Here is a 72,089-nt window from a genome sequence, read left to right as displayed (position 1 = left end):
CACACAGAAAAAAAATAAGTAAAAATAAAAGTAATCAAAAGCAAAATATAAGAAAACCAATGGACTGCATTAGGGGCTTATAGCCCATCAGTTATGTTTAAACAAAAGAGACTCTTTTGTTTAAACATAACTAAATGGGCTGAGATCTGCATGAAACAAAATATTCATTTTTTTATTTTGACTTAAAACCTGCCTCAGTCAGCACTTACCTCTCAATGTGCGCTGCGTGCCACAATTTTCTTTTGAATTTATTATGGTCTTCTACCATCGAAGCGAAGGAAGTGGATGGAAACTCTTAGCCAGCCTTGCCTTCTCAGTGACGGCCCCGCCTGCGCGTTCCCGATTTTGCGGAAGTTGCATCATGACGGGAGCGCCCTTGTGGGAAGGCTGACTGGCTGAGGGCTGAAGGCAGCAGATGAGTCAGCGCAAATCGACAATCGCTATTCGCTACTACTACTACTGTAGCGAATAGCGATTAAGGCGGGAGCACTCAGGAGTCAGGACTCGATCATGTCGGCAGGGCAGGAGTCGCCAGCCCTGAAGGCTGAAGAGACTGAGGCGCGCAGGGGAGGGAAAGAGGAGAAACAGGGCGCAGGCAGCACTGCAAAGAAGAGAGAGGAGTTGGGACTGGTTGGAGGAGGAGAACGGAACGGAGAAGAATAAAGACAGAGAAACAGCTGATCCATCCTGCGCCTGTTGTTGAGAACTTGTGGCTGCCGGCTGGGGAGGCTTAGCCTCCCCAAGCCTCTTATACCGGGCACCTATGCTCTTGTGTATTTTTTATGGTGGGACCTATTTTGTAGAACGCTCTTCCTCTAGGGTTATGCCAAACTACATCATTGCCAATGTTTAAGAAACAATTGAAACTTTTGTAAAGCTTTTTCTTGTATAGGGTTTGAAGACTTATTTGAGTCATTAGTTAGGTTTTATATTTTCTGTGTTATTGTAATTTTGTGTTTTAATGTGTGTTTGTTGTTGATTTTATGACTGTTTCTTGTAAGCTGTTCGGATGGATTGGATGAGTGGGTTATAAGGGGTCCTTTTACGAAGGTGCGCTGAAAATGGCTTGCGGTAGTGTAGGCGTGGGTTTTGGGTGCGCGCAGAATCACTTTTCAGTGCACCTGTAAAAAAAATGCCTTTTTGATAATTTTTGCCGAAAATGGACGTGCGGCAAAATGAAAATTGCCGTGCATCGATTTTGAGTCTGAGACCTTACTGCCAGCCATTGACCTAGCGGTAAAGTCTCACACGGTAATCGGGCGGTAATGACCTATATGCATCAAACGCCACTTGGTACGCGCCAATACATGCTCCGGAAAATAAAAATGATTTTTCAGCCGTGTGTATCAGACATGCACCCAGCATGAAATTGCCACAAGAGCCGTGTGGTAGCTCCATCTTGGCACACTTTGGGCATTCGTAGATGCTTACGCAGCTTAGTAAAAGGACCCCTTAATTTGTTAAATATATATATTCAGTTATCCAGGTATTAGGACATTTTTGCTGTGGTAGCATGGGGCTCATTTTCAAGGTACTTAAACTTCATATATGTGCATATATTCTTTGCAAATTTGCTAAAAATGCATATAGTAAGCTATTTTTAAGCACATGTTATGTGAATGAATTTCTATAGCTTATAAGCTGCAGGGCCAGGTAGTAGATCTGCCAAGCAAGAAAGTACAATGAAAGTTCATGAAAAAAAACAATTTGCAACTCTTTGTGTGATAGTAAATCCGAGGCCACACAAGCAGTCAAGCATAATTCGATGAAACAGAAGGATAATATGCTTTTAGGAAAATCAGATATATGTCATTAAATAAAAGATAAAACAATTAAATAATGGCAAACATTGGGTCAATATTCAAAGTGATTTAAGAATGCCGGTTTAATTCACACTCTACCAGCTACCCACTGATATTTAGAGGTACTGAACCAGGCAGTGCTGCTGAATATTGGCACTAACCCAACCAACCTGAAACCAGGCAGGAAAGGGGCATTATGGGAGTAGAGATTACTACTACTACTACTTATCATTTCTATAGCGCTACTAGATGTACGCAGCGCTGTACACTTGAACATGAAGAGACAGTCCCTGCTCAACCGAGCTTACAATCTAATTAGGACAGACAAACAAGAGATAAGGGAATATTAAAGTGAGGATGATAAAATAAGGGTTCTGAACAAGTGAATAAGGGTTAGGAGTTAAAAGCAGCATCAAAAAGGTGGGCTTTTAGCTTAGATTTGAAGACTGCCAGAGATGGAACTTGCGTACCGGCTCAGGAAGAGATGAGGTGTGATTATCAGTGCCAGTGCCTACAAAGCTAAGTGGGCAGATAGGACCGCATCAAAAGCAGTCCTGTCATTGCCCGGTTAACTATCTGAGCACTGGCATTGAGAATCGGCCAGTGCTCGGTTAAATTTCACATAGTGGCCTCTAGTTCTGTGCTCTTCCTCTACTCCCCCCCCCCCCCCCCCCCAAGAAGAGCATGGTCATACTCCCTCCCACCTAAAAGAGAATTGGGGAATCTCCTTGCTTCCAATCCCCCCTCTCCCACTTGAAAGAGCATTGGCGCATCCCCCTGCCTATCGAAGTACCACAGACTGCTGCTACAGGTCGCACTAGCTGTTTTGAAGTGGGAGCCACAATGAGCAAGAGTGAATGGAAATTGCTCCCTTTTTCCACTAGTCCAACAGGCATCAGAAAGGTAGGCCTAGGGGATCTCCATGGGATGGGGGGTATAGAGGGTCACTGTTGGGAGGCCTAATTCTCTCAAGGGGGAGGGGGACTGGAATTGGGTGGGGAGGTTGGATCTGGCTAGTTACACTTATGCGTGTCCCAGTCAATGATGCCTAGATAAATATTGGTTGGAACCTGCATAATTTCCAGCAGTGATCATATTTCTGGTCTTTCCCAAATGTTCCATGCTGGTGCCCAAACATGACCTGGCATTGAGTATCTGGACTTAATTCAGCCTGTCTCTGTAAACAGCTTAAAAACTGCTGATGACAGGCTGAATGTTACCCCTATATGGCCACAAAGGTTCATGCTCCTCCAATTAAATTGTGTTTCCTGTAGAAAAATAAGCTATTCTTACTAGCTCTGAAGTGTAGCTCAAGAGCACACCTTGTGTGTGGGTTCCCATTTAATTTATCAGTTTTAATGTCAAATCAGGCAGGCAATGAAGGCATGCAATATTCATTCTTCATTAAGAGATTGGGCTGAAAATCCCTGGTATTGATAAAAAAAAAAGATTTGAAATAGGGAACAGTTAGGATTTATTAGTAAAGACTACAATTCAATTCACTCTCCTAACAAGTTGTAAAACAATAACCACACCGTGAATCCTAATTAGGCACTCCAGTATGTCAGTGAAAAGTTATGCTTTATAACATGTTCTTGCTTAAATAGGCAAAAAATACATTTTTTGCAGGGGGGGGGGGGAGGAGGAAAAACCTCATTCAGCTGTGGCTACACATGGTTCCTCAGAACCAAAATGTACACAAAGCATATCAGGGGCACACAGTTCAAAAAGTAATCATGGGTTAAAAAACCTCCCTTGTGAACACTTCATAAAAAAATTTTTTTTTTCAATTATAAATCATGAAACACTTATCTGGAGCTCTGCTCTCTTGCTGGCAATTAGTCTCCAAACAGCGAGGTCCTGAAGGACCCGCTTCGCCAAGGCTTCTTCTAGAGACCACCACTGTATTTTAAATTTTCTTGCTCGGCTGTTGAAGCTCCACAGTCTGAGTTCCCCTTATCTGTTTTCTGACTGTGGAGAGTTACTGCCTGACTACCGCGTGGCTCTTGCGGTAATTTCATTTTTGGCGTGCGTCCGATACGCTTGTCTGAAATATTTGTTATTTTCGGACATGCGGCAAGTGGCATTGTATGCGCATAGGTCATTACCGGCCAGATTCTTTACCGCTAGGTCAATGGCTTGGTGGTAAGGTCTCAGATCCAAAATGGACGTGCTGTGTTTTGATTTTGCCGCACGTCCATTTTTGGCAAAAAAGAGGCCTTTTTCATAGGTGCGCTGAAAAATGGATTGGCGTGCTTCCAAAACCCGTGCCTACACTACCACAAGCCATTTTCAGCGCACCTTTGTAAAAGGACACCTTAGGCGCATATTGGTTGTATTCCATAATAGTGCGCATACTTTATGACCAGCCCATTCCATGCCTATGGCCATACCCCCTTTTTGGCTGCATGCATTAGAATGTATGTGCACACCCAGAAAGTTGTGTGTGTAAATTCTAATTAAAACCAATTAGTGCCTCTAATTGGCCGTGGGTACAAATGATCGGGGCTGATTGGATTGTTAATTATGTTCTCTGTGCAATTTGACTATGTGGCCAAATTAGCATGCACAACTTAAGGTGCCATTTATAGAATTTAGGAGTAAGAGCTTCCGCATTAACTCTGTAATAGCCAGTTAGCATATGGTAAGTGTAATGCACTAGCTGGCTAATGCTTCCATGCCCATCCCCTGCCAATGCCACACCCCCTGTCAGAAAAGTTCTGAAAAATTCATTAAGGCAAGGTTCAATGCATGCACCTAAGTCATGTGGTAGCCTGTTTCTGGGCATTAACGATGTGTTAAGTACTGAACACAATTTAGTAGAAGAGCCCTTTAGTCATCCAGTTAATTTAATTAATTTGGATTTTCAGTCCATCTTTACAAATGCAGTGTCGGAGTTGCTCACAGCCCTGACTCTGGATATTCAATGCCAGGGAATGTGCAGCTTCTGGCATTGAATATCCAGATATCTACAGGTACCTGGAAGATAACCAGGCACTGGCTGATATTCAGACCGGTGCCTGGTTACTTTTAGCGCATAAAGTTAGGACAGCCTTTTTGCTGTCCTATCTTTATGAAGTTACTTCGCTGGCTAGTGGACTGAAAATCTACACTACCCATCTAATTATGCACTCCGCCATGCTCTGTCCTAGCCAGCTCTTAACCTGACCAGTTAGGAGATGGATGGTTAATAGTGATATTCAGCAGTACCAGTAAAGTGCTACTGAATATCATGTGTCGGGTTGCTGGGGTTTAACTGGACAGGAACATCTCCTGCTCAGTTAAATCCATTTGAATATCAGGCAGTACATATAGATAAAATACATATTATTATGTAGACATCTAAGTGAGAAGACACATACTCCCTAATTCTATGTGCATGCAATTAAATTAATAATGAGCATTTAGGCTAGCACAGATATACCAGTTATATACTTGGCTTAACTGAGAATGCCTAACTGCAGCTAGGGTGTGTGTAACTTAAAGTATTCTATAAGTTAGTATGCATCTCTAGAAGACATTCCCATGTCCTGGTCATGCTCCATCTAGGCAGGGGTGTAGCTATGGGGGAACCTGGACATCCTCCCCAGCTTTAGGCTCAGAGCCCCTCAAAAATACAGCACCAGATGAATAGCTAGTGGTGATACCCAAGCCCTGCCAGCCAAAGAAATTTGCTGACTGATCCCCCACCCATGCTACTTCAGAAGCAATGAAACTGGTGGGGTGCTTCTGCTGCGGAAGCCAGCACTTCTGCACATGCTCAGTTTTGAGCATGCGTGGACATGCCGGCATCTGTTCTTGAAGCACCCTGTCAGCTTCCTCACTGCCGATTTTGGCATAGGTGGGGGCAGTGGCGTAGCAAGGGCGGGGCGGTGAGGGCGGTCCGCCCCGGGTGTCATCGGGTGGGGGGGGGGGTGCTCTGCTCCCGCTGCTCCGCCTTTAAAACTTTTTTTTTTCGAAGCACCGGAGAGTGGCAGGCAGGCTGACATCGTCGCCCTTCCCACATTGAGTCCCGCCCCCCTCTGAGGCAACTACCTATTACCGCGAGGGCGGGCGGGACTCAGTGTGGGAAGGACGACGACGTCAGCGAGATCTTCTTTACTAGCAGGGCAGACGCGAGGCGCGCTGCCTGCCACTCTCCGGCGCTTTGAAAAAAACAGCTGTGGGGGGGGGGACTCAGAGGGGAGAAGGGGATTGGGGAGGGGTGGGAGAGCATCAAGGAGGGGAGAAGGGGATTGGGGAGGGTGGGGCGCTCAGAGGGGTGCTTAAAGGGGGTTGGGGAGGGTGGGGGAGCTCAGAGAGGGGAGAAGGGGATTGGGGAAGGGTGGGGGAGCTCAGGGGGTGCTAAAAGGGGATTAGGGAGGGTGGGAGAGCATCAAGGAGGGGAGATGAGGATTGGGGAGGGTGGGGGTGCTCAGATGGGAGAAGGGGTCTGAAGCTGGAACTGGGGTCTGACAAGGTGGCAGGAGGGAAAATGGATCCATGCCAGTAAATCTCTTCAGCTGGCGGGGCTTGGTCATCCCTGCCAGCAAAGGTATGGAAGGGAGCTGGGATGGGTTGGGGGATAAAAGAGCTAGGAGGAAATGCTCAGCCCCCTTTCCACCCCTGACCCCCCCCCCCCAAAGAACATTGGACTTCTGGCTACACCTCTATGTCCAGTAGTACCCCCCCCCCCCCCTTGCATTGCATTTGCACACTATAATACTTACATCTGCCCTTTGAGGAGTGCTTAATGTACTTATTTGCATAACTGCTCATTTTTTGTGCATTTATGCATGCAAATAGGTGCATACTTTTAAGCACCTTGTTATAGAATTGCCCTTATAATGATAGCCTTGAAAACCTGGCTATTCAGACAAGCATTTGATTTGGCTAGCTAAGAACTGAGAGCTTGCTTCAGTTTGATCCACTGTTTCTTTTTCCTACAAAGTATCCTTGACCCTTTCCCTCTTCCCCCTCTGCTCCCATCGACCCCCCACTCCTATTTTTCCCTGTTATTTTGTCAAGGTTGATTGTTCTACTATGGCTGGGTTGTCATCTTTCCTGTCAAATATTGTAGTTCTTTTCCTTCTTTTATTTATATTTGTTTTTAGTCTGTAAACCACTAGATCTGCAAGTTAGCTTGGGCAGTATAGTAAGTTATAATATATATATATATATTGTAAACACACACACACACACATATATATATATATATATATATATATATATATATATATATATATGTGTGTGTGTGTGTGTTTATAGCAGTAAGACTAATTTAATCATCCAATTAATGATTTAATGAAAGTTGGATTTTTTTGTCCACTTTACCAATAATGTTAGGGTAGCATTCAGCATTTTTCAAATTGGGGTGTGGTAGATCCTTCCCCTAGAGAGCTTGCAGTCTGGTTGAGCACCTGGTATGGTGAGATATAAGGTGACTTTCTCAAGGACATGGGATATCGCTGGTTCTCACTGCTCAGCACATTGTTCTATCAACTGATCATTCAAGGTTACACTAACAGGCATTTCTACTGCAGCAGTACAAAATTATATGAGGAAATGAGTGCTCCAGTGTTCAGTCTTTTCCTGCTTGCTGTGGTTTCATTTTAGGTGATAGCCAGAGCAGTGGATCTCCAGAGAATTCAGTGGTGCATACAGGTAGATCAGGTGGGAAACACGTAGGTTATTTAAGTGAGTGGTAGAAAAGGGGAATCCCATACGGAAAGTAAAAGGGTTGTTTTCTAAAGTTCATCTATTTAATGCATATTTTCACATACCCATTCTATCTCTACTGGGTGGCTGGAGGGGGGCAGGGGAGAGAAGAGAATCGCTGGGTGGCAGGAGGGGGGGCAGGGGAGAGAAGAGCATCTGTGGGTGGCTGGAGGGGGGCAGGGGAGAGAGGAGAATCGCTGGGTGACTGGAGGGGGGCAGGGGAGAGAGGAGAAATGCTGGGTGGCTACAGGGGGCAGGGGACAGAGGAGAATCATTGGGTGGCTGGAGGTGGAGCAGGGGAGAGAGGAGAATCACTGGGTAGCTGGAGGGGGGCAGGGGACACAGGAGACACACTCTGTCACACACACACACACACACACTCGCACATTCACTCTCTCTCTCACACACACACACAGTCACTCTCACAAACACTGTCTCAAACATACAAAATCTGAGAAAAACCTTGCTAGCGCCCGTTTCATTTGTGTCAGAAACGGGCCTGTTTTACTAGTATGACTTATAAAATGCTAGCATAAGCATGAAAGAATGTGCACACATGTAGGCATTAGCACTGACACCAGTTTGAGGACTGGTGTAAAGGTTAGCATGTATTTTCTACAGTTATGTATGGAAAGTAAGAAAATTTATATTCTGCATGCCCTCCTTGGATGTGAAATTCAAAAAGGCTTTGAAAACATATTTCACCTAGTTGTTTCCATTGCCTGATTGTGGCACCCTCTCACCTTCTTATTTATTTGGATTTAGCTCACACCTTTTTCAGTAGTAGCTCAAGGTGAGTTACCTTCAGCTAATGGGTATTTCCCTGTCCTTGGAGGGCTCACAATCTAATTTTGTACCTGAGACAATGGAGGGTTAAGTGACTTGCCCAAGATCACAAGGAGCAGCAGTGGGATTTGAACTGGGCATTTCTGGATGTCAAAGACCAGTGCTCTAACCACTAGGCCACGCCTCTTTTGTTATTATTCTCTTCTCCCACTCCTCATATCCTTCCTATTGTGACTTTAGGGTGACCATTTTTTATTGAATTTTATTGTAATCTAGGCTTCCTCTTCGTACCTTTTTTCCTGAGTAGAGAGATATGGTAGTTGTGTTAGTCCACTTTTAAAGGTAATCAATAGAAATAGAATAAAATATAACAGAGAAAAGAAAATAAGATGATGCCTTTGTTATTGGACTAACAATGCATTTTTTGATTAGCTTTCAAAGGTAGCTATTCTTCATCAGAAATAAAAAAAATGTTGATAAATTGCAGTGTATATAAGTGAAACATCAAAGCATTTCAGTGATAGTCTAACAGGATGAGGGTGGGGTGGGTTAGGTGAGAGACAGGGAGGGCCGGGCAGATGAGGGACAGGGAGACATGCATGGTGATAAGAGGGTGACAAAGCAGTAGAATGTTATGGTTTATAATGTGCTAGAAACCCAGATCTTTAAGTCCTATCTGGTGGGTGTCAAAATATTTAATCATTCTGACTTCAAAGGTCTTACATTCCTGCATAAGCGCCAACTTCGTGGGTGCTCGAGCACCCCCAATATTTCACCCACCGGAAGTTTGTTCCCTCCCTCCCACCCTCCGAGTTGCAGGGTTGTCGTCCATCCCTCCGAGTTCCAGAGTCGTCGTCCCTCCCTCCGAGTTCCAGGGTCGCTGTCCCTCCCTTCCTCCCTCCCTCCCTTCGAGGTCCAGCCCCCCTCAATTTTAAAAGTCATCTTGACTTACCTCGTCGGGGTTACAGCGGCCGGCAGCAGCGGTAAAAAGCGTGCAGGCTCGGTGCTTACTTCAGTTTTCCCTTCTCTCTCTCTCTCAGCTCTGGTCCCGACCTCATTACCTGTTTCCGCAAGGGTGAAACTCGGGGGGGGGGGGGACCCTGTGGAACAGAGGGAGGGAGGAGGGACCCTGGAACTGGGAGGGAAGGACCCTGTGGAACTCGTGGGTGCTCGAGCACCCCCAATATTTCACCCACCGGAAGTTTGTTCCCTCCCTCCCACCCTCCGAGTTGCAGGGTTGTCGTCAATCCCTCCGAGTTCCAGAGTCGTCATCCCTCCCTCCGAGTTCCAGGGTCGCTGTCCCTCCCTTCCTCCCTCCCTCCCTTCGAGGTCCAGGCCCCCTCAATTTTAAAAGTCATCTTGACTTACCTCGTCGGGGTTACAGCGGCCGGCAGCAGCGGTAAAAAGCGTGCAGGCTCGGTGCTTACTTCAGTTTTCCCTTCTCTCTCTCTCTCAGCTCTGGTCCCGACCTCATTACCTGTTTCCGCAAGGGTGGAACTCGGGGGGGGGGACCCTGTGGAACAGAGGGAGGGAGGAGGGGAGGGGGGACCCTGGAACTGGAAGGGAGGGGGGACCCTGTGGAACTTGGAGGGAGGGAGGAGGGACCCTGGAACTCAGAGGGGAGACCCTGGAACTGGGAGGGAAGGACCCTGTGGAACTCAGGGGGGACTCTGTGGAACAGAGGGAGGAAGGAGGGGAGGGGGACCTTTGAACTGGGAGGGAGGGGACCCTATGGAACTTGGAGGGGGGGACCCTGGAACTCGGAGGGAGGGGGGACCCTGGAACTCAGAGGGAGGGAGGAGGGATCCTGGAACTTGGAGGGAGGGAGGGGGGACCCTGGAACTCGGAAGGGAGGGGAGGGAAAGGAGAGAGAGGGGAGGGGAGGGGGCCTGGAACTGGGAGGGATGGGGGAGAAGGAGGGGACAAGGGGGAGGGGGAGGGTGATGGGGAGAGGGAGGGGAGGGGGGACGAGAGGGAGTGGGAGGGGGAATGCACCACCTGTAAAAAAAAATTTTTTCAGCACCCCAATCATTTTGAAAAGTTGGCTCCTATGCATTTCTGTATTGTTTTAAAGTTACCTTTTAGTATTTTCACTACAAAATCATTTGTACAATGTTCTGGTTTTTTAAAGTGCTGCCCCACAGAGGTAACATTCTGGTTGGTACTGGCATTTTTCATATGATATCTATGTGAATTAAATCTCTTCTTTAGAATCAGGCTTGTTTCTCCAATATAACACCCTTCATCACATTTTTTACACTGAATGATGTATACCACATTGGAAGATGAGCATGTGAAGGATTCCTTTATGTTGAATATTTTTCCATTGTGAATGACTGTGGGATCCTGTGAAATGTTTTGGCATAATTTGCAGCTGGTTATATTGCAAGGATGTGTGCCACTCTCTTCTTTTTGAGACTATGTTTGGAGCTTTCTTCTCACTAGCTTGTGTTTTAAGTTGATGGCTGTCGGAAGGCCAGCACTGGTGGGGATGGGAATATCTCTTTCAGTAATTCATCCTCCTGGAGTAGTGGTTGTAGATCTTTCATGGTTTTTTCTCAATTTTTCCAGCTCTGGGTTGTATGTCACTACTGTACTCTAGCAGAATTTCCCTGAGTGTTTGAATGAGGGAGCAATAGTCTTGGAAATTATTTTGGGGTTGTAGCCTTTGAAGGATGCAGTCAGGATTTTGAGGTGTCTATCTCTGTCCCCTGGGTCAGAGCAGATACGGTGGTATCTTGTGGCTTGACTGTGAATAATGGATTTTTTTGTATGTGAAGGGTGGAAGCTGGAGCTGTGGAGGTAGCTGCATTTGTCTGTGGCTTTCTTGTATATGGATGTTTGTACTATAGCAATTGCTGATTGAAACTGGTGTCCAAAAATTTGACTTTTTCTGGGGAGTAGTCAATTTTAAATCTGATTGTAGGATGGTATGTATTGAAAGAACTGTAAAATTGTTTTAGAGTTTCTTCCCTTTCAGTCCAAATCATAAAAATGTCATTGATATACTGGTAGTATTTTAGGAGTGTGGTCATAGACTGACTCTAGATATAACTTTTACGTGAAGGAAGCTCTTCCCTCATTATTCAATACCTGTCTTTGAAATAGTAGTATAAAAATAACTGCATTTTTATAATATATCATCACTGCATTCTACAAAACAAAAGGATCAAAGTTCCCACATACCATCTTTTTCTTTTGATGTAGGCACAGGAAAGAAAAAGATGTTAAATGCTCCCAGATTTCAACCTAATTAAGGTTTAGAAAAATCCTTTGTACTTATAAAACTCTGAATGTTGAGCACCTGATTCTCATAACATGTCTGTTTTGGTGGCCCTTTGCTAGGTGAAAACATCTATGCACGAATACAATGCCTGCTTAGGGAGTCCTTATAACCAGCCCCTCCAAGTGATACATTAATTACGATTTAGAACAAATTAGTACTTTAACTGATGAAACTGATATTTCCTCTTTCTACATTAATATGCTGCACAAACCATCATGTTTGAAAATATAAGTGAGATCAAATAAAAATGCTACCAACAATAAAGAACGACAATGTGGATGCAGCAGCTGTTAGTTTTGTTTGCTTTGTTTTAGGTGTATGGGAATGATGACATTGTGGGGGAGATAGGGCTGAGCCAGCTTCAACTTTATGATGTCATGCCATCTCCTGTTCTCAACCTAACCCCTTTGCTATTTTACATCTTCTTTCTTTCTTTCTTTCTTTCTTTCTTTCTTTCTTTCTTTCTTTCTTTCTTTCTTTCTTTCTTTCTTTCTTTCTTTCTTTCTTTCTTTCTTTCTTTCTTTCTTTCTTTCTTTCATCCATCCATTATAGTGTCATTCCTATTATAGATTAGAGACCATAAACCATGGCATTATAAATCCTTTTTCTGGCTTTTAGGAGTTACCATTGTGTGATAGCTGAGACTCCCTTCCCCAGTGGCTATGAACACTACCTCTGTAGCATATCCTAAGCTCCAGTTAGCATGAACAACAAAGGCTGGGACTGGGGGAATGAGACACATTTGTTGGGACTGTGTGCATGCACAGTTTCTGGAAATGAGATATCTAAAGTAACACAAACAGGGGTAAAAATATCTTGCCTCTAACCTACTTAATGGCATTCTTTAATTTCTTTACTTTGGAAAAAAAAACTGTCAATGTGTCAAAGAGAAAACTGTCATATCAACTATTTGTTTTGTTTTTTACAAACTTTCTTGGATGTTTGTAAGGGCTCTTGATTTGGACAGTTGATATATGCAGATATGGCAGATATTCAGTATGGAAATTTTGGCTTTCTAGATCAAAAAGCTATTTAACTCCTTAGAATATGCAGAAATCCATGTATCTGCTTCTCTGCCATCATCTGCGGCCACTTTAGACTCTACTTCATTTGAATGAGAAAGAGGGATGGTAAAGTGAATGCTCTTGGCTCCTTGTATCCATTATTCTTTGAAAGTATGCTAAAATTTATGTAGTCTTTTAGCTTTGTATGAACTCTCATACATTTTTATGTGTGTTATAGCTGCACTCCTTCAAAATCAATAGAAACAGTTTTTAAAAAATGACCACCGCAAAGATATTTTCTGACTTTGGCAAATAGAGTATGAATATTTTTGTGTTAAAAATGTGTTCTTGAAACTCTATATCTTGATGGTGACGTTCAATCAATTTGTGACTGTTTTAGATGTATTTCTATTCTGAATTATTTATCAGTCTCATTTTACCCCCAACACCACTTGATTGTTTTATTGAGATGCAGAGAATCCTACAACCCAAAAATGAGTTGACTGTGGTGGATATAGAGAACTAATAGCTAGTTGCATCCTTTTAATTCCCCTTTGAAGGAGTCAGTATACAGGTAATTAAGATGTGTCAACATCTTGACTTCCACAAATGACTGGGAAGCTAGACTCTGTGGAGGCAGTTCTACAACTGGGCACCTCTAGTTAGGTGCCCCAAGGACGTGTAGTAGGACCCTATTCTATAATGGCATCTGAGTGCCTAGGATTTTGCTATAGAATACTAATGTAATCTGATGTCAGCACGGCTAACATTTACACATCTGCAGATACACTAGTCATAGACCTGGTATAACTGTGGCTAAAGGGATGCATGTAATTTGTAGCAAAGTTGCTTGTGTAACTAGGAGCCCTACCCACGTTCTGCCGTGATGCACCCACATATATGTCTCCCCCCACCTTGCATTTATGCACTATGCAAAGTGTGCTGTTACAGAATAGTTCTTAAGTTCCCTGCTGGCACTTTTGTAGGTAAGTGTATGCTTATGCACTTAAATGCTAGTATTATATACATTCACCTATTCAAGGGGCACGCAAATGTAGGTGCTTAGATTAAACATGTAATAAACCCCCCCCATTTTTCTTTTTTCTATTTTATGTTTTCCTCCATTCTTTCTCCCTCCTATTCCCTTCTTTTCTCCTGAGTATGTGTGGGTGTTTGATTAGAACTGTGATTTCATTATTATGGCTGCTGTGTCCATTGAGGACTGGATTCTGTAAATGCCATGTGGGTGGGGGGAAAGAGGAGCGGATGCTGAGCGGGGGGGGGGGGGGGGGAGGAGAAGTATAACGATAGCAGGGGCAGAGGGAAAGTTAAACAAACAAAAAAAGGAACTGTATGTATGGACAGGGGTGGGGCGGCCCAGGTTACATCGGGATCCACCCAAAATAACAGATCTGGCTATGCTCCTGCCACACTGTATCTGCCAATGCATGTAATGCAGTGCTGGCCCAACTAAAATAAAGATATTCCACAACAGATGAACCCGACCCCCCCCCCCCCCAACCACCATTATAACCTAACTCTCTCTCCATTTAAGAATTCCCCAATCTGACCCCCCCCCCCCCAGAGATCCTTCCATCTAATCTCACTGAAAGCAGCCCCCCCCCCCCCCGGTCATATCTCTTCACAAAGGCTCCCCAGAATGGCCCCCATTATCAGCTTCTACAATACCCTGACCCTCCCTCAGGACTTATTCGGAGTTCTCACTATATGGACTCAGTAAGGCTTGTTTTTAGGTTGGTAGTTCAAGACAAGAGTGGTCCTCCTCCACCACTATCCTGGTGCTTTCCAGTGTTCAGAATAACACCAATGATCTCTAGTGGTAGACTTGCAGTACTGTTGCCAGGGGCCATCTGTCAATACAAGAAAAATCACCATCTCAAGAACATTTCAACATGTGATATTAATTCCAGCCACACTATTGACGGTTGTAACAGCTAGTGTGCAGCACTGACCCATGCACTAGCTGTCATAGATGACCACAGTTCCGCTTCACCTCTATCTGTATTGTGTAATTATTGCATGATTTGTATTACACTGGCTAGTTTAATATGCAGTAGCCATTATCATGGGCCTACACAAACATCTGCTGATCAGTAAAATCCCTGCTAACTACTTAATATAGTTTAGCAAACAGGCCTCTAACATACTAAGCATATCAATACCTGTGTAGGGTACTCAGGGCATGGGTGATTGCAAACATAAATATTAAGCCCACTTTGATATGTGCATAAGTGATTAACATCTATTAACACATAGATTCCTAAACAATAATATAAAATTCATTGCAAGACATTTAATTCAAATCATTACATTTTTTGTTGTTGTTGTTGAGACTAGTAAAGTACTATCAGCAAAACTGAGTATAATGGCATGGAACCAATATCATTAAAATCACATAAAAACTGCTTAGGGAAATATTAACTGAGACTACAAATATAATAATATAAGGAATCATATTTAAATCACATTCTGGTGCCTATATGAATGTTGCATAATATAAATACCTTGATCTATAATGCAATCTATACAGCTATGTCTATAGCTATAGTTGTAAAATAGCAGTAGAGAGTGTGGGTGTGGGGTTGAGGTACGGATATGTGACAGATATATCAAGTTGAAGCAGAAGAGTGGTAATGCTTGAGTTACAGAGCAATGGAGGACACAAGAGCTGCAGATCCATGGGAAACAAAGAAGCATTGCTTCTTAAGAGCAGGTGAATCATTAGGGCCATGGTAGCTGAAGATTCATGGCACTGGGAGCAGAGTATGGAAGGAGAGAGAGAGAGATACACCTTGGGAGGAGGGTAATAAAAGAGGGAGAGAGAGAGAGCCTTAGGGAGGGGAGATAGAGAAAAGGGGGATGGTGCCTGGGGATATGGGAAAGAAGGTAGATTGAGTACCTGGTGATTGTCATGGGAATGTAAAAGAGTGCCTTGGGGTGGAAGCATAGACGGTCGGTGGCCCAACTGTTTGGGGAAGCTAAAGGGGGCGGGGTTAGGGGTGGGGTCAGGGGTGGAGTTTAATCCATAATTGTCTGATAACACACAGAAAAAAAATAAAATAAAAGTCACAATTAATACCTTTTATTAAATTTAGATATTAGATATGTATCATATGTCAAAGAATAAAGTGGTTGCTCAAAGCATATACTAACCATAATCGCTCAACTGCAAAACACTATGCACATCTTTGTGCAAAAACACACTCAGAACCTTACTGTACCAAAAATATTACACTGGGCAGAACCTAATACACCATTAGAGGCTTATAGCCCATTTAGTTATGTTTAAACAAAAGAGATCTGCATTAAAAAAATATTTATTTTTATTTTGACATATAAAACCACTTGTCCCTGAAACATGCCTAAAAACAGAATAATCTAGTTGTGTATCTAAAATGCAAATTCCTACAAATGAGATGACGTTAAAATGTGATTCCATGCAGGGCCGTGCCTAGGGTCAGTTGGCGCCCCCCCCCCCCCCGCCCTAGAGGAAATAGGAAGTTGCGTCAGAGGAGGGCGGGACAGTGAGGGAAGGCCCAATGAGATGATCGGATCCGCTTCTTTTACTTGCACACGCGTCGGCAATTTATTTTTTAAGGGCTGGTACGGGGGGGGGGGGTGCCAGGAAGAAGAGCAGCGGGAGCGGCGGCACCCCCCTTTCTGGTGACACCTGGAGCAGACCGCCCCCACCGCCCCGCCATTGCTACGCCACTGGTCGGCAGCGCTTTAACTGATGCTGCTGGCTGCTGCGACCGAGGTAAAAGATTTAAAGGCCTCGGCGGTGCGGCCCTGATTCCATGTGCCCCAATGAAAGGTGAGTTTAATTCTTCTTCCATTTAATTTCAATATACAGTATTCTATCATCTTTATAACACCAGCTTCCCAAGGCAGAGTACAACAACAGTTAAGATAAACTCAGATAAACTCTCAAGAAACGGAAACAGGATGTATAAGCTCAAGAAACAGAAACAGGATATATAAGCACAAACTACAGAGTTTATAATCGCTTTTTCTACCAGCTGCAATACCCTGCCTATTAACAGAAACAGCTTTAGCCTTGTTATGGATCAACAATCAAGAACAACCTGGATGCAGCATCTCAAAAGTTTGTTTGTTTTGTTTGGGCTGAAGGCAGTGAGGATGTCACGCTGGGGAAACACATTAACCAAATTGGCTTCCTTGTTACTTACTAGGCTAGAAAGGCTCACTTCCACTCATCTTGGGCAGCTCTCTCCCCCCACCCCCCCCACCCCGGAGTCTTGCATCTTTCTCCCTGTTTCTTCTGCTGCCTGCAGCTGCTGTCTCCCGTCGTCATTTTTACTGCCCTGAAGAGTTCGGCCTGGGCACCGGCGATTCAGAGTCAGCCTTCTGCCAGCGTCGGGGCTTCTCCTCAGGGGCGTCCTGGACTCTAACGTAACTTCCTCTTTTCCGCAGAGGTAGGAGTGAGACGCACCTGAAGAGAAAGCCCCGATGCTGGCAGAAGGCTAAATTAGGTGCAGAGCAGCTACATTCTATAATAATACACATAGATTGTAGAAACACCCATGACGCACCCATTCCATGCCCATAACCATGCCCCCTTTTTAGCTATGTGACTTGGAAGTTTTACGCATCACTTTACAAAATACATTTAGCGAGCTGTACATGCAAATTTTAATTAATGCCAATTAGTGCTGATAATTTCTTGTTAACATCCAATTGACAGCGCTGATTAGCTAGTTAACCAATTAAGTTACACACACTGTTGTAGAATACGCTTTGATTTCCATGCGGAATTAAGGCACAATATATAGAATTTGGGGGAAAGTGTGTGAAAGCAAATTTCATATTCTCGAGTACTATGAAAGTCTGTTTTGTTTGCACTATTATATTTGATAGACAGAAAAGGAGCAATTTTAAATATCTCTCAAATGAAATACTAAAGCAGAGAGAGTGCATGATTATAATAATGGGAATATATTAGGTGGAATAATAAATGAAACTATCCAAGCCCAGATTTTATCAAGGGTACCGTTTTGGATTTAAGAAAAATAACTGAAAGCAATACAATAATTTACTGCAATTTTAGCTATTGATCAGGGATGCTATTTGTGTGTGTGATGAAAGAAGAGAGGAAAAACTGTTAGCAATTTCATAAAGAGAAGACAATTATTTTGATGAATGTGAAATTTTATATTACTATGAAGCTACATAAAATTTGATTTGAACTCATTTGAAACGAAATCCACCTACCATGCAAATATGCAAAGTTTGAGAAATCTAAATTATAAGTAATGGTATTCTTCCTGTATCAATTACCAGTTTATCTTTCTTTAAGCAGCTAACTTTTTAATTCCATTTTTGTCTCTCTCGAGCAGTAATATTGGTTCTATGTAAACCACTGCTACAGGTCTAGTTGTTTTATTTGAATATGTGATCTCACTGTTGACATTATAGAAAATGTGGAGTAATTACTTTTATTCTGAGATATTGGTGCTCTTGTACATATGTTCCCCACAGACTGGGGAAATTGTAAATGAACAGTATGCATCAGAAAATACATAACTTAAAAGTTTATATATAATACGTGATCACAGTTTGAAGGTGAATATTAATCTGCAGTTAAGGACCCTGTTTACTAAGCTGTGCTGGCATGCAAGTGTTTTTAGTACTAGAGACACCCATAGGAATATACAGGTGTTTCTGACGTTAGTGTGCGCTAATTTTTAGCGTGTGCTAAAAATGCTAATGCACCTTAGTAAACAGGACCCTAAGTTTTGCATGCAATTATATTTATTTATATTGTTTCATTTGAGGTGCTTTATTTTTTATTTTATTTTTATATAATTCTGTTTGATGGAGTAGAAATAGTTACTAGATACAAGAATTTCTTTGTTGAAACACAGCTGTGTCAAAGTATTAAACATTGTTAAAGTAAATTTTTGCCTTTTAGTCTAGATCATGTATGTTTTTGGACTAGTTTATATTTTACTGTATTCAAGATGTTCTTTAAAACATGCTGTTTTATAAGTTCACTAGCCGTTGAGCCCGTGAAAACGGGCTACTTTTGGAATGGGGGGGGGGGGGTTCCGAGCCCCACCCCCCGGAGTCGCCGCCGCCCCTCCACCCAGCCTGAGCAGCACTGTAAACTTACATCAGCATGCAGCAGCAGGCACATCAGCAAAGCTGCCGTCGGGGCGGGCTTCCTTCTCTGCCTGTGTCCCGCCCTCGTGTGACGTAACGTCGGCGAGGGCGGGACAAAGGCAGAGAAGGAAGCCCGACGGCAGCTTTGCTGATGTGCCTGCTGCTGCGTGCTGATGTAAGTTCACAGTGCTCGGGCCAGATGAAGGGGCGGTGGCGACTCCAGGGGAGGGGGGGAGCGGTTCCGACATCTGCAGCATGCCAGTAGAGACTTCCCTCTCTGTCCCGCCCCCATCATCACGTATTGAAGCGGGGGCGGGGCAGAGAGGGAAGTCTCTACTGCGCATTTGCGAGTGAGTACAGTCACTCGCCGTTTATATGTTTGATTTTAAGTGTCTTGTATACTTGTTAACAATTAATGATATTTCTTTTCAGTTGAATTTTTGTAATTAAGGTGCCTCTTTTCTGATTTAACATGTTAAGACAAACTCACATTCACTTAGTGGTTAAAGAGTGAAGGAGAAGTGTTTTCTGATACAGAATCCGTCAGAGGTGCTCTTGCACCAGCAAAGATTGCTATTGTTGTGGCATCCACTTTTCTTCATTAGCCAATAATTAGTTTTGTTTATTGCATACATTTCTTAGCTGCTTTTCGAATCATAGTGCTAAAGCAGTTTATAATTAGTCTATAAAATAAAAAGGTACGTTTACTTATAAAAATAAAACCCTAATACCAAAACAGTTAACAGTAAATACAAATCAGTAATTAATAAGGGGGATATTCTATAAATGGCACCAAGAAACCATATATTCTGTTAGCATTGCATGTTTGTTTAGTTTTTCAGTATGTGTATTGATGTTCTAGTGCCTACTGCATGTTTATGGTGCTGCTTTTTCCTAGATAGGGTCTCGCTATTTGACTCTTGGAAATTAGTGTTATGGTATGGTAAGATTGCATTATATGCCCTGAGTGACTTTTGTGGGGTTTTGTATTACTTCACAATATGCCTTGTACTGGATTTTGGATTTAGCTCATACCTTTTTCAGTTGTAGCTCAGTGTGCAGGTGCAGCAGGTATTGTCCTGTCTCTGGAGAGCTTACAATCTGTAATGGAGCAATGTGGGGGGGGGGGGGGGGGTAATGACTTGTCCAAGATTTTGAGGAGCAGCAGTGGAATTTGAACACAGGAGAGTGACCCAGCATTTGGCAGTCACAAGCACTAACGGCGGTGGCCCAGCACAGCAAGAATAGGAGGCAGGGGGAGGGTGATGGGAAGTATAGAAGAGCTGCACGCACAGGCAAGTTAGGAAATGGATAAGTAATGGGGAGGCACTAAAGAATAGAGGACCTATAGGGAGGCAGATAACAAGACAGGAAGTCTGGGAGGTGGGGAAAGAGGTGACCTCTGGGAGCAAGAAGGGCAGTTCCTGCAAGGTGCATTCACCATTTTAGTCTGCTGCTCTCACAGCACTGCTCCATTCCACTGAAACATTTGGTAAATTCTGTTTAATTTGTTTAATCTCTTTCTCTTCTTGCCTTTTGCGTTGTTTGGTACAGTGTGCCTTCTCTGTGGGCCATTGGTTGTGGCCAGGAAGGGAACACAGGGGTTTGGCTCGCAGCAGAGGGCTGAAGTGCAGTGGGCTGCTCAGGCGCAGGTCGGCCGTTTAACTATTTACAGTGCTGGTATGGGGGTCCTCACTGCTTGGCTTGCCCTTCTTTTCAGGACCTGTGTCTTCTGGATAGGGTGTAATGTAACAAAAGAGAGGCGGAGTGCTGGTAAGCATGCCAGCGGCCATGGTGAGAACAGCATGGTTCCATTTTATAGAATGGTGCTGCTGGATTAGTTGGGAATCAGTATGCATCTGTGGTGCTGGCAGACGCAATTCCGCTCTTGCATGTGCAGAGCAAACCATGGTCGCAGGTAAAATGGCTGTGATGGGCGGTGTCTGCAAAATCATGATGAGCCATCAGCGGTGCACTCTGGGGGCACAATTAACGTCAGCTGTGCTGGTACCAGGCATTGTTTGAGGGCGGATTGCAGGCAAGTTTCAATTTAAAAATGTGTTTGTGCCAGCGGCCTGGGTTTACTATATAATTTAGGGTTCAGTATGGTTCCTGGGCGTCAGGCAGCATCTGTACATAAGTACATAAGCACAGTGCAATTCGCTTAACTGCAAGGGTCTGGGACCAAAGAAATAAATGCAGTTAACTGGAACATGCACTTAACCGTTGTGACCCAAAGAAGCTTGACATCTGATAAACATATGTACAGTACTGTTTATTATATGTACAGTATACAGTCTCCGTTAACTGACTTTATACAGTCTCCGTTAACTGATGTTAGGCTTACTTGAAGTAATCAGTCATAGTCCTCTGTACACTCTTGTGTCTGTGAGTTCCACAGACTACGTCTGCCAGACGGTAAAAACTGTCATAGCACTGACATCCAGTGGCCTCTAGATAGGTTTACAGAGATTTCATTAAGTTTCTCCGACTCGTCAGCTTCGAATACCATTTCTGGCACCGATATCCCACCCAAATCTTCCTCGGTGAAGACCGAAGCAAAGAATTCATGTAATCTCTCCGCTAAGGCTTTGTCTTCCCTATCACCCCTTTTACTTCTTGGTCATCTAGCGATTCAACCAATTCTTTTGCCGGCTTCCTGCTTTTAATATACCTAAAAAATAATTTAGTATGTGTTTTTGCCTCCAAACGCAATCTTTTTTTCAAAGTCCCTCTTAGCCTTCCTTCTGAGCGCTTTGAATTGACTTGACATTCCTTATGCTGTTTCTTATTATTTTCAGTTGGTTCCTTCTTCCATTTTCTGAAAGATTTTCTTTTAGCTCTAATAGCTTCCTTCACCTCACTTTTTAACCACGTCGGCTGTCTTTGGTCTTCCATCATCCTTTTTTAATACGTGGAATATATTTGGCCAGGGCTTTCAGGATGGTGTTTTTGAACAGCATCCACGCCTGATGTAAATTTTTGACCCTCGCAGTTGCTCCTCTAAGTTTTTTGTTTCCACCGTTCTTCTCATGTTATCATAGTCTGCTTTTTTAAAGTTAAACACTAGCGTATTTGATTTCCTATTGGGCTCATTTTCGAAAGAGAAGGGCGCCCAACTTTTGACACAAATCGGGAGATGGGCGTCCTTCTCCCAAGGTCGCCCAAATCGGTATAATCGAAAGCCGATTTTGGGCGCCCTCAACTGCTTTCTGTCGCGGGGACGACCAAAGTTCCCGGGGCCATGTCGGAAGCGTAGCGAAGGTGGGACTGGGGCGTGCTTAACACATGGGCATCCTTGGCCGATAATGGAAAAAAGAAGGCTGTCCCTGACGAAGGCTTGGACGACTTTACTTAATCCTTTTTTTTTTTTTACGACCAAGCCACAATAATATACTCTAAATAACCAGATGACCACCAGAGGGAATCGGGGATGACCTCCCCCTACTCCCCCAGTGGTCACTAACTCCCACCCACCCTAAAAAAAATGTTTTAAATGTTTTTCCAGCCTCTATGCCAGCCTCAAATATCATACCCAGGTCCATGACAGCAGTATGCAGGTCCCTGGAGCAGTTTTAGTGGGTACTGCAGTGCACTTCAGGCAGGCGGACCCAGGTCCATCCCCCCTCTACCTGTTAAACTTGCGGTGGTAAATGTGAGCCCTCCAAAACCCACCAGAAACCCACTGTACCCACATGTAGGTGCCCCCCTTCACCCATAAGGGATATGGTAGTGGTGTACAGTTGTGGATAGTGGGTTTTGGGGGAGGTTTGGGGGGCTCAGCACACAAGATAAAGGAACTATGCACCTGGGAGCTTTTTCTTAAGTCCACTGCAGTGTCCCCTATGGTGCCTGGTTGGTGTCCTGGCATGTCAGGGGGACTAGTGCACTACAAATGCTGGCTCCTCCCAGGACCAAAGGGGTTTTATTTGGTCATTTCTGAGATGGGCATCCTCAGTTTCCATTATCGCCGAAAATTGGGGATGACCATCTCTAAGGTCGACCTAAATGTGGAGATTTGGGCATCACCAACCGTATTATCAAAATGACAGATGGCCGCCCATCTTGTTTCAATAATATGAGTTTCCTCGTCCCTTCGCAGGGACGTCCTGCAAGGACGCCCTCAGCAAAACTTGGGCGCCTTGTTCGATTATGCCTTTCCACGTATACTTACTTCAAAGCTAATATCAAATCCGATCATATTATGATCACTGTTATCAAGCGGCCCCAGCACCATTACCTCCTGCACCAGATCATGCGCTCCACTAAGGACTAGGTCTAGAATTTTTCCTTCTCTCGTCGGCTCCTGTACCAGCTGCTCCATAAAACTGTCCTTGATTTCATCAAGGAATTTTATCTCCGTAGCATGCCACGATGTTACATTTACCCAGTCAATATCAGGGTAATTGAAATCACCCATTATTATTATGTTGCCCACTTTGTTTGCGTCCCTAATTTCCTTTAACATTTCTGCATCCGTCTGTTGATCCTGGCCAGGCAGATGGTAGTACACTCCTATCACTATCCTTTTCCCCTTTATACATGGAATTTCAATCCACAATGATTCCAAGAAATGTTTTGTTTCCTGCAGAACTTTCGAACTATTTGATTCAAATCTCTCGTTAATATACAATGCTACCCCTCCACCAATTCGATCCACCCTATCACTACGATATAATTTGTACTCCGGTATGACAGAATCCCACTGGTTATCCTCCTTCCACCAGGTCTCAGAGATGCCTATTATATCTAATTGTTCATTTAGTGCAATATATTCTAACTCTCCCATCTTATTTCTTAGGCTCCTGGCATTTGCATATAGACATTTCAAAGTATGTTTGTTGTTCCTATTTACATCATGCTTAGTACTTGACAGTATTAATTTTCAAGCTTTTATCTGATTTTTATTTAAGGACACCTGATCTACTACGGTCTCTTTTGCAACCTCACTATCAGGATACCCTATCTTCCCTGTTTTGGTGATATCTTTGAAAGATACCTTATCCCGAACCATGCGCTTCTCTGTGAACCATCAGGTCGTGGGTTGGTGAACATGAAAATGCATGCGTTGCACATGGTCGCATCTGGGAATGTGGACTATTTTTAGGCCTTCGAATGATGCCATGGTCCTCCTGAATAGGCAGGTGTGTTTTTCTCTTGCACTCTGTGAATGTGCCGCTTCAATGCACAAATTGCAGTGTCAGGGTGGGGGCCATGTGACAGCTCATAGTGCCGCTGATCAGTCTATGGGTTGATTGTGAGTCGCTATTTATAGGGCCATTCTGTGCAAGCCGGGCGGCAGAGAGGGGGTTCCAGGTGAATCACTACGGCACCTGGTGGTCATCTTAGTAGGGGTTATGTTACTGCACAATTCAGTTATTGTGGCAGCTATAATGGTGTGGTCTTAGGACACGTGGAGGGGCATAATCGAATGGCGGCAGCCATCTATATGGCCGGCGCCGCAAAAGGCAGTCCCGAACCGTATTATTGAAAAAGATGGCTGGCCATCTTTCATTTTGATAATACGGTTGGGGTCGGCCATATGTCAGAGATGGCTGGGTTTGAGATGGCCGGCCTCGGTTTTCGCCGATAATGGAAACCGAGGCCGGCCATCTCAAACCTGGCCAAATCCAAGGCATTTGGTCATGGGAGGGGCCAGCATTTGTAGTGCACTGGTCCCCCTGACATACCAGGACACCAACCGGGCACCCTAGGGGGCACTTCTAAAAATTAAAAATAAAAATAGCTCCCAGGTGCTCCCAGGTGTTGAGCCCCCCAAAACCCACTCCCCACAACTCTACACCATTACCATAGCCCTTAAGGGTGAAGGGGGGCACCTATATGTGGGTACAATGGGTTTTGGGGGGGGAGTTTGGAGGGCTCCCATTTACCACCACAAGTGTAACAGGTGGGGGGGATGGGCCTGGGTCCACCTGCCTGAAGTGCACTGCACCCACTAAAATCTGCTCCAGGGACCTGCATACTGCTGTCAGGGAGCTGGGTATGACATATGAGGCTGGCATAGAGGGGGTTGGTGACCACTGGGGAAGTAAGGGGAGGTCACCCCCGATTCCCTCTGGTGGTCATCTGGTCAGTTGGGGAACCTTTTCGAGGCTTGGTTGTGAAAAAAAAGGGACCAAGTAAAGTCGGCCAAATGCTCGTCAGGGCCGGCTTTTTTTTTTCCATTACTGGGCGAAGCCGGCCATCTCTTAAGCACGCCCCCGTCCCGCCTTCTGTACCCTGCTGACACGCCCCATTGAAGTTTGGCCGGCTCCGTGACGGACTGCAGTTGAGGCCGGCCAAAATCGGCTTTCGGTTATGCCGATTTCGCCGGCCTTGAGAGATGGCCGGCCATCTCCCGATTTGTGTCGGAAGATGGCCAGCCTTCTCTTTCGAAAATAAGCTGGTCAGTGCGCAGGTGGCTATTTTATGTTCCCCCTATGTCCCCTCCAAAAAATACTCATTCCACCTATAGCATAACAGGAAAGAACTCCTTTTCAAATCCATCCACCAAAAAGTTGGTTGTACTTAAAAGTGTTACAGATCAATAATTAATGTTTTTGGATTTATAAAAAAAAATTCCTCCTCTTGTATGAAGAAAGGCTAAAGAGGTTAGGGCTCTTCAGCTTGGAAAAGAGACAGATGAGTGGAGATATGATTGAGCTCTACAAAATCCTGAGTAGTGCAGAACAAGTAGAAGTAAATCAAATTTTACTCATCCAAAAGTACAAAAACTAGGGGGGCATTTGAGGAAGTTACATGAAATACTTTTAAAACAGATAAGTATTTTTTCACTCAACAAATAGTTAAGCTCTGGAACTCTTTGCCGGAGGAGGTGGTAACAGTAGTTAGCGTATCTGGGTTTAAAAAAGGTTTGGACAAATTCCTGGAGGAAAAGTCCATAGTCTGGTATTAAGACAGACATGGGAAGCAACTGCTTGCCCTGGGATCTGTAGTATGGCATGATTCCATGATCTGGGTTTCTGCCAGGTACTTGTGACCTGTCTTGGCCACTGTTTGGAAAACAGGATACTGAGCTAGATGGACTATTGGTATGACCCAGTATGGCTACTCTTAGGTTCTTATGTCTTATGCTATGAAAGATACATTGGATAAATATGTTTCCCATATATATAGTACTCTCTTTGTCTATACATAGAACATCCAGCAACTTTATAGAGGCCTTATTCCATTACTATAAATTGAAAGACATACTAAAGGACAAAACCAGGGCTGCAATGAGATTTGCACTCCAAACGAACACAGGGAGCCTACAGGTGGCCAAGCTACACCACCCAAGCAAAACACTGCCAAGGAACTATATTATTGTAAGGTTACAAAGGACTGCTCATTAGAAGGCACATTAAGGTCAAGCTGACATCATACGATATCTGTGCCTATGGAATGTTTGTGCTGTTCAATGGATATATCATACTGCTCCCTGTTGTTTAATTATTAATGGATAACTGTTAGCTCCAAGTTTGTTCAATGCAATTTTATGTGCATTATATCCATTCAGGTGCATCACAGCGTGATTGGTAACCCTATGGTAAGTTTAAAGTTACCCAGTACCTGTGCTACACTTCCCAGGACATATTGCTTGGTGAAGAGGTAATCCCAAGGGCATGCATATATACCAATAAACAGGATACTGGATAGGGTTAAAACACAGTATCCATTCCCTTCTTCACTAAATTTGCCCTCCTGGCACTGAACTTATGACCTCTTGGACTAACCTAGTTCCTCTGCTTTAGAACTTTTAGAATATCTGTGTTGGTGTTGAGGGTAGAGGCTCCCTGTTAACATGATTGAGAGTATTACACTCACTAATTTACATCCTCTTCAGTATGGTTTTGCAGGTATGCCTCCACTCATGGAATACTCTGAAGCAGCAGGCAGAGAGACGGCACCAGCTTGGTGCCAGCGAATAATGGCATGGATGTGAAGTTTTCCTGGCTTTCCAGGGCACACTACATCTGCCTTAGTATAGGTATGTAGAATTTATCAGCAGGTACTGCCATGCCTGCACACATTCAGTCTACTGTTTGAAAGACATGTAGCACACCATATGGTTATTCCTAGCTTTCCTACTCATAATCAGTAAGTATATTATCTCATGCTTATTGTTGACTTAAACTTGAATAGATAATGAATGTGACTGCTGGGTAGATGGGATGGATCGTTCAGAACTTTATCTCCTGGCACTCACTATGTTACTATGCTATGTTACTAGCATTCAGACTCATGGGGCACGGTACATCTACATATATTTTACATACAACATATACAGCCTTTTCCGAATGGTGCCTGAAGGAGGGCGCTGAATCTGACTAAAGAGTATCCATGGCTTGGATCATGACAGATGGCACTCTACACACGCACACCAACAACTAGCCACTGAATAGCACTCAGATCATACTACATCTTCACAATTCAGTTTTGACATGCACGCACTCACATGTAACTCTGGGCCCCAGTTCAGATCCTTGGTGTTACACCTCAATTGATACGCTGTGATGCGCATATAACTAGCATAACTAGCTTCGCACTTGGAAACCTGTTGCGGTTAACTGGAATGTACATCAAGAAATCAATGGTTAACCAGCATTCAGGAAGTGGTATTTAGGGGCTGAGGTCAACAATGCTTAGCAATTAGCATGAGGCTACTGACAAAGGGCTTTGGGAACATAATTCATGACAGCAATTCTTACCTTTCTATCATTGCAGAGTCTCCATTGGCTTTGATGTTCAACTTGGTGTCACTTTAGGTTCCCCAGCTAAGAACATACCTACTGCTAGATAGGGTAACTACATCTACACTGTAGGTAGTCTCAGGCATAATGGATTTACCTTGAATGCTAGCACTTACAATAGTAAACCAGCATATAATTGAGGCTGGGTAGGGTAATTACATAAACACTGGAGGTTGCAGTGTAGTAATAGCATACATTAGTTTTAGATCTACCGGCTCTCAGGCTTGTTAACTATCGAAGGGTGACACATCCATCTTCTCTATAGCACATCTTCTCTTCAGCACTTACCTATACATAAGAGTGTTTTCTTGCATTTACGTCACTAGTATTCTTTATGGGGTATCATCACCAGTATTCTTTATGGGGTATTCATGGCAAGAATGATTAACACACTGGTTATTTGCATTTTGCTTGCATTTCACTTGGGGTAGACAAAGGGCTTTATGAACATAAGTCATGGCAATAGTTCTCACTTTTCAGTTTGGTTCCTTATACTAAAAATATACGTTGCTACTACACCGAATACTGTCACCAGCACAGGAGGTCATCATTAGGCACATAACTGATGCTAGGTAAGGTTATTATACCAACACAGCAGATTACAGATAACCTACGATCAGGCTGGTTAATTATTGAAGGACTTCACATTCAAGTAATCTATCACAGTTGACTCACGACGTTTCACTATGCACCATATAGTGTTACGGGTCGCTTGCATGTACAGTTGATATTGCACTCTCCATAGAGCCCAAGCCACTTACTTAGATGCACTTCGGTGTGTCAATCGAAGGTCATAGGAAAGGTAGTGGCGTGACCCCTATTCCTGTTTCTCATGAGCCAGTATGACTGTGACAGCTGTTTATGGTCCCATCAGGCTAAGGAAGGCTATCAGTGGGGCACGTTTAGGGCACATGTGGAGGGATTACACACAGAATTTCTTCTCCAGGCAATAGTGGGTATAGTAATTTTGTCCACGTATTCTTGGTTCATTGAGTATAGAATAAGACACAGATAGCAAAACTACTATGCTATTGTTTTGGACAGTGCAAGTTGGGTCCCAATGGCATCCTAATATATTGCCAGGCCACCATTATAGATTTAACTGCCCACTACACCGGTATGAGACGAGGTGCCCGTATCAAATGAGCATGACCATTTGACTTTATGGAATGCGGAAGCGTTCTGCATCACAGGACAGCACTGCTCAGGTTTAAGATGCATTACAGATGTCAAATCAAGCACTGCTTATGTTTAAGATATAATCAACTACAATTGTCAGATACTGTTCACAAATTTGAAATGGCTTAATGGCTGGAATTATAGGTGCCAGCTTTGGCTGTAACACATATATACAGGTCAAAAGATGACAGGTGCACATAAATGCGTACATACGGGATGCTGGTCCATGCATAAGTTCCTACTAGAGGGAATGCGCTCCTTATGCCGGAAGGTTCTGATGAGCCTCAGTAGAACATATGATGTCACGAATGGGAGAGAGACATGGGGATTGAGGCAAGTGTGAATTAAAACTGGTTTGGGCCACAGAAATGCATACCAATTATTACCACTGATTGGTTTGGGGCACAGAAAAGCCAACTGGTGAGGTGTGGTGCCAGTTGTTTGTCAGTTGTAACATTACCTGTGTTGGCAGTCATGATGAGCTGCAGGAGACTCACACAGCAGCAGCCTGACGGGGCAAGGAGTGAGTTGGATGCAGTAGTGCGCATAGTTTGGACAGATCAGCGCAAGATCTAGCGAGGCTCTACCAGGGAATTATTTGCAGTCCAGCCATAAGTGTCAGAGTAAATGTGGCCGCAGATAGGATGGATTATGGTGGGGGACTGCGGCAAGCAAGGTTTTGCTGTCCCGGTCTGTGGCGGTGGGTCCTAGCCTGAAAGAGTACACAGCACTATGTTTTAGACCAAAGCAAGGTCAAAGGTCATGTGGTTGTTGTCCCATGCTAGCAGTGGCATGGATGATGTCTGAAATCAAGGGCAGTTCCCCTCTTGTACGGAGGGGGGCCAGTGCCAGATTAGCAGATGACCAGCGGAGCCTACCTCAGATTTGGACGAAATGGGGAGGCTGAAGGCTTCAAGAAAGAGAGTCAATGGGTATGAGAGGGAAGATGCTTTTACGGCAATCCCTTGAGCAAAGCTGTGATGTTAGCGCCTGGGCATGTCGGCGGTATATGCCCCAGGTGAAGCAAAAAGTTACAGCGTGATTATGGCAGAAAGAGAGAGAACTGTGTGACTAAAAAAGGATAGGCCACTTGCCTCAAATGCTCTAGATAGAAATCGAGTCATATATTTAATTGTTTATTACTGTAAAATGTATACATGATTGGAAATTGCTTGCTATTGTGAATAATTCATAGATATAAATTGCAGAATGCTGCAGCCACAATAAATTCCATTCTTTATCAGATAACTGGTCAAGTGTGAATATATACTGTGTATGGTCAGGACTGGAAGGAGAGTGCTGAAGTGCCACTTGCCCGATTTGTGGTTTCCCTGGTTCTCAGCTATACTATGCTTTAGGTACAGCTAATACAGATTAAGCATATTCCAAACAAACTGAAGGACAGTAGATCTCAAGCCTGGTGGCCATTTGGCAACCTACCAAAAATTTTGATAGGCAAATCATTTTGTGGTTGCAATTAACCACAGAATTTCTGTTAAGATGTTGCTGAACACCACTGTTCATATGTCCAAACTTCCAGACATCCCTAGCTCCTCAGTCCAGAACGTGTTGAAGTGTAGGAATAAGTTCACTTCTGGCCCTGCCCCCACAGTTTCACTTTATTTTTGTCTATAAATTAAGCCCTGTGTATTTCAGAACATACACATGTGCTGTGTGTGCCAGCACATGCATGTTTATGTTGCCATGTTACTCTATTGTAGATTTTTATGGTTATAAAACAGATGTTCCCACCACACATAACCAGCACATAAACATCCATTCCTCAATGTATTTTCGTACAGGCAAATCCTGTTCTAAAATACTAAGAGTTTGACATGTACCAACCTCAACATATCAATTGCAATTCTAAAATGCCACTCTACATTTAATTTTCAGTGTGATATTTAAAGAATATTTCTCCAAACTAATACTTTAGTAAGCTTCCCCCAAATATATCCCTCCCCTCAAAACAAAACCTCACTACCATTGATGATATAAAGTTAAAAAAAAAAGGTACACAGACTACGTGAGTAAATGGCATGATATTTGCATAAAATAGTGATGTGGTTTATAGATAAAATTTTTATTGTATGTATCTATATCTGAAATAAGCTTTTGAAATTAAGTTCTTTTAGTCATAGCAATATAAATTTTGCAGCATGAACATCTTAATTGCATATATTATATAAGTACTCATTTGTGAAATGTTTGAATGTTGAAGACCACCTTGGGAAACGTCAAATGTAGTCAAAGTCAACAATGACTACAATGTTTACATCATAATGACCCCCTAGGTTTTGCTAAACTTGTAATGATAGCATATGGTGTGTTTCTTCCAAGTTCTTTTTTTATCTCTACTAAAAAAAAAAAGAAAGAAAAGAGGGGTCCATTTGAAAGGCTAGTGAATGCAAATTATCTCCTATCCCTTGAAAATAAAGCTGCTAATGCAGTTCACCATAGGTTGAAGAGCAATAGCGCACGGAATAGTGCTATTACATTCTGGATTTTGGTATTCCATCATTTTATTCCATAATTTATTATCAATTTTATAGGCATGGACAATATGGGAGGGAGAGTTCATTTCATAACTGAGCATTAGGGGCTAGATTCAATAAATAGCGCCCAAATTTAGGCGCCATTAAAATCTGTGCTAAAGACCAGATTCTATATATGGCACCTAAAAAATCTGCATGGAATAAAGCATATTCTATATGATTTAGGCGTGGTGTATAGAATATGCTTAGTCGATACAGTAGCACTTAAATCTATGCGCATCCATTTATGCCAGTAAAAACCTGGTGTAAAGCTGTGTGCGTAGATTTAGGCTCACTGACCTGTATTCTATAATTACAAGTAGAAATTTTGAAATGCCCATAAATATGCCCATAAACACTCCTTTTTAAAGCTATGCATATTTATTTTGAAATGCACGCTTTGAAATTTAAGTGCAGTCCTTTATAGAATACTCAGCGATTTCTGCACATAAATTGTAATTATTGCCAATTAGTGCTTGTTATGTGCTGTTTAAAACACTGATTGCCTTGTTATACCAATTAAGTTACACACGTATCTCCATTCGGAATCTAGGCATCATATATAGAATGTGGGGGTAAATGTAAATTCTATAAAGATCACTTGGTAGTGAACATTATAGAACAGTGCTTAGAGCGGATTCCCATGCCCAGCTTTAAACGTTAGTACTTACACCTGCTGAAACCTGGTGTAAATCTTCAAATACAATGATGGCAGTTGGGTGTTCAAATTCAAGTATTCTATATCATTGCGTCTAATTTCTGGGCATGCCCCTGATCTCCCTATGTCCCTATCATGGCCACATCCCTTATGAGTTTGTGGTTCATGAAATTTAGGTGCAGATAATATAGAATAGCGACTAGGTCAAATGTGCACCCAAATATTTTATAAAGATTAGCAAATGCCTACTTTTCTTTATAAAAATAGACTTAAAATAGGCACATTTCGGCTGCTTTAAACTAGGCTCTCTTAAAATTATCCTCCATATTTGATTATTGCTTCTAGATATGCAAATAGATTAGGAGTAGATACATATTGTTGTGAAGATCTCTATGAGAACCTCCATGTTGTATCAACTAAATTTCACTAATCTGCTAGACAAAATGAAGGGTACACTGAATAGGTGGGGGACTCTGCCACTTACACTGCATGGGCGGATACATTTATTTCGAATGGTTGAATTTCCGAGGTGGCTATATACATTCCAGGTGCTGCCCTTGCAGCTCAAATGCACAGATCTCAATCAGTTGTACCGACATCTGAGGAGGTTTGTGTGGAGAAATGCGAAGCCGAAAATTCCACTGACATTACTCATGGGTCCATGGAGGGAGGGAGGCATGGGCCTTCCAAATGTCCGCAGATATAATCAGGCCTGTCTGTTGAGACACTTGGGGGACTGGTTGTTAGGGAGGCAAGATTACACACCACGGAGCATGGAGTATGATTTTTTTAAGCCATTCCATCCGCATTATCTACTGCATGGGGATAGGAGAGTGATACCGGCCTATATTCGTCACATTGTACTTTTGGGCCCCTTAAGGGAGGTGTGGAGAGATTTGAATAAGACATGGGGCTTGGAGGCAGATGTCTCGGATTTATTGCCATTGCAGGATAACCCACAATTTGTCCCCGGTACAGAGAACAAAATATTTCATAGATGGGCGACACTGGGGATTACGAGACTGGAGCACGTATTAGATGCAAGGGGAAAGATCCTATCTTTGCGAGCTCTGGGAGTAGGTATAAGTATAAACCATATATTTGCATACCATCAGCTAGCTCACTACGTCCGGTCTTTGGACCAAAGTAAATTGGGGAGTGGTCATGGTCATGGGCTTAGGGCCTTTTTTGGGATGATCCCAGGAGACAGGCTGTCAGTTTCAAGCTTGCAAAAAGCCATAGGGGAGCTGGAAGGAGAGAGGGACACTTCCGTTATTTGTCAAAGATGGGCAGGGGACCTGGGGCAACCGCATTTACAGTTAGATTTCCGTAAACTGATAGCACGTGTCCCTCAGATATCAGTAAATGCAGGCCTTCGGGAGTGCCAATACCGTATCGTGTATAGAGCATATATGGCCAAAAGTCAACTGTTCAAATTTGGGGGGGTTACGGACCCGCTATGTATGAAATGTGAGCAGGGGGAGGGTACGTTGGTGCATTCTCTTTGGACATGCCATAAGATTCAGGCTTTTTGGAAACAGTTAATCCAATATCTTGAATCTTTGGTGCATCTCCGGATTCCATTCTCGCCACAGGGGATATTACTGGACAAATATGAAGTATTTAGGCTTCATGGTAAGGGGACCCAGCAGCTCATTCGCAAAGCAAGCCTGGTCGGGAAAAAGATCATAATGGGCGTCTGGACGAACGAGTCTCCACCAGATTTCTGGCATTGGAGGAACAAGTTCCATGACCTTCTCTTAATGGAGCGCAGGGGTGTAGGGTCGTCCCCCAAGAGGCGGAAAGCATTTCTGGCAGTTTGGGAATCCTACATACAATCACTGTCACGGAAAGCTTGCAGCTTAATATTCAATAAGCTCTGAAAGGGGAACTCAGTAGGCACACACATGGGGGGAGGAGGGACATAGGGGGGGGCATACAAGGTTGGTCAATAACCAAAGTATGTGTTAAGACAGCGGTATAGGGCTTTCATGTAATATGTTGTAAACCGGAACCCTCGGGCGGCAATTTATTTGAAATAGACATAAGTCAGAAGAGGGTATAAGAAGGCATAGGGGGGGAGGGGGGCTAGTGGGAGGGGGAGGGGAGGACAAGCATGGGAGGGGGAGGGGAGCAATCATAGGAGGAATGTACTCAATGGTTAGATATTGCAGTGCTAGTTGATGGTTATTTTCGGTATGTTTTCATGATGTAACACTGTAATTGCAGTTCTGGTTTCTGCATTTCATAAATTGAGTTATATATATATATAAGAAGTTGTGATCTGTAAGAGGGAAGATGGGGGGAGAGGGGGGAGAAAATGGAAGAAAAGTTTGATGGTAGACAGTTTCTTTCTGTTTAGGAAGATCACACATCTGCATTTTGTATTATAAATTTGCCTGTTAGTTGGAAATGTGTGCTTATTTACTATCAATAAAAATGTTGGAACATAAAAAAAAAAAAATTTTCTATACAATTCTCTTGGCAAAAGTCATTCAAGATGGTTTACAAATATAACACAAATAAAAATAGTACAAAATACAAAACTCACACATACAAAATAAAAACAAAAAACAATCCCCTAGTAAAATAAAATACCATGATGGCAATGGTATCTCAGACTGCACATCTTGTTGTTCTCTGTCAGATTTTCCTTTGTTTGCCTTTGATGTGTGTGCGTCAAAGGCAAACAAAACATGTTAATTATATATATTATATATTTAAAGTGATGTTATGTTTTGTTTATTCCAAATGGCATAAAAGGAGGTGACATAATCCTAAGTTTTTCCTGAAATGTAAAACATGAATGCGTGTCAGTTCTGCTTTGTATGTTTTTTTGTAATCCGCTTTGATGTAAGTGGTCTATAAATGTGTAAAATAAATAAATTGATCTATTTTGAGGCCAAAGTTCACAATTTCACTTTTTTAAAACTTATGACATTCTAGGGGTGTGAGGGGGGTGGGGGGAGGAGATTGGGTGGGGGGCTCTATAGGTTAGTTGGAGTTGTACAAGCGCCTCATGACGAGATTACCAAGCAGTTTGAAAAGCAAGGACGGACTAGATAGTAGCAAAATTGCAGTATCCCATTATAGCTAGCCAATTTGTGTTTACCTGTAGTGGTAGAAGACCTTTCAGGTAGGAACACAGATGTCTAGGGGCAAATGTACTCACTGTTATGTTATGTGAAACTCAATAAACAAATTTCAAAATAAAAACTTATGACATTCTTTGCAGCAGTTAAAATATAGTTTGTAATTAAAACTTTTCATTGCTCTGTTGTCACATGATTCAACGAAGACTTACATTTGGCTTTCAGTTGGGCAACCTTTCCTATTTCAATCAACATCGCTGCGAGTATATGTAAATAAATTTGTAAACCATATTGCTAAAACACTGGTTTTTATTTTATAAATAAATTGAATGTTGTATATTTTTTTTGGTAAAGGTTTAATTTAATGAATACTTGAGACATCCTAAATAAGTTGCATATTTACTAAAAATAGAATGCAAAATTAAAAATGAACTTTTTGGTTTACATCCTTATCTATCCAATTATTAGACACTTTGGGATCGATATTCAAAATGTTCAACTGGGCAGGAGAATGATTTAGGTGCAGTTTATAGAATACGCTTAGCCGATACTGTAGCACCTAAATCTACGTGTGCCCATTTATGCCAAAAAAAACCTGGTGTCAATCTGAGCATGTAGATTTAGGTGCACTGATCCTTATTCAGTAATTACATGGAGAAATTTTGGAACGCCCTTGAAATGCTCATAAATACACCCCTTTTAAACTACGTGTGTTTATTTTGAACTGCGCACTTTACAATTTAGGCACAGTTCTTTATAGAATTCACTTAATGATTTCTGCACATAAATTCTGATAATTGCCAATTAATGCTCAAGTGCTGTTAAAAGTGCCGATTGGCTTGTTACACCAATTAAGTTACACATGTATTCCATGTGGCAATCTAGGCAACATATAAAGAATCTGCTCCTTAGCAGTGCTTTTTGATCTGCTATTCAGCTAAGTAACTGCATAAAGGGGCCCTTTTACTAAGGCATGTAGGTGCCTACACGCAGTGACGTAGCAAGGGCGGGATGGTGGGGGCAGTCCGCCCTGGGTGCACGCTGCTGGAGGGTGCAGAGAGCAGCCACGCGCCTGTTGGCTCCACTGGTTCCCTGCTCCCTCTGCCCCGGAACAGGTTGTTTCCTGTTCCGGGGCACAGGGATCAGGGAGCCAGTGGAGCCAATAGGTGCGCTGCTGCTCTCTGCACCCTCCAGCAGCCAAGAATGCACCCGGGGGGGGGGGCTCGATGCGCCGGGGAGAGGGGTGTCATTGCGCTGGGGGGGGAGGTGTCATGCTGCACTCTGGGAGGATGGACGCAGCTGCACCCGGGGGGGGGGGGCGAAGCGGCGATCCGCCCCGGGTGGCAGCCAACCTAGGAACGCCACTGCCTACACGTGTCCAACATGTGCCAAATTGGAACTACTGCCCAGCTATCTTGTGCCCCTGGTAGTAATTCCATTTTGATGTGCATCCAAAACACATGGTAGAAAATACTTTCTATTTTCTACCGCGTGGCGATTACCAGGCAGTAATCCGTCAGTTTATGTGTACTGGCCACTTAATGCCCAGTTAGCGCTTGAGACCTTACTTCTAAGTCGGTGGATGGCGGTAAGGTCTCAGGCCAAAAATGGATTTGTGCTGGTTTTAATTTTGCTGCACATCTGTTTCCAAACACAAAAAAATGCCTTTTTTTCAGGCACGCTGAAAAAATAACCTTTGTGCATCCAAAACATGCGCCTACCCAGTGCAGACTACTTTTAGTTGCGCCTTAGTAAAAGGGCCCCAAAGTTAGGACAGCAAAACAGTTGACTTGGATGTTCAGTGCTGGCAACTGTGCATGCCCAGCAGGTAAATATTGACCCCTTTATATATATGTTTTACTCACACCTTTTTCAGTAATAGCTCAAGGTGAGTTACATTCAGGTACACTGGGTATTTCTCGGTCCTTGGAGGGGCTCACAATCTAATTTTGTACCTGAGGCAATGGAGGGTTAAGTGACTTGCCCAAGATCACAAGGAGTAGCAGCAGTGAGATTTGAACCTGTCACCTCTAGATATCAGGACCAGTGATCTAACTACTAGGCCACTCTTCCACTTGTTTATTAATACAGATAAAAGAGCTAGGATAGATTTTATTTATCAGTTTTCTGTTTTGAGCCATTTTTTTATAAATCAAAATTTTAACCTCTGATGTTCTATCCAGGTGAAAGTATAGCTTCTGATACTCAATAAATCTATCTAACATGACATGAAACTATGAAATATGGATTAATTAATGGCTGCTGTGCGCTAATGTTGGCACAGCCCATTCACTTTGAATGGGCTGTGTTTGCATTGCCATGTGGTAGCCGCTAGCGCAGTTTGGTAAACAAGGGGGTATGTTATTTAAAATTGAGACACAGAACTAAATAGTCATCTATGTGTTTTTAAGCTAAAAATAAATGTCTTCATATACTTCTAATCTAAGTAACCTGTTATAAAATTACCCTCTCTGCATGGAAGTTTATTTGCATTTATAAATAATGAGCTGTTGTGATAATGTGCAGAAGAGCTCATTTAATTAACCCCCCTGTTTACTAAACCGTGCGGCAATACCGACATAGCCCATTCAAAGTGAATGGGCTGTTTCGGCAATAGCGCAGGTCTTAGTAAACAGGGGGTATGAATTTCATGCAAACTGGTGCATGAAAAGATGCTCACGGGTCAGTTTTACAAGATGACATGAACACAAAATCATTTTCAGCCAGGCTTGACAATAGAAGAACTCTGTGTTCAGAACTCTGTTCTAAATGGGAATTGATCTATTTACTTTAGGTTACTTTATGAGTTGGAGGGATGCCGAGGAAGGAAGAAGGCAGCCTTCTGTCTGTGCCATGGTTTGACAGCTTTTAAATTCCATTTTAAGAGATTGTTGGTCTTTTTCAGCCAAGGCAGAACAACCTAATTTTAGGATTCTCAGTCTCAGGTACCTATAAAATGTAGGAACCTATTTTCAGACTAATATTTAGATCCTAAAATTTGGCTTAAAATAGTTTCCTTACTTAGGAACCTAAATTCAGGCACTCAGTCTTGTCTAAATATCAGCCTGTATGATATAAATGCAAATTACGAATACATCCCTATTCTTCCAATAGCTTTATAACACAGTTTTTCTTCTTTATAGTTCAGCATAATTAGAGAACATTTGGAATAGTCCAGACCAGACAGATTATAAGTAACAGTAATAAATAGAAATAGGTATTTCAAAAGCAATTCTTTGGAAAGCAGTATATATCTAGAAATTTTGTGGCCAAGATCATTCTAGATAATTAGATTTTTCTGGAGAATGGGTGTTTTAAGATAAAATAATTTTGGTTACTTGGAGTTTTGTTGGATAATCAATCATAGGAAACAAACTAATTTTTAAGTAATTAAGACCCTTTTACAAAGGCGCGATATGTTCTATGCACGTGCAGCATGTGCAAAAATGAGATTACCGCCAGGCTAGCACATCCCCCCCTGGCCATAATTTCAGATTTGGTGTGCACCCATACTTCTGGGACAAATTATTTTTGTATTTCCTACCATGAGTGGCATTTCTGGTGTTAATCAGCATTTGGGTCATGCCGACCAGTCACCGTGCATGTAACACGTGTGCCCTTACGTCTAGATCAATGGTTGGCATCAAGGGCTCAGGCCATAAATAGGTGCATGCTATTTTCAATTTTACCATAGGCCCTTTTCCTGGACCATTGAAAAAAAGCCCTTTTTCTCAGATGTGGTAAAAACTGGCCCAGCATGCGCCAAAACTATGCTCCCACACTACCGCAGGCCACTTTTTGTTGCAGCTTAGTAAAAGGACCCCTAAGGTTTTTCTGAAAAATAAATTGTGGCAGGTAATGACTTTTAAGTTAATTGATCTTTGAATAAACTGTGAATTAGTGTGTATTATTGTCTTATAGCCATTTGTTCCCTCTTTAGGTGTAACTTGAAGAAGAGACAGTTGTGATTTTAAATGTATAGAAATACAGTATTTTTAAATTATGCATATGAGAGAGATTCTATATATGGCACCTAAAAATTGGCATGGAAATAAGTGCTGACTAAGCGTATTTTATAAGTGGCGCCAATATTTAGGCACGGTATATAGAATACATTTAGTTGATATTTCAGTGCCTAAAACTATGCACATCTGTTTATACCAACAAAAATGTGGTGTAAATCCTAGCATGTAGATTTAGGCACAAAGGGCCATATTTTATAACTACATGCATACATTTCAGAACTCCACCGAAAAGCCCATTTTCTCACCCATAGCCATGTCCCTTTTTGCCTGCACACATTAGAAATTTGGCACACTTCATTATAGTATATGCTTAGCGAGTTGTACGTATAAATTAGTACTCATTATTACTTGTTAAGTGGTGATATCATCGCTCATTGCCATATTATGGAGCCCTTTTACAAAGGCACGGTAGGCTGTACATGTGTGCAGTGCATACCAAAACAAGACTACCACCAAGCTAGCATGCTTCTCCTCGCTGTAGTTTCGGATTTGGTGACCATACCGCAAGGAGAAATTATTTTTTTTCCCAACCACACGTGGCATTTCTGATGTTAATCGGTAGTTGGTATGCACCAATCGGTCACCAACCGGTCACTGCGTGTGTAGCATATGATTTATTACTGCTAGATCAATGGGTGGCATTAAGGGCTCCGGCCATAAATAGGCATGCTGGTTTGAATTTTACCACAGCCCTTTTCCTGGTCCATTGAAAAAAAAGCCCTTTTTCCCAGATGCGGTAAAAAGTGGCCCAGCGCGTGCCCAAAAGAATCACACTACCACAGGCCACTTTTTTTTGCTGCAGCTTAGTAAAGGAACCCCTAAGCCTGTTAAGTTACACACAGGGGTGTAGCCAGACCTTGCGGAGGGAATGGGGCCAGAGCCCGAAGTGGGGGGCACATTTTAGTCTGCCGCCCAACCGCCACCCCCTCCACCACCCTGCCACACCCCACAGCAGCAAATACTTTGGCTGGCGGAGGTCCCCAACCCCTGCCAGTTGAAGCCTTCTACAGCGCCGGTCTCCAGCACCGCTGCATTCCCTGCCCTGCTCTGTGCTCTCTCTTTCTCCTGACGTCCTGTACACTCCTTTAAGTGAAACTGAGCATGCTCAATTTCACTGAAAGGAGCGTGCAGGACATCAGGAGGAAGAGACAGCAAGGAGGGAACGCATTGGCGCCCCCAGACCGGCGCTGGACAAGGCTTCAGCTGGTGGGAGTTGGAGACCCCCACCAGCAAAACCAGGGGCCCACCTAGCTATGCCATTGGTTACATGTGTTGTTATAGAATCTGCTTGGATTTTGGCACGGATCTCTAGGCATGCTATGTAAAATCTGGGGGATGTTGTGTCAAGGCCTACAAAAAATTCATTTATCATCAAAATCAGTATGATGGGAGATGAAGAATGGTGTCTGACACTCACAATTTGTTTTCTGTTGCAATGCCATAGGACCTAGTTGATCTCAGATTTTCCCCCCTCAGTATTAGAACACTGTAATTCAATTTAGAACATAATGTAGTTTTGTGGTATCTGATGTTTTACCTGCTTAGACTAATGCAGGCCTGATTTACTAAGAATTATTCTTATTGATGAATAAACTCTGTCATGAGACATGAACGATAATATACTTGCTCAGCTGAGTTACTATGATCTATGCAGATTCTATAGAAATTTATGGACGAGCATTTACACCAGCTCTATCTACACATGTTCTATAGAAAGTTATGGATAAGCGTTTACACCAGGTCCATGGCTGGTGTAGGTGATCATGCCTACATTCTAGGTGCATGTTTGATATGTTGCACTGGTATTATGCAAATAAAGCTATGTGTGTACTTTTCTTTGTAGCATAGGCTACATGTCGGCATGTTGAAGGTGCATAATTGCAGGTGCCCTGTTTTGCAGCTTGCTGTTACTGTTAGTGCAGATGCACTTACTGCCTCCTATTAGGTATATTGGAGGCACTCCTTTAATCTAGGGAGGCAAGGAACATATTTTCCCTATCTTCCCCATAACAGTAAGTACATAAGTACATAAGTAATGCCACACTGGGAAAAGACCAAGGGTCCATCAAGCCCAGCATCCTGTCCACGACAGTGGCCAATCCAGGCCAAGGGCACCTGGCAAGCTTCTCAAATGTACAAACATTTTATACATGTTATTCCTGGAATTGTGGATTTTTCACAAGTCCATTTAGTAGTGGTTTATGGACTTGGCCTTTAGGAAACTGTCTTACCCCTTTTTAAACTCTGCCAAGCTAACCGCCTTCACCACATTCTCCGGCAATGAATTCCAGAGTTTAATTACGTATTGGGTGAAGAAACATTTTCTCCAGTTTGTTTTAAATTTACTACACTGTAGTTTCATCGCATGCCCCCTAGTCCTAATATTTTTGGAAAGTGTGAACAGACGCTTCACATCCACCTGTTCCACTCCACTCATTATTTTATATACCTCTATCATGTCTCCCCTCAGCCGTCTCTTCTCCAAATGTATGCAGGTAAATTCAATCCCTGCCCCATCCCTACCTACAAGAATCTTTAGAGGTGGTGGTAAATCCACTGAACCTAGGGAGATTTTGTTTTGGTAATCCCCAAAAATTATACTTCTTCCAGAGGCTCACCTAGGTGGGTCTCCAGGGGAGCGGTCACTCCCCTAAAACAGATTTCCACCGGTGCCGGCGACTATTTTTAACTCGATTTGTCACGTTTAAAATACATGCTGTCATCAGTCTGCTCTCAGCTCTCCCCACACCTTCAACCTGGCTACGCTTCTGACTCCTGGTTACTGCCACAATTCCTCTGGCATAGAACATATGTTTTGTGGATATCCTCTCCCCAAAATACCTCACCACTGTCCATAGACTCCTATTTCACCATTAAAAGGCAGCATAATTTCTCCCCCAGGCAAATCCACCACTGGCCAAAGGCTAAAGCAAATGTCTCACAGGTTTTTGTGTCCCACACTAGAAGCTCACTGAATTTTGGTTTTGGTTACAGTGCCAAAACTGCCCCAAAATCCTTTTTTTTTCTGCCCAGTTTCAATTTTTGCTGAAAGACTATAGCCATGGTTTCAATTTTGGCCAAAACTGACTGTATGTTTTCGGTGGAAGCTGATATTTTGTGCTTTGTCCTGTTTGTCTCCCTCCCTCCCCCTCTCCTCTGAACAGGAGTTGCACCCCCCCCCCCCCCCCACCTACTTGTAAATGTCCCCCTCAGGCTTATTTTACAATCCCTGGTGATATACTTCATATTTTACCTCCAAGCAAAATAGTCTTTGCACCTATGGACCTCAGCTAATGAAAACTGAAGCTAAAAGCCACAGTGCTTTTATAATGGCTAAGTTTGTGCCACATTTTAGGGTGATATCTGATATCATATCTCCACAGAGAGGCTAATTTTTAAGGAGCTTATCATACCAAATGTACAGACTTAAATTACTGCTAAACGTTTATATCAAAAGTATTTATTTGGAGCATAACTGCATTACTTGCAATCCCATTATATAAAGAATGCAAACACTACCTTACAATCCCTGGTGCTATAAGGATATAGTCGGGGCAGTCACTCTTGCCCATGTCAGCACTACTCTCAATATGGCTGCCATGACCTCTTGTGGCAGTCTCTTGAGATTACCACTAGTTATCATGGCAGCCATTTTGAAAGTAGAGCCAGCGTGGGCAGGAGTGACTGGGGATCACTCCTACGTTGACTACACCCCTATACCACCAGGGATTGTAAGGTAGTGTTTGCATTCTTTGTATAATGTGATTACAAGTAATACAGTTATGATATTGTATAGTAGTTTATATGGCCAAAAGTGTCCTCCAAATAAATGCTTTTGATATAAAAGTTTAGCAGGAATTTAAGTCTGTACATTTTGGAAGATGATCTCCTTAGCTGATATCATATCTCTCCAGAGAGGCTAATTCCTATCACTCCAAAATGTGGCACAAAATTAGCCATTGTACGAACACTGTGGATTTTAGCTTCAGTTTTCATTAGCTGAGGTCCATGGGTGTAGAGACTATTTTGCTTGGATGTAAAATATGAACTTTCATTATTTAAATTTTTATATTTCTGGCTTGTATACTATTTAGATAATTCTAAAGAATTTCCAGGTTCTGTTGAGTATGATGAAGATGCCGCGTTTTAATCAAACCTGTAGTGTGAAGAAGCTAGATTCCATGATAAAGGAACCTGCAGTGATTGTTTTCGGTTCTGTTGAGTATGATGAAGATGCCGCGTTTTAATCAAACCTGTAGTGTGAAGAAGCTAGATTCCATGATAAAGGAACCTGCAGTGATTGTTTTCAAGTACAAGTACTGATGAGTTATAGTGTTAGTAGGGGAATGATATTATGATGAAGTGAAAATAATCTCAGAAATGTATTGCTCATTGTAATTTTTCAGAGCGTATAGTCTTCACATTCAGTAATATCAATGGACTTTTTTTTATTCTGGATTGTGCATCAGGTCGGTATAATATCAACAGTGTTGACCAGTATGTGGACCCCTTTTCTCTATTTTAGGAAGAATCTATATATTACTACTTATCAGTTTTTAAATGGACGTATGCTGCGCTGTACACTTGAACATGAAGAGACAGTCCCTGCTCGACAGAGCTTACAATCTAATTAGGACAGACAAACAAGACAAGATAAGGGAATAATAAAGTGAGGATGATAAAATAAGGGTTCTGAACAAGTATCATGCTTAACCTTAATTAGTCTTATAACTATATACAAAGCGGGAACTTCTCAATGCTTTTTAACATATTCATAAATGACCTAGAGATAGGGGTAACTAGTGAGGTAATCAAATTTGCTGATGACACAAAGTTATTCAAAGTCGTCAAATCGTAGGAAGATTGTGAAAAATTACAAGAGGACCTTAAGAGACTGGAAGACTGGGCGCCTAAATGGCAGATGATGTTTAATGTGAACAAGTGCAAAGTGATGCATGTTGGAAAGAGGAACCCAAACTATAGCTACGTCATGCAGGGTTCAGCGTTAGGAGTTACGGACCAAGAGAGGGATCTAGGTGTCATCGTTGATGATACATTGAAACCTTCTGCTCAATGTGCTGCTGCGGCTAGGAAAGCAAATAGAATGTTGGGTATTATTAGGAAAGGGATGGAAAACAAAAATGAGGATAGTATTCTGCCATTATATCGCTCCATGGTGTGACTGCACCTTGAGTATTGTGTGCAATTCTGGTCGCCGCACCTCAAAAAAGATATAGTGGAATTAGAAAAGGTGCAGAGAAGGGCAACAAAGATGATAGAGGGGATGAGACGACTTCCCTATGAGGCAAGGCTGAAGAGGCTGGGGCTCTTCAGCTTGGAAAAAAGGCGGCTGAGGGGAGATATGATAGAGGTCTATAAGATAATGAGTGGAATGGAAAGGGTCGATGTGGAGCATCTGTTTACGCTTTCCAAAAATACTAGGACAAGGGGCATGCAATGAAGATGCTGTGTAGTAAATTTAGAATGAATCGGAGGAAATGTTTCTTCACTCAATGCGTAGTTAGACTCGGAATTCGTTGCCGGAAAAAGTGGTTAAGGCGGTTGACTTAGCAGCATTTAAAAAAGGGTTGGACGGCTTCCTGGAGGAAAAGGCCATAGAATGTTATTGAATGGGAGTGGGAAAAATCCACTATTTCTGGGATGGGCGGGACAAATTGTTTGTTCTTTTGGCCGCTGTCAGAGACAGGGTGAGAGACAGGGTGCTGGGCTCAATGGACCCTTGGTCTGTCCCAGCATGGCGATGCTTCTGTTCTTATGTACTTATGTAATGCTACTTTTTCTTGTTGTTTGTGCATAGTATGGGTAAACATAAAATGCTGGTAATCATCTGGCTGATATTCAGCTGGAGTTCAGCATTTTTATGTCAACTAATGGCTGTATTCCTGGATATTTAATGCAGGGCAATGTCTAATTGCCAACATTGAATATCTGGTTTTAGATTGTCCATTAAAGCTTATGCAGTTAAGAACAATATTCAGCCCTTATTGACTGCATAAACTGAACCACTTAAGATAGGACTGCTATTTATGTGGCCCAATTCAAGTGTTATCTTATGTGGTCAAGAGCTGAATATCGACAATTAACCTCAAAAGTGACAACTCCACCCCGGAATTACCACAAGTTAGTCAGCTTTGGTGCAGGTGCTAACTGTGAATATTCAGCAGCACTGACCAGTTGTGCCACTGAACATCAGTGGTTAGCCAATATAAGCAATTTAGGGGCCCTTTTACTCACGGCACCTAAGCGTGCCCAATGCATATCAAATTGAGTTACCGCCTGGATACTGCATGGCCCTTGCAGTAATTTCATTTTTGACATGCATCTGCTACACACCCCCCAGAAAATATTTCTATTTTCTTGTGCGCAGGTGGTAATTGTCATTTTACGCGCATACACCATTACTGCCTGGTTACCGCATGAGACCTTGGGGTAGATGCACTAAATAAAACGAGCCATTAACGTCGGTTTTAAACTGGTTCAAGCCAGTTCAACGAGCAAGTAGTAAACCGTAACATGCACAAAAGGGCATTTTCCTGTCACGGTAGCATCTAACGAAAACGGAATGCAAATTATCCAAAGGATATTATAATGAGCTGCACTACCGTTTTCTGTTTTCCTTCTGTTTTCCTTACCGTGGAAAACCTAACGAGAGGTCTGCACCTCTCGTTGGGGCTGCCCGGGATTTTTTTGCCTCTAAAGACTTCTATAAAAAAATTTATTTTTTTTTATGTCCAAGCACTCATCAGGGACGTCCTTTATGACGTCCTTCACTCAACAACAAAAAAAGGATGTCCCTGATGAGCACTTGGATGAGCTGGACGACTTCCTGCAGCTTTTGTGATGGGCATCCTTTTTGGACGTGTTTTCTTACCTGCCTGAACTGACCAGAACCACAGTTCTCTCAACAACCCCTGCAAGGTTGTTTTGAGCTTGCGCCCCCCCCCCCCCACACACACAGGATTGGGACGTGCGAGGACGTCCAAATCAAAACTTTTTGGACATCCCGCCCTCCAGGTCTCTCTCAGCCAATCACAGCTCGTTTAGCTGTTACCAGTATCAGCTAAACACGCTGTGATTGGCTGAGAGAGACCTGGAGTTAGGGAGGGACGTCCAAAAGGTAAGAAAATCACATCCAAGAAGGACGCCCATCACAAAAACTGCAGGAAGACGTCCACCTCGTCCAAGTGCTCATCAGGGACGTCCTTTATGGACATCCTTCACTCAAAACAACAACAAAAAAAGGACATCGTACCCACGGCCTCTCAGCCAATCACAGCACATTTAGCTGACACCAGTGACAGCTAAATGCGCTGGGATAGGCTGAGAGAGACCTGGAGGAGGGGCATAATCGAGCACCGGCTGACTTTTCCGAGGGAATAGAGAATGCAAATGAGCTACAACGAGCAGCTCATTTGCATTCCATTCCCTTGATGTATGGCCGTTCCCTACCGATTCGCTATAGAATCAGTAAGGGAAGGACTCTTCCAATGACTTTAGTGCATCTGGCCCCTTATCGCTAGGTCAATGGCTGGTGGTAAGCTCTTGGACCCAAAATGGATGCGCGGCAATTTTCATTTTGCCACACGTCCATTTTCAGGAATTTTTTTTTTTTTAAATGCACTTTTTACAGGTACACTGAAAAATAATTCTGCATGTGCCCAAAACACGTGTCTACACTACCGCAGGCCATTTTTCAGCATACCTTTGTAAAAGGACCCCTTAAGCGGGTAGGAGCCTCTCCTGCCTGCTTTAGTTGTTTTGAATATTGCCTGTCATGATTTTGTTTTTTACATGTTCTCACAAAGTTCCAGTCTCAGAGGATATTTAACTATGTCTGCATTGAGTTAGGAACATAAACACCAGATTAGTTGAGAAGTTCTTAAAATGCTCTCCCAGTTGTCAACCTGTGCTTGCAGCTCCTGGGACTAGTGGTAATAATCTCCTGTTGGTTTAGCAGAGGGCTGTCAACTGCAAACTCTGACAATCCCCAGTGGGCCTCATTGGTTCATATTCACACAACTAGGTTAGACTTCGGCTGGAATCAGGTGATACATTTCAGCTGCAGTTTGGGTTTTGATCAAAAGGGTTTAGACAGTTTTGCAAGCAGTTTTGGCTTCAGCTGAAACTGAAAAAATCAGTTTCAGTCAGCCTCTATCCCTCATCATACTCCCCAGACTTCCAATCAATCCAAAATCTTTTTTCCCTTTATACCAAAATCAGTTTAGTACTTTCGGACCCAACTTTCCACAAGGCCTGAGACTCTTGGCTGCTAAGCTCTCAGTCTGCTTCTGGAAAGCAGAAAAAAGGCAAAAGACTAACATCCAGGATACCACTGGTCTCTTGCCAGTATGGGGGAAAAAAGGAGGCAAAGACAGTTTTCCCTCTTTAAAAAATTCAATTTTTAAAGTCTGTGACCTCACCAACTCTTTCTCTGGCCATTCTCTCTGGACAACACTAGCTATAGTCATTGCTGTCATGCGAAACTCACATACACCGATGTCTGGGCAATTGATGCACCTGCCTTGAACTTTCACACAACAGACCACTGCACTGCTGTTAGTCACTATCCCCTGGATTCTATATAGCACGTTTAGAGATCTGCGCCAAAATCCAAGAGTATTCTATAACAACACATTGACTTAACAAGCTAATTAGCGTTGATAAAAGCTTTTAACAAACTATAATGAGCACTAATTGACAATAATTAGAATTTACGTGCACAAGTATCTTACATAGTAACATAGTAGATGACGGCAGATAAAGACCTGCATGGTCCATCCAGTCTGCCCATGACAAACTCATATGTGTATCTTGCATTCTGTAATGCAGTGTGCCTAACTTCTAATGCACGCAGGCAAAAAGGGATGTGGTTATGGGCAGGAAATGGGCATTTTGTCGACATTCTGAAATTTGCATGTGTAGTTATAGAATATGGCCCTTTGCGTTTAAATCTATGTGCTGGGATTTATGGCACATTTTAGTTGGTGTAAATAGAAGCGTGTAATTTTGGGCGCTGAGATATCAACTAAGCGTATGCTATATATCGCGCCTAAATCTAGGTTCCGCTTATAGAATATGCTTAGCATTGATTTCCGGTGATTTTTTTAGATGCCATATATACAATCTATTCCTATGGGAGAATCTATATGGCACCCAAATTGCACCCAAAGTTAGGCACTAATCCTTGGATTCTATATATTGCGCCTTAATTTTTACGTGGAGATCGAAGCATATTCTATAGCAATATGTGTAACTTAGTCGGTTAACTAGCTAATTTATTTATTTATTTATTATCACATTTATACCCCACATTTTCCCAACTGCGTCAGGCTCAATGTGGCTTACATCACACCACAAAAGCAAACGCCAATCCAGTAAATTAAGCTACTACAAAATAAAACCTACATAAGAAATAATGGAAAGGATGGGGAAGGAACGATAGGAACAGGGAAACCATGGGAGAGGAGGGAAGGGTGGATGTGTCCAAAATTGTCATAAAATTGATGTATATCAAGCAGTGGAGACCCCGGCTGAGCTCTTGGGGTAGGCCTTTCAAAATGAGATGGTCTTAAGAGATTTCCTGAAATTTAGATGGTTTTTAATCAGCACTATTAATTGGATGTTAAGAAATTCTCAGCACTACTTGGCATTAATTGTGATTTACATGCACAACTTGCTAAGCATATTCTGTAATGTGGTGCACATAAATTCTAAGTCGCATAGTTGAAAAGGGGGCATGGCTATGGATGGGGCGCGGGCGTTTCTAAAATCGATGCACTTTGTTGTACAATACACCAGCTCTGTGCCTAATTTAGACACCAGGATTTACACCAAGTAAAACATGGTATAAAGTGCCGCACCTAAATTTGGTCATGTGAAGAAGTGCTCGGTGTTATTCTATATACTGTGTGTAAATTTACGCCTATTCTATAAAATTTAGGTGTACTATAGAGAATACGCCTAAGTGTATTTTTTTTCTGCGCAGAATTTTCAGGCACCAAATATAGAATCTAACCCTAAGCACAATTCAGTAAAGAACACGGCCTTTATTGAATAGTACTTGGTGCCAACTCCTGCACCTAACTTCGGGCACCAGATTTATGCCAGCTGAAACCTGATGTAATTCTGGTACCCAACTTAGGTGTGGAAATGGCAGTGTTCTATAACAGTGTGCCCAGCTGTTGGGAATGCCCCTGACCTGACCATATCCCTTCTATGGTTACGCTCCCTTTTCAGCTAAGCATGAGAAAATGTAGGAAGGGTTCTTTATGGAATTGTGCATAGGCAGTAATGCACATTGGTGCCAATTAATGGAATTATGGGTTGTTAATGGCTTGTTACCCAATTTAGTTGCATGTGCACGCACCCAATATAGGCACCCTTTATAGAATCCAGGGGGTATGCCACTTCATGACAAGCATCACATGACAATTAGGGAAATAATATTAAAAGTCTGAGTGGCTCATGACTGCGTGATTGCAAACACAGCTGATAGCAAGACCGTTTTTGCGATTAACACTTTGATGATTGACTTATGTGTGGTTGTTATATTCACATTATATATTCATAAATCTTCAAGAGACTCCTGAGACAGCCACGTCAGCTCGTATTGAGTCATCTCTTAAGAGTTATTAATAAAAGGTTTACTTCTCATCTTTGGTGTTCCTTGGTCTGATTTTGAAGTGCCAGGATCCGTCTCTAACTCCAGTTCTTGTTTTCTGCTTCCCCGTGGGATTCTGGTGTTCATTCCACGCCTGTGGATTTTTTGCAAATACAGACTTGCCAGTTAATTTTCAAAGGAAATATTCCTGCAGTTTGCCTTTGAAAACTTGGGCAAGTAGGAAATGCAGATGCTATATCCCCATGTACCTTGCACCTGGTTTGAAGTATAAAGTATATATTTGAACCACCGGGACTTCAAAGTGAAATTGCTTCTTGTATTTCCCCTCTTCTGACCTAACCTGACCCTTTAGCACATGGTAGAAATGTGTGTATAATGTTCCTCTATCTGAAGGAAAGGAACAATTTTCAAATATACTTTTTACTGAAAACTACCCTCTTAATTATTAAAAACAATTGTACAATAATTGCAATAATTTTTTTAACCTCTTTTTTGGTAGTATTTTTTTTTTACCTTAACTGCTAAAGTTATTACTTTGTCAACATGTAAAATTGTAGATCTATCCTGATAATGTCTGTTTACATGTCTTTGAATGATATTTAGCTCACTATTATAATTTTAGACTAATCCTAAAGAACAATACTTCTTAGATACTAATTGGGAAACTGGAACAAAGTCATCATCATTTTCTGTTCTGACACATTGTATAGCTTTCCTCATTCCTATTAAAGCTTATGTAAGATCCTTTCTCATCAACAACTGTTATCTCACTGTGAAATTATGTGCCATCATGTGAATAAGGAATATGAAATTTGGACAAGTCTGGCATATTCATCTAGTTGAAATGACATATATTTCACTGTGAAGCTGAACAAGAAGACCTTGTTATTAGTTTCTCCTTTTAAGTATGCTGTGGTTCTCCAGTCTTGCACGTAGGATAGTTGGTTTTTCAGATAGGATAGGTGCAATGCATGTGCAGATTGAAAAATCTTTTTGCTGCAATGATGGCCTTCCTAATAGAATGATGTGAAGAAAGTCTCCTGCTGCCACATGTCACAAGGCTATAAAACTTGCAGTGTCATTCATTCTTAGTTAGAGCTCTAGTTCCTGGTTGTACCACTTGACATGAGCATCATTTTTGGCTCCTGTATCCTTCTTTCTGATCACTAGTTAACCCCTATAATGACCCAGATGAACTCGTGAGTAAGTATTGTATAAAATATATGTTATTCTGGTCTTATGTAATCTGAACAGTCACAGTATTTCTGGAGCAAAAAGAGGTGAAACAATAGTTCATGGCCTGGATTTTCTTCAGCCTCACTTTAATATTTCTCATCTAATCTGGCATTTAAACAAAACCAGTTTAAAAGCTGTTCTTCAGTCATGTTTTGCAGCCACCACTTCAAAACTTGTTTTGATTACTCTCCCCTGGATTCTATATATGGCACCATGCATGTCCAACTTTGGGTACACTTCTAAGATGCACATGCAAATAAATTTGATAACGAGCTCTGAATCATCAATAATTGGGAGCTAGCAACCATTTATTAATGTTAATTGGCACCCATTAAAATTTGTGCGTGCATCTGGATATGCGCTATTGCACAGCACAACAACAAAACATTTTTTGTGAGCTACAGGGCAAAAACCATTTGTCCTATACTAAATTCAGTGTGCATATTCCAAATCTGAAGTCAGAATTTTTGTAACACATCAGGAAATTTTGTTATGCATAAGTTTGCCCAAATGAATTAAGCACTTTGAAAGCATTGAATAATTTTTTACAGAACGAGTTTTACTCCAACAACTACCTGATCTACATCAAAGTTTTTGTATTAAACAGTATATGAAAATGTAATGGAATAACAAAATTTCAAAAAAGTCTCGTATTCCAGTTTAAAAGTCTTACTTCAGCAAGGCCCAGTACTGTTAAAAGTGCTTCAGGCATCTACTTTTGCGTTTGTGACAGGTCATATTTTCCCGTTGCAAAAACCAGCAGTAGTCCCTCATCATGTTGGGATTCCAGCAGCCTTGATATCTGTTCTCCATTGTAGAAATGTCTTTATGGAACCTCTCTCCATGTTCATCACTTACACACAAATTGGGTGGGAAAAAGTCAAGATGGGAATGTAAGAAATGCATTTTCAATGACATTCGGCAGCCAAGTTGTTCATATGCTTTAAGCATGTTGTTTACTAGTTCAGCATAGTTTTCAGCTCGTCTGTTCCCAAGGAAGTTCTGCACTACTAGCACAAATGCATCCCAAGCATTAATATTATAAGTGAATAGGCTTTGCATGTATAACTTAAAATCTAGACGTGTCAAGCAAATTCGGAGTTCATATTTGGAATTGGCGGGTTCAATTTAGTATAAATCACATGTTTTTCTTTCAGTAGCAAAATCATTGTGTTGTGTTGTATAAGGGATGGCATCTAATTCCCATGGTGCATATCTCAAAAGGGGGCGTGGCCATGGGCATATCAGTGCATTATGAAAAGTTGCATGCAGAATTATAGAATACAGCTTAACTGTACCTATCTTGGACACAGGCATTTACACCAGGTTTTAGCAGGCATAAATCCAGTGCCCAAAATGTAGACGTGGGATCTGTGCTAAATTCTTTATAAGGCACATACCCTTTATAGAATATGTATTTATTTATTTATTTGTTGCATTTGTATCCCACCTTATCCCACCTCTTTGCAGGCTCAAGGTGGCTTACAATACATCATGAGTAGTGGAAGAATGTTAGTAAATAAACATTTAGTATTGCAGGGTTTTGGTCAGCAAAATGATAATAAAACAAAGTAATAGTATACAAGCAGATATTAAGAGACAATTCTGAATATAAATGGGCGAGTTGTGCATATTCACATTGGTTGATCTTTGTGGTAGGCTTTATTAAAGAGATGGGTCTTCAGTAATGAGCGGAAGTTCGTTCTTTCGTGAATCGATTTCAAGCTGCGTGGCAGTGCATTCCATAACTGCATGTTCAGGTAGGTGAAGTTTGACGCAATAGCACTTAGAATAGCACTTAGTGCTGATTTTATTTCTGGCACCTATGTTTTATGGCCATTTATTGAATTCCCTGTCCTGTGCCCTGCCCCACCAGTCTTCCTCACTCATATCCATTCACACTAGCCTCCCTTTCTTGTCCTGTCAGAAGAAGTTGAAAATGTATTTATTTGCGTGTGCATTTGACTTATGAATTCGTTATTGAGCATATCTAATTATGTGTATATCTGCAATTTTAATGGAATTTATTTGTTTTCATGTGTCTCACCAGCAACCAGATGATCAGAAACCCTGTGTTGTTCCAAACAATGCTCTAAAAATAGCACTGGAACAGCGCAAGTCCATACCACTCCTATGAGAGCTAACAGCAAGTAAATATAGGCACAACCCCCCCGCACTAGTTTGACAGGTCCAGACTGTCAAAAGCCCAGACCTGTCAAATGAGGAGATAGAGGTCTGTGGAACCCCCAGAAGCTGCCACCCTAATCCCCCCAACACAGCGACATGCTGAGCAGGAAGCTACCATGGGACACCTCAGCATGTCCCACAGTAGTGCCATTTCAGCATATGGTAGGCCCCGTGTTAGGCCTACCATGCCTTAGTAAAAAGGTCCTCTAGTGAGAAAGGTGAGGTTTTAACTTATAGGCATTGCATAACAATTGTGCCCCCAGAAACTGTTTCTATGTACTGTATGCTGGAAGTATGCAAGGTTATTGGTTAGAAGAAGCTAAGGTATGCATCTCAAGTGAGTGATGCTGTTGCTGCTTTGGAAATTGGTAAGGGGATTGCTTTCGATGATCCTGTTGTCTCTGTTATGCCTCTGTTGAACCCTCTCAGTTAAACTGTTTCAAATGTGCCATCATTTCTATGCAATGGCAATTATCAATAATCTTTGCTAGGTATGTGGAGTGGAGGAGTAGCCTAGTGGTTAGTGCAGTGGACTTTGATCCTGGGGAACTGAGTTCAATTCCCACTGCAGCTCCTTGTGACCCTGGGCAAGTCACTTAACCCTCCATTGCCCCTGGTACAAAATAAGTACCTGAATATATGTAAACCGCTTTGAATGTAGTTGCAAAAACCTCAGAAAGGCAGTATATCAAGTCCCATTTCCTTTTTCCCCTAACAAGTCCTATTAAGATGATTCTTTCAAGCTTCAAAGCAGAGGAGGAAGAAATGGAGTAATTCCATAAAGTACATACCTAGAATTTATGTGGCAATTACACACATACATTTGAATATATGCATATATGTGTGTGCACACATGCATGTAGATGCCAAAATTCCCAATAGGAGCTATCATGAAAGTAGACACCTACCTACTTACAGTACATGATAGCTCCTATTGGGAATTTTGGCACCTACTTTACGTTATAGAATAGGCACCACATCCAACAGACTAAAGTAATGACAGATAATTTAGTTATCCAGAAAAAAGGAAGTGTGAAGTCTTAGTATAAACTACCATTCTTCTCAAAAACTGCTTCACACTATTAAGTGTACAAAAGAAAACAGAATTTCTTTTTTTAACCAAAACATATTCTTGTGAAGGGAGGAAAAAGCCTCTTAACCTTATAAACCACTTAAGAATTGTGCTGAGGTACTAATTTATTTATTCATCTTAAGGTGAAGAATTTGGAAAATTCTGTTCTTTCTCACATAGTATGCTTTATTATAATTTTCCAAAGTTACCTTCAATAGTGCCAGTTTTGACTATACAGAAATATTTATTTGAAATCTTAAAACTTCCAGAACAATCTTGTCCTCTATTTAAAAAGAAAGAAGGACAATTGATTGTTTCTGGAACTGATATTTCCTTGCTGCTGCACCTACATATAGTTGACACCTGCAGGCATAAGGGCTATTGTAGTAGTGTACAGTTGGGTACAGTAGGTTTTTTGGTGGGTTTTGGAGGGCTCACTATACAATATAAAGGGATAATGGTGAGTTTGTATACCTGGAACTTCTATGTGAATTTCACTGCAGTGCCCACTAGAATGCCCCACTGCTCTGCTGGGATGTCTGTGTGGTGAGCCTACTAAGAATGCTGACCCCCATATATCCCAATGGCTTGTTTTTGTACGTTTTTCCCCCTTGGACATTTTTTTTTTTTTCAAAAATGATCATAAAACATAGACAAAATGAGCACAGAAACATCTTTTGAAACAAAACATTGGATGCTTTTCTTGTTTGAAAATAGTCATGTTTGCTAGCGGATTTTTGGACGTTTTTTGCAAAACGTACAAAATCAGATTTAGATTAGAGAATGACACGGGGACAGTGACCTATGGTAACCATGAGGACAGGGAGAGGGACAGAGCCCACGGGGACGAGGACAGAACCTGAAGGGACTGGGGCAAACTCTGTCCCTGTGTCATTCTCTACTTTGAAGGCTGTTTATGAATTGGACAATTATTTATGTTCAAGTGGTGCAGACAACGATGTTTTCATTTTTTGGAAAAACAAGCAAAAGTGCTGGCCACAATTGACAAAATTTGCACTGGGGATCCTGTGCATTCCTTCTACCAGCATATCTTCTGAGAAGGCGTTTTCTATTGCAGGATGGACTGTGGAAGACAGGGGAGCTAGACTGAATCCTGAGGGGCCCTTTTACTAAGCCTTGTAGGCACCTATGCGTGCCCAACATGCACCAATTTGGAGTTACCGCCCAGCTACTGCATGGGCCGTACGGTAATTCCATTTTTTACGTGCACCCATTATGTGCGCCAGAAAATATATTTTATTTTCTGGCTCATGGCAAAAAATCGATAACTCCGACTTGACATGTGTAGGTGATTACCGCATGGTTAACACGAGAGACCTTACTACTAAGTCGATGGCTGGTGGTAAGGTCTCAGACCCAAAATGGATGCGTGGCAATTTTTATTTTGCCGCACGTCCATTTTCACCAAAGCTTTTTACAAGGCATTTTTTTTGCAGGCGCGCTGAAAAATGGATCTGCGCCTACACTACTGCAGGCCATTTTTCAGCACACCTTAGTAAAAGGACCTCTGAGATTGTTGATGACATTATTAATCCACAGATTTAAAAATCATAACAGTGCTTCATAGGGCATATTTCTCCCCCGTGAGGGCATATAGAACAGGTTGTATTTTGTACCCCTGAATATAGGGAGGTTTAGGGTTCCTTGGGGAAGCAGAAGTCAGCTGTTGTTGGGGATGGAAGGGTAGGGGGTAGGGGGAGGGTTATTATAGTTGCTTGTAGCTATTATTGTTTTCTGTTTGTGATTTATAAACAACAGTTGCACAGAATATTGCTCCTTTTTATACTTTAATAAAAAAGATTTATATATAAAATCATAAGTGTTTGAGGCTTCTGCTGATGAGGACACAGCCCGCAGGGATGGAGACAGAGCCTGTGTGGAAGGGGCAGGGACAGGGATAAACTTTGTCCCTGTTTCGTTCTCTAATTTTGATGTCATATCAAAAATGTACCTCCACGTGAACTGCAGATGGGAGGTTTATATTGGTTAAATTAAGTTTGTCTGTTAAGTATATTCAGTGGCGTTCCTAGGGTAGCTGACACCCGGGGCGGATTGCCGATGCGCCCCCCAAGGGTGCAGCGTGACCCCTCACCCGACAAAATGACGGACACCCCCCCAGGTGCATCTTTACCTGCTGGGGGGGGGGGTGCCGCGCGTCTGTCACAACGCTCGTTCCCTGCTCCCTCTGCCCCAGAACGGGTTACTTCCTGTTCCGGGGCAGAGGGAGCAGGGAACGAGCATTGCCGACAGACGTGCGGCACCCCCCCCCAGTGGCGAAACAACGGACACCTCCCCCCAGCGAAACGACACCCCCCCAGGTGCATATTTACCTGCTGGGGGGGTGCCGCGCGCCTGTCGGCTTTGCTCGATCCCTGCTCCCTCTGCCCCGGAACAGGAAGTAACCCATTCTGGGGCAGAGGGAGCAGGGAATGAGCGTTGCCGACAGACGCATGGCACCCCCCCCAGCGGCGTGCACCCGGGGCGGACCGCCCCCCCCCCCCCCCTTGGTACGCAACTGAGTATATTTTTTATAAACCATCCCAACTGACTGTCTTTTTGGATTCTATGAAAAGGAAAGTAGCTTCAGCAGCCTTTAGAATGGCAAATTCATCCACTCCATGGAAGAGTACATATTGCCTGCTGCCTTCTATATTTCTTTCTAAATTCATAAGCTAATTTCTGAAAATGTGTCCTTGTTTCCTTTGAATTTGTGGTCTGGATTATGGAAGGGAGACTAATATTGATTTTTGTTTATGACATTTTGATTCATTTCTCTTATCTTTCCCTCCCCAGTAATCATCCATAGACATGTTTCCCAATATTGCCAATGGAATGGAACCATCATTCCAGCCAGAGATTTGCCATATTTATTTATGATCTCATGCTCTTTGCAGGCCATGTACAGACCATAAACCTTGGGGTGGGGAGGGGGCTGAAGCAGCTTTACAATTTCTGGACCAACAGCTTAAGGCACACAGTTCAGCAAAGACAGGGAATTCTATGGTTTGAGCTCATGAGTTATGTCCATGGTATCTACCTTATAGGTCTAAATACCTTATTGCCTTCTGTAGGACCGATAGGGCAGATTGATGGTCGAGGTCATGGTAGTTGGAACCATGTCGATCTGATCCATTAACAATGTAAAATCCAGGTTGGATAAAGAGCTGCTGGTACATATTTCAAGTGGTTGACGTGGAGGGGCATTTTTGATAGAGACATCCAAGTTTTGATTTGGACATCCTCGCAAAACGTCCCGATCCAGGGGCGGGGAAACCCGTATTTCAAAACAAGATGGACGTCCATCTTTCATTTCGAGAATACCATCAGGATCGTCCAAATCCTTAAGGGCAAGATGCACTAAACTTTAACGACCCTTTAACGAAGAAATTTTCAACCATGGCATGCATTAAAGGCCATTGTCCGACGACGCTAGCAGCTAACAAAAACAGAATGCAAACGAGTAACTACCATTGAAATGTGGGCGATTCGGAATGCACTAAACATACCGACGATTGCACCTAATCATTTACGTGAAATATTTAACGTCAGCTCAGAGCTGTCATTAAGGCCTGAGCTGTCATACAGACACTGCTCCCCGCTTCTCCCTGCAGCATAAAAATCCAAGCTGGCATGTTTGAAAATAAAAAAAAACCCACACAAACACTTGGCTTCCCACTTCCCCCTGTATTAAAAAAAAAAATCAAAAGAAAACTCAAAACTGTAGCAGCCACGGCCCCCCTCCCTTCCTCTCTCTATTTCTCCTTCTCCCACAGCTTTGAAAATTAACACTCTGCTCTCCCCTGAAGCCAATTTCCCAGGTTCTGTAAACAACTTTAAGCTGCCCTGGTCCCCCTTCCTTCCTCTGTTTCCCCCAGCCGGGGGCAGGCCCAGGTCTGTCTGCTGAGCTAAAGGGGATCACAGTGAAAGAGGTCTTTTGTTAGAAAGGGGGGTTTATGAAGGACATCCTTTTTGGAGTCTTGAGGAGGACATCTTCAACTGCACTCTCCTGCTAGGATCACAGAGCTAAACGCTCGCATGTCCCGATCCCCCCCCCCTCGCACGCCCCTGTCTGACGTAAGCAACCTACGTAGGTTTAATACGTTTGTGTTGACATTTGTGGCGTCCATGTGTTAGGCACGCCCAAGTCCACCTTCGCTACGCCTCTGACACACCCCCTTGAACTTTGGCCATCACTGCGACAGAGTGCAGTTGGGGACGTACAAAATCGGCTTTTGATTATACCGTTTGAACGTTTCTGTGAGAAGGACGTCCATCTTCCGATTTCTGTCGAAAGATGGGCGTCCTTCTCTTTCGAAAATGAGCCCAATAGTCACTCATGTCTCATCCAGATATCATATTTAAAAAAAATACTTGGATTTCTAAAGGCTAACTTACAACTAGATGATATCACATTCACAAAGCTCAAGGTGGTCATCACTACCTAATGCACATCCATGCCAGCACCTGAGATCTCTTGAATATATGCCCGGAGTATAGCTGGATCTTTAAAGTTGGGGTGTGTGACTGTTTACTGCCACTCACATGAGAAAGAGAAACATCAGTCCTTACCAGTCATTTTATTTTCTCAGCAGGTCATGGACCTGCTTTATTCTGGCAAGTTACCTTATATTAATCCGGAAATATCAAATTAGTCTTTCCTTCATACCAGAGTGATGCACCAAGCTTTGCATTCCTAAGTATTTTTTTTACACTTATGGTTTTGAAGAACTTTGAGTATCATGGGTCATAGTACTTATCTCTTTGCATCATGTGCACTAGCGAGTGGTGTGCTCACTCAATCTTAAATGCCTTGTTTAAATTTGAGATCAAGCAATTTCATTATGCATAAATGTGATTATTCCTACTCCTTCCATATCTTCCAGAGACCTAGGACTTTAAAATTGTTTTGCCACAACCTTTTGTTAAAATACTGCAGGATGCACTGAAGAGCATTTAATGCCATGGCTTTGTGCTACAGGCTTGAAAGCGCTTCTGTATTTGCTTACGTTTTTGGTCCTAGATTGCAGTATGCAGTAGGATGCTATTTGCCTACTCTTTCAATTGACTGACTGCACTTCAACTATAGTATCTTTATTGTATTTGAGAAGTTCTTTCTTTTACATTAAGTCCTGTATCAAAGACTGCAGTCTGTGAGGTTTCATTACTCACCTTCATCTTCTGGGAAAGTAGAAAGTCTTCCACAACAGTGGAATGTCTGTGATGAAGGAGGCTGGGAAGCTAAACTTTGCCTCCTTCATCACAGACATTCCACTGTTGTAGAAAGCAGGGGGATGGATCAAAGTTATCTCTATCTTGGTTGAGAGACCTTTTTTCTGTGCTAATTTATCTAGATAGTGTATGTAGCTGCATATTGGACACACTGGGACTTGCGCAGTTAACAAGTCCAACTAACTGGGTAAGCCCTTTTCAATATCGGCTTCATAATTAAATTAATTGAGGATTTGAGTTTCTCTTTCCTAGGGCAGGTAGGGATCTGAAAAGACTGTGGGGGTCTTTCTTCTAAAGCTTAGCTCAAGTTATCTGCATCAGGGCCCATAGGAATAAAATGGGCCCTGCTGCAGATAACTCGAGCTGAGCTTTAGTAATAGACCTTCTGTATCTTCTCAGGAATGTAATACATTGAAATAAAACCAAAATCAAAAAAGAAGAAGACAATAAGATGATGCCATCTATACTGGACTAACTTAATAGAATTTTTGACCAGCTTTCAAAGGCTTGAATCTTTTTTTCTTAGGTCAGCTCCCAAAGAAGAAGGTTATATCTTTCAAAGCTAGTCAAAAAATGTAATGTTAGTTCAATAGAAACATATCATCTTTTTTTTCTTTTTGGTTTTATTTCTATTTATTACCTTTAAAGTGGATTAACATGGGAACATACTACTTTATCTCAGTGATGTATTATTGCCTATTTTTGAACCTTTACTTTGTAAGCTAAGGAAATATCTCTCTGGACGCTCTTGTGTGTCAGTGTATGCTGAGTTTGTCACAATATTTGTTAAATGAGAGGATTATAAAGATTCTAACAGAGGATCAAAGTGCCTTTGAAAAAATGTCTTCATCTTATATAAATGGGAGAAAAGTTAGTCTATCTCCTTTTCTGTTTGGCTGTGCAAACGTACAATGTTCTTTCCTAACTTTGGTCTCAACAGGCAGATAACATTGCTCCATTAGAAGCTGTATTAGCAAGCTGTATGCAGCTCATGATATGCCAGTTGGCCGCCCCTGGACAAGAGTAAAAAAAAAAAAAAGATAGTGTGAATTGTAGAACTACTTGCTGACATCATCTGTCCACTGCTATGGCTATCATGTCTTTTATGTTAAACACAATGCTATTTCCCCTCTAATGCAGGTGGAAAAAAAATCCTCACAATATTATATTATGGTCTCCCTGTAGGCATGTGGTCTGTCAGGTGTCTGTATAGTCCTTATCAATGTGGCAACATTATGAATGCAAATAGTGCTTTTCTGTTTATACTACATTGAAATGACTCCTAGCAGAAAATAAAAGCTCTAATCATACTAGATGAGTTGGAGCATAGACAACATCACTAGCAGCATAATTTAGAATAAAAAATAATATCATGAAGAGAATTAGTTTTTCTGTTAATAATAGGAAGAAAACATTGGAGATGCATAGTACTGCTAGGTGTATAACATTTACAGTTACATTAATCCTACTGTTGTCTTGCTACACATTCATGTATCAAAGTTTTTTTTTGGGGGGGGGGCAGCATTGAAACTGTACATTTTGGAGCTATGTTTTCCCATATTTTCCTTTATTTATTTATTTATGCGTTATGCATGTATTTAGTCATTTATTTATTTATTTATGAGCACACTGCCAGGCAGTCAGACTATAAAGAATGTGTTAGGAGTTTGAAACTGAAATGACAGCTCAGGATTCCAGAATCTTTCCTCTCCCCTGCTCTTTGCATAGACGTTGGAACAGGGGGGAGTCACAGGCGCTGTGGTACCCCCCAAAATTTCCTCCTCCATGTTCCTGTGGTCTCCAGCATTCCCTGTGAGCCGTTGAATTCATCTCCCTCTCCAAAGGGTGTTGATGCTACAATCTGCAAAACTGCAGGTGTATCCCAGTTAGCCAGCATGGGACCATGAGCATCTGCATAAGCTCAAAGCCTGCCAGCCTCCATGTCCTCTGAAATAAGAAGTTATGAGGGGGTAGGAGCCAGCAGGCCTTGAGGCTGTGCAGATGCTCCAGGTCCTGTATTTGCTGGCCGCAATGCTTCTGCAGTTATTCAGATTGTAACGTTGCCACCCCAATGAAGGGAGGTAAGGAACTCAACAGCTTGTGGGGGACGGGGGAGGAGCTGAAGATCACAGATGGGGGGACAAAGGAGAAAACTTCTGGACACCAGAGGGGGAGAGCGATCGGAGAGAGGGAAGGAAGGAGAGAAATGCTCAACACCATGGGGGGGGGGGGGGAGGGAGATGCTGAAGAGTTTCGGAGGGAGGAATAATAGGATAGAAATGCTAGACACCATGGTAGGGGGGATTTGAAAAGTAGGGAAGGAGAAAAATGTTGGAATCCTGGTGAGGGAAGGAGAGAATGCTGGAGAGGAGGAGGAAGAGGGGTTGAAAGGTAGGGAAGAAGAGAAATATTGGATACCATGGGAGGCGTTGAGAGGTAGGGAAGGAGGGAAATTATGGACCACATGGGGTGGGGGAGGGGAGAGATGCTGAACAGTTGAGGGATGGAATGAAGGAGAGAAATGATGGAAGCCACAGGGAGGGGATAAGAGGGGATGGAGAGAAATGCTGGATGTCATGGGGATGAGGACTATGAAATGGTAGGTAAAGGAAGAAGAAATATGGTGGAGTTAGGCCACTGATGCTCTTCAAAGCCTAGCCCTTCCTCCTCCTCCCAAACCTAGTAATGCCCATTTAGAAACTGAAGGTCCCAATAATTGCTGGTATAATTGAAAAATCAGGCTTTTGGACCCTTTTTTGTATACTTTTATAAATAGTGTGACATCTGTTTCCAGATCCTCAATGTACCCTCTTTAAGACATAGTGGGCAATTCTACAACTGTGTGCCTTCATTTAGGCACCCTGAAGCCTTGCGATAGGAGCCTGTTTTAAAATGGTACCTGGTCACCCACGTGCAATTAGAATACTAGTCTAACCCTTTAAAAGGTGTAGTTTCATGATCTGCCATGCCCCGGCTCTACCTCCATAAATTGGCCAAGTTTAGTCCTTCTTTCAGCTCCCTCAGTTTCTTTCTATGTATTCTACCTAGCATAGCTTCTTCCTTCAAGTTGACTAGCACAGGGTCCAATGCTATATTAATATCACTACTTACAATTAGCAGAGCTTTCCTCCAGCTTGCCAATTTCTCCTGTAGTACTTGAATGAGTTGCCCTTGATTTGAGTTTGGGGCATAAAGACACATAAAAACAATTTCCACATGAAGAAACAACACTAAAACAATTTCCACTCCATCCAGTTTCAGCTTGGTTAATATATACCTTTCTCTCAAGTCACTTATTACTTGTTGCTCTTCAATTGCCTGGCTTCCAGTTATTAAGATTCCAAACCCACTTTACTGGGATCTAATGTGTTTGCTGCATGGAATACATTGGGGTATTCTTTTTAACCTGCAGCGTTCCCTCATATCTCTGCTTTCATTTCTTTCATATCTCTTATAAAAAAATAATAACCAAACTGCAGACTTCCTTCTCTTTGATCAGATACTGCCTTTTGTTCCCTGAGTTTAAACCTTAGGCATTTACTCCCTCATTCTGTAACAGGTCACCTAAATGTAAGTGTCATTTGCATGCTTAAATATATAGAATACTGCCATCCATGCGCATAAGTGTATATTTATGCACATAAATGGCAGCAGTGTACTAAGCACTATTCTATAATTTACATGCACATGTGGCTTAGTGTATAAATGTAAGGGGTGTTCACAGTATAGGGGCAAATGTAGCACAGGTGGATGCTTAGTTTACAGAATACTGTGATTTATATGTGCAAATGTCACATTTAGGTGCTCGCATCTACACCAGCCATAGATCTGTTGTAAGTGTATAGAATAGGCTCATAACCCACAGAAATATACCTAAATTTTAGTTACCTCCTTATTGTCCATCTTCCTTTGCATTAACATCTTTAGCCTTGTTACAAATAATTTTTTTATTCTCTATCAGATTTAGTCCCTTTTCCAGCCATGTTTTCCTCCCAATGCCTATCCCTTCTCCACTGCCCCCCTCTACCCTTCCCTTTCTACCTCACTCTTTCATATCTCCACAGGTCCTTGGAACCTGTACTATCCACATAGAAAAATGACCTACCCATCCCACAGGCCTTCTCCTCCTCATCGCCGTACTCTCCATCATCCAAGCCAGTCACCCCCAACACATTCATCCTTCCTCTATTCACTCAAAACCATATTAATCTAAGACTTAACCTAACACACTTCTACTATTTTATTGTCACCATCTATCACTCACTCATTTCTTCCCTAATTAGAAAAAGGATGGCATAAAAACAAAACATAAATGACTGCATGCATGTTGATATTCTGAGAGGTGCTTAGACAGTGAATCTGGCTGTGACAAACTAAGGTCAGTGCTGAGCTGACTTCTACAGTCTGTGTCCTGTGTTTGGCAAGACAGATTAGGATGTTCAGGAATGGACTTTGACGGAAACTCTATAAGCTGGGACATAAAGACAATGCCAGACAGACTTCTACTAGAAACCTGGATGTTGGAATTTACACCTGCTTCAAGGCAGGTCTAAGTTCTGCTGTAGTGGCACAGGTAAATTCTGACCTTCCCACTGTCCACGCTGCCAGTCCCCCCTCCTGACCAGAAGAGACCAGAAAATAACCATATGCAAAAAAAAAAAAAAAAGAAAGGCAACAAGCAAAAAGGAGTAGGGATGGACAATGATCCTTCATAAATGAATCAGGATACCAAGGATGTGGTCAGTTTAGAATGTTTATTGCAAAAGCACCACATATACTTTTAGAGGATCTGACACAGGACCGTATTTCAGTTGAATAGCCATCTGCCTCAAAATGACAGTACTGCCAGGCTCTTATGAAAGCTGCAGATATCATGGACATTTCTCTTAGCGCAGCAAGCAGATTCCTGGAGTAGCCCAGTAGTCAGTGCAGTGGACTGCAGAGAAGGGGACCCAGCAGTGGTGTGCTGATAAAATTTTAACAACAGGCTCTCTCCCCGGTCCACCTCGGTGCCCCCCGTCCACCACTGCCCCCCCCCCAATCCACCTCTGCGCCCCCCCCCCCAAATTGCAGAGCTGGCTATAGCCGGGGGGGGGGGGGGGCAATGCATTACTCTCTCCAGGAAAAAAAAATTAAATGATCCCAGGTTCCAATCTAATTCATGTTTAATATGGGATAAAATGCCATAAATAAGTAAGTAAATATAAACTTTTAATGTTCAGCACCTGATTCTCAAAGTGGACATATTCCAAACAGTATAGTGAAAATAAAATTATTTTTTTCTACCTTTGTTGTCTGGTGACTTTGTTTCTCTGATCATGCTGGCCCAGTATCTGATTCTGCTGCTCTCTATCTGTTCCCTTGACTCCGTTTCCAGGGCTTCCTTTCCATTTATTTCTTTTCTTTCCTCCTTTTTTCTTCATTTCTGGTCCTCCGCACACTTGACTGTACAGTGGATCCAGCTTCTGCCTATTTTCTCCATCCATGTGCAGTTTCTCTCCTCACTTCCTTTTCCCTCATCTAATCTCCTTCCTCTATCTTCCCTCCATGTCCAGCATTTCTTCTCTCTCCCTTCCCTCCCCTCCATCCATGTCCTGAAACTCTCCTCTCTCCCCTGTCCTCCTCTATCCATCCATACCCAGCAATTCTCTTCTCTCCCCTGCCCCCCTACCCATCCATGCCCAGCAATTGTCTTCTCTCCTCTGCCCCCCTCTATCCATCCATGCCCAGCAATTGTTTTCTCTCCCCTGCCCCCCTCTACCCATACATGCCCAGCGATTCTCCTCCCTCCCCTGCCCTTCCCTCCCGCTCCCATCCATGTCCAGCGATTCTCCTCCCTCCCCTGCCCCCATCCATGTCCAGCGATTCTCCTCCCTCCTCTGCCCTTCCCTCCCGCTCCCATCTCATGTCCAGCGATTCTCCTCCCTCCCCTGCCCTCCCCTCCCGCTCCCATCTCATGTCCAGCGATTCTCCTCCCTCCCCTGCCCTCCCCTCCCACTCCCAAACATGCACAGCAATTGCCCTTAGCCCCCACCGTCCCCTCCCGCTCCCATCCATCTTTTTTAAATACCTCCTCGCCGTTGAAGCGCCGCGTTAAAATCCTGCTGCCCGTCTCTAGCTTTCCCTCCCTGTTTGCTGCAGTTCGCGTGAACTTCGTGCCCTTAGTTCCGCCTTCTGACGTATGACGTCAGAAGGCGGGACTAAGGGCACGAAGTTCACGCAAACTACAGCAAACGGAGGAAAAGCTTGGGCAGCAGCAGCAGGGCTTTAATGCGGCGCTTCAACGGCGAGGAGGTATTTAAAAAAGATGGATGGGAGCGGGAGGGGACGGTGGGGGCGAAGGGCAATCGCTGGGCATGTTTGGGAGGGGAGGTAAGCATGGCGCCCTCCTGCCATGCTTACCTCCTGCAATGGAGCCGGCTCGCCCCGAACAACAACCGGCTCGCAAGAGCTGTCAAAATTTAACAAGCGGCTCTTGCGAGCCGGAGCGAGCCGGCTCCAGCACACCACTGGGACCCAGGTACACTTGTGGTGGAAAGAGTGAGACCCACAAAAACCACAAGATATATATACCAAACCCACATATAGGTTACACCTGCAGACCTAAGGGATATTGTAGCTGGGTACATTACATTTTTGCTATTCCTAGAGGGCTCACCATACAATATAAGAGGGTTATGATGTGATGTCTACTGGGAACTTTTATGTGAAGTTCACTGCAATGCCCCCTAGGCCACCCCACTGCTCTGCTGAGATGTCTGTGTGGCCAGTCTAGTAGAACTGCTGGCCCCAGACATCTCAATGACTTGTTTTTGAAGGCTGTTGAGCCCCTACGTCTTGCCCCATCCTTGGCCACCTTTAAATCTAGACTGAAAGCCCACCTCTTTAACATTGCTTTTGACTCGTAACCACTTGTAACCACTCACCTCCACCTACCCTCCTCTCCTCCTTCCTGTACACATTAATTGATTTGATTTGCTTACTTTATTTTTTGTCTATTAGATTGTAAGATCTTTGAGCAGGGACTGTCTTTCTTCTATGTTTGTGCAGCGCTGCGTATGCCTTGTAGCGCTATAGAAATGCTAAATAGTAGTAGTAGTAGTGTATTTTTCATTGGACATTTTTCAGGTGAAAATGGCCCTAAAAGAAAGACACAACAGTGGCGTCACGAGGGCAGCTGACACCCGGGGCGGGTCGCCGCTATGCACCCCCCCCCCGGGTGCAGCGCGCCGCACCCTCCCCCCTCCCGCGAGAACATACCTCGAAGGCGGTAGAGGGGTGGGTGGGCGGGTCAATCCGCCGACCGCATGCCGCTGGGAGGGTGTCAGCGCCTCGCTGGTTCCTTGCTCTCTCTGCCCCAGAACAGGAAGTAACCTGTTCTGGGGCAGAGAGAGCAAGGAACCAGCGAGGCGCCGACACCCCCCAGCGGCGTGCACCCGGGGCGGACCGCCCCACCGCCCCCCCCCCCCTTCCTATGCCACTGAGACACAATGTGCACAAAAATGTCTAAAATAGGGTGATTTTCAAACAAATAAAGTCCAAAAATCCAGTGCTAAACATAGTCATGTTCACACCAGGAGAAAACTGGATTTGGGACCCATCTGCATGTTTCAAGGATATAAAAGAATAGGTTGGGAAGATAGGTGGGTGCAATGTATCACCAGGGTAAATTGTAGATTGATGATAACTCTCTGCAGCCCAGGCATTTAGCCATCTTCTCCCGCCTCCTTTTTGTCTCCAAACCTGCCTCACAGCCTCTTAAGCCATAACTAGGCTGTCCTACCACAACTTGCAAAACAAAGACCATGGGAGATGAGTGGATGATAGTGGCCAGATGCGTATGCTGGGGACTAGGGCAGAGTTCGTTAAAACAGAGCCCCAAACCTCAATAGAAGACTTTATCTCTTTCAAATTAAACAGGCTTTTCCCCCTCCCCCCCCCCCCCATAGCATTGGGACCCAGGTCAACTGCCCTGTTTGCACCATTGCTGTGCATTTTGGCTTGCTGTGTGCATATTTATTATACCTAGGAAACAGCATAAATTATAGATTTCTAAAAATATATATTTACATTAGTTGTTTTTAGTATCATCCTTTCTTGATCATGATCCGTCTTCTTGGAAGTATAGCCAGTCATTACTGATTTCAAACCTATCCATATTCCAATATTCTTTGGCTCTGTAATTTTTGCCATAGTTTACTACCAATTCATGTTTATAAATCATTTATATTATTGCTAAAATTAAGGGTCCTTTTATTAAGCTTTATTAGGCACTAACATGTGCCTAATGTGAGACATTCTAATGCATTCCACATTAGTTTTAGGATGAATGCACATTAATCACACACTAATTATTATTATTTTTTGAGGAGGCATGCCAGGGGTAGAGAGTGTGCGTTCCTGCATTGACCAGTTAGCACATCTACATTACTATGTGATAACTGATTAGCACATGGATAGTATGGGAATCCTTACTGCCTACAAAATAGGTGTTGGTAAATGATCCTGTGGTAATTTTTATAAATGGCTGTATTCTAATGGCAATTTGTGATGCTAATCCCCGCAGCAATAACAGTTCTACCGTATATGCCTCAGTGGTGCAACTCGCAGCTAAAAATTTCAAGCAGTGCGAGATTTAAGACAGCAGCATCCTCATCAGCTCCACAGATAGATTAATTTTTGACTTTTCAACATTCATATTGTGAATACCTTCTTAAATAATTTATGTGCACTTTTTACTAAAGAGGAATAATTCAATACTCATCTATATATATATATATATATTCACTGCTATCAAGCTGGGGACTGAATCCAACATGATTCATGTTTCGCTCATAGAGCTGTTTCAAGGAAGTCCCCTACAAAAAAAGGGAAAGGCTTAAAAACTCAACTTTCCTTTTCTTGAATTGAAATATTAACTTTAATATTAATCAGTGGCGTACCGAGGGTGGGGTGGTGGGGGCGGTCCGCCCCAGGTGCAGGCTGTAGGAGGGGTGCAGGCTGTCAGCTCCACTGGTTCCCTGCTCCCTCTGCTGTTACTTTCTGTTCCAGGGCAGAGGGAGCAGAGAACCAGAGGAGCCAACAGCCTCGTGGCTGCTCCCAGCACCCCAGCAGGTAAGAAGAATGCACCGGGGGGGGGGGGCTTGGAGGTGATGCGTGTGTGGGTGTGTGTGTGTGTGGGGGGGGGGGTGATGTGCTGGGAGGGATGCTGCACCGGGGGGTGTTGTTGCTCCTAGGAGGGGGTGTCATGCTGCACCCAGGGGGGACAGATGATGCTGCACCCAGGAGGAGTGCACAGTGGCGATCCATCATGGGTGACAGCCAACCAAGGAACGCCCCTGAGGTCAATCCTACTAAAAATGTACCTTTAATAAAGTCACAGTGCCAGCTTCAGTGGTGCATAAAGGAGGTTTTATAGACCCATGATTACAGCTAAAAGTCAAGTAACTGGACCTATTACTAGCAGTGTTGGTGGTAATTCTTTGCGGTGTAAGAGGCCTTTTTTTCCTCCTGTTGTAGATAATTAATTGGATCATTGTCAGGTCAGTTCTTTGGGTACTTGATGTAGATACATAGGTGAACGTTTTTAGACAGTTTTTTTAGTTAACATCAATGCATGGTCATTGATCAAATAAATAGAAAATTAGGATTTTTACAGCCATGGTAAAAATGGATTTAGTGTGCATGATTGACCCGCATAAGGATGTGCTAAGGCTATTTGGTACTGCAGCTTAGTAAAAGGACCCCTTAATTCTTTAAAAGATTATATTAGAGTATCAATAAAATAGCTTAAATATATTATAAATGAGCTTTGAAAACAGCCAGCTATTTTTTCTTACAATGATGTATTTGTTCTAGTAACAGTTTTTACATGTTGTAGTTGAAAATATTTTCCAGTCATATTACATTTCTTGTTGCCATATTGATATTTACTCAGTTCTCAGTATAGGGTTGTAGGGCAGTACCAAATATTTGTATTCGATTCAGCCCCAAATAGTACCCTGAATACATTATTTGAATTCATCTGAATAGTGATTTAAATTCAAATATGAATAATCCGGGGCTCTACTGTGCTAAATCCTACTGAAATAAACACTTGATCTCTGAATTTATGTTGTTTCTTTATTATTTGTTATGTTAAAACTCAATGCCCATTATTCATATTCGGTATTTGTATTCAGCTGAATAATGTTTTTCATTATTCGTGTCTGGCCAAATAGTAAAGGGGCCCTTTTACTAAGCTGCTTAAGCGTCTACGTGCGCCCAATGTGTTCCAAAATGGAGTTAATGCATGGCTACCACGTGGCTCTTGCGGCAATTTCATTTTTGATGGGTCTCCGATATGCACATCCCAAAAAAAATTTTTATTTTCTGCCGTTCATATCGGACGCACGCCAAGTGGCATTTGGTGCACATAGGTCATTACCGCCCAGTTACCGAGTGAGACTTTACCGCTAGGTCAATGGCTGGCAGTAAGGTCTCAGACCTAAAATGGACACGCGATAATTTTCATTTTGCCACATGTCCATTTTTAGCAAAAATGTTTAAAAAGGCCCTTTTTTTACATGTGCACTGAAAAATGTTTCTGTGCATGCCCAAAACCTATGCCTACACTACCACAGGTCATTTTTCAGCACACCTTAGTAAAAGGACCCCAAAATGTGCTATTTGGTACAGCTCTATAGGGTTGCTAAAAGTTTTGCAGAATGAGAATCTAATATTCACATCCCATGGTAGATCTCTCAATCAGTGCCATAGCGAGGGCGGCTGACACCCGGGGCGGGTCACTGCTGCGCACCCCCCCCCCCCCGGGTGCAGCACGGCGCCCCCCCTCAGCGCGCACCCTCCCCCGGAGCTCATTCTTACTTAGTTTAGACGCGAGGGGCGGGCAGGAGGGCCAATCCGCCCCCGAGTCCACATCGCTGGGAGCTGCGTCGGCTCCATTGGTTCCTTGCAAGGAAGAAACGGAGACGACACCCCCCCAGCGGCGTGCACCCGGGGCGGACCGCCCCCCCCTTCCTACGCCACTGCTCTCAATGTGTGTAATTGTGTATGAACTCACTGTCATATCCTTCCAAATTTCTTAAACTTTAACTCTATCCACTGAAGGATTAATCAGTTAAAACAGGTTTAAATATGTGCATAGAATGTTATGGAATGTCCATAGTAGTTTATTGCAATACTTTGTATTTCTGTGGAAGTAACAACACGTATGCTAATTCAGAGCCTATGGAATAAAGCTGTTAGTTCTTCAAAGAGGCAGAGATACCATCCTGCAATTTGCAATGCACTGAATTATATAGTTTTAAAAGACATGTTTAGCTGAGTGCAGAATGGCTTCTTTCATGTCGGAATGCCATAGAAATAGAAAATATGATAGCAGTTAAAAGCCATATGGCTCAGTTCTTCCATAGATCTTCCCTGTTGCAATGTTACAGAACCCATCAGAAGCTATTTTAAAAGCTGCAAAGACACTAGTTAATACTACAGAAATTTTCACTCTGCCATTTATTGACAGGTTGAAAAACTTGTTAGGTAGCTGATCATGCTACCTCTCTTAACAATTTTGTTTTTTCTAACATTCAGGTGACTAACCAACACACATAGGATATCAGTCAAGAAACTGCAAGCTCTGAGAGTCTAGTTGACCTTGGGAATGACAAGCTCTAATGATATTGCTTTGTCAAATCATTTGAGCAGGTAATAAATTCAAAGGCATACTATAAATTACATTTTTATCTTATTGGCATATTAATGGTTCAATACATAATCTTTAGCATTGATCTATCAAAGAATATGAGAGCATGACAAAAGAATGAATGACGGCATTAAAAGAAAGCACACATGCTGAATCTTCAGTTGTCAGCTGTCTCACTTGTCTGTCACACAGAACATATAGCTTCATTTTAGGTAAATGCACAGAAATAAAACTTCTTAAGCAGTGTATGGAAAACATTTGCAGATAGTTCAGGCAAAACTGATTACAAAAGAATTCAGGGCCTCTTTTACTAAGGTGAGCTAGCATTTTTAGCGCACAATAATATTTAGGGCTTACTAAACGTTTAGTGTGCCCTAAATATTAGCTCATAATAAAAATGCATGCATTGGTAAAAGACCCCCTAAATTATTTAGGTCAATATTTTTTCTAATTTGTATTTCATGCTTATTTGCAAGTTGTACAGATCTACTTTTTAAAAAAATTACAGATGCTGGAGAAACTACAGTTGGGTTAATATATTAATCTGGCAGGTTTGACAGTACATAATATAAGTATATAAGTAATGTCACACTGGGAAAAGACCAAGGGTCCATCGAGCCCAGCATCCTGTCCACGACAGCGGGCAGTCCAGGCCAAGGGCACCTGGCGAGCTTCCCAAACGTACAAACATTCTATACATGTTATTCCTGGAATTGTGGGTTTTTCCCAAGTCCATTTAGTAGTGGTTTATGGACTTGTCCGTTAGGAAACCGTCTAACCCCTTTTTAAACTCTGCTAAGCTAACCACCTTCACCTCTGTTGGTTAAGGCCCATTGGTGACATATTCAGGCCAGAATAAACTTAAAGATTTGTACTCTGGTTTTCAAAATGTTCAATGGAATTGCTCCTCAGTATATTTTATTGTTGGTAGGCCACAATATTTAGATTTTTTTGTAAAACAAGCAAATATGCTGTCCACAACTAGCAAAATTTGCATGGGGGATACTGTACATTCCTCTAAGAAGACATCTTCCAGGGCCGTGC

Source organism: Microcaecilia unicolor, chromosome 5 (assembly GCF_901765095.1).
Source record: "Microcaecilia unicolor chromosome 5, aMicUni1.1, whole genome shotgun sequence".
NCBI classification, from domain to species: Eukaryota; Metazoa; Chordata; class Amphibia; order Gymnophiona; family Siphonopidae; genus Microcaecilia; species Microcaecilia unicolor.
This window is presented reverse-complemented; position numbering follows the sequence as displayed.